Raw genomic sequence first — 60,665 nt, 5'->3', positions numbered from 1 at the left:
AGTCAGCTGCGTGGAGGACATGCCCACAAACACTGCTGCGTTTGTCAGAGAAAAGCCCAATCACTTTAATAACATTTCATGGCATCTCTGCTTTCACCAAAGACTTGGGAGTTTGTTCCTAAGTCAAATAAATGCAGACTGTAATTTCAGTGTAATGGAAAAGCCGAGTATGGCCAATCATGTTTAATCATGTATAAAGAAATGTAATTCTGGAGGACACCAGGGCAGAGCGGGTTGATACGGGTATTAGTTACTATGCAAAAAGGCGTGTCCACACTCCCCAAATATGAATTTATGAAGCCTGCTTGCGATTTCAATCTGACTAATGTATCAGAACAGACCCATCTGTGCAGCACTGACCCCTGAGGTGAGGGTTTGGGGGGGGGGGCGCTGTTAGTATGGGCAGCCGGTTTATGCTCCCACCATGAACCAAGGTGGTAAGACAGAGGGGAGGTAAAATCCTTTACCCACATCCGAAACAAAAGAAGAAAGAAAGAACGTCACTCCAAAACGAGCTCCATGGGAAAAATTTTATTTATCAATATGCGGTTGTTTCCAAACTGGTGGAACGTTATTTTCATTGTAGCTGGTGCCAATAGGTTACGCTGAGAAGCGGCAAGAAAGTGAATGGCCAAAAAAAAAAAAAACAAACAAACAAAAAAAAAAACAATAATAATAATAAAATAAAATAACAGAACTTGACAGTTATGATTCAAACAAAGGGCAACAAATTCAACAGGTTTTTGCTTACACATGCACATTGAAAAATAATACTGTGGCTTTGAACAATAGCAGAAATCAACCTACAGTTAGACTCAAACCATGAGCGACCAACATCCGTGTGCTAAATTAGGAAAAGAGAGATGACAAAGGAGAGGGGTGGAGGGAGGGGGAGAGAAGGAGAGGGAGCAACTTTAAAACAAAGGACCGCCTGGGAGATAATGAGTGGTGTAAACCGGATGATTTATTGGTGAGCTCAGTTCGGTCACACTCATACGTGCCCCCCCCCTCTCTCTTCTTTTTCTCTCTGTCTCCACAGTTCTCTCCATCTGGCCCAACAGACTTATTAAAACTGAGAAAAAGATTAATCTTTTGGAGCAAAATGTTTTTGTTACATTTTATAATGGAGTGGAAGGTGTGGGTAACTCAAAGGCAGTGGATTAACACAGTCTTCATATGCAGAGTTAAGTGCTGTCTCCAACAGGGAAGGCGCCTTATCATTCCTAGTTTCAATAACCGATCCATTTCAAAGCCACTCGGTGACAATGCTTCAGTCCTGAACAGTTTCTGAGCAACTACAATCCTGTTGAATGGCGATGTAAAAACTCTGAACCCCAGGTTTTGTTTTTTTATTTTTTTGTTTTTTTTTTGTTTTGTTTTGTTTTGTTTTTTGTTTTTTTCTTTAAACACATGTGGTAACAAAGACTTTGACAATACTGGACACTGCAAGAAAAGACAGCTCACGTGCCCGCTGCAATATTCAGTTTAACTCTAAAAGAAAATAAAATAAAAACATATTGCAAACAGAGACAAAAATGCAAGGATTCATACAAAACACACTTTAAAAAGACAGCTATTTACAAACATCCTCCATTACAAAAATCTAATTTTAAACTTTTATTATGAGCAGTGTTCAGGTGAAATTACATCTTAAATTGGGCTCTATCCATATATTTACATTTCTCTGTTATCTCTTCTTAACCCCCCCCCAAAAAAGAAAATTTGAATAATGTTAAGTGGTCATGAGAATGAATGAATATGAAAAATGGTTTGTGGTAATTTGGTAATGACTCCCTTGGCTGGTGTAGGTGAATGGATGCGCACCGATCCGAAACCAAAATATTTGATCTAGATGTGTTTCACAGAGGGCCACTGAGGGCTGCATGCTGAGTTAAAACACAGGACCACAAAAAAGCAAGAGCAGCTGTTTAGGTTGTTAACTCTGAGGTCAGCGACACGCAAAAGCCATCGGAGTCTTCCCAGAGTCTTCAAGCAGGGCTGCCTTTTATCTCAGCAGTGTATATCCGCGGATGGCAATAGTTTGTGGCAGCAGATGATAGGTCTCTCTGCTGGCAAATAAACATTCACCGACAGTCTGACCGTTTGACTGGAGATAAAACCTGGACCCATCAGTCTTGGCTCGTCTGTGCATGTGCGCATCAAACGTCAGCTCGTGCGTGCGGGCTGAGGAATAGCTGTTCGTATCTTCTCTCCTCTCACACATCATTCACCGGGACTGCAGTGCTCCACACTTTGGCAGCCACACTGTTTGAGAGCACCTAACTCCAGTCCCGAAACAAGTCTGTTCGGCTGCTACACCACAGAGGCATTCAGACACACACAGAGGAGGGGGGGGGGGTGGCAGGGTGGATGGGCAAATATAAGCAGAAATAAGCACAAATGGCAGCCCCTACATGTACACTCTGCCACCCCAAACTAAAGGCGAGCTTTGGCGTACACATCTGCACACATCCAGCTGCAGTAAATCCTGTCTCAGTGCCGCTGCCCTGGGCTGTGTGATAGCTGAGCTGCAGTGTCCTCGCTGGCTGAACACCTTGACTGTGGAATATTCTGCACAGCATTTTTATTCACAGCACAACTGGTGAGAGGATGGAAAAATTAATGCTAAAACTTCCTCCAACCACCCCCCACCCCATTATCCAACTCCCTCCCCACCTTCTTCTGTCCCCATCCGCCATCTTCCTCTCAGGTTAAAGCCAAGTCACAGGAACATTTTCTTCGCCTTTATCCAGCCCTCACTCACCCCCCCCGTCTCTCTCTCTCCTCCCCGGCTGGTGAGTGTGGGCACGGAGATGGCACAAAAATTAGTCACACACTGGCGACGCCACTGACTGCACTGACTCATCTACAGATGGCAGCCAATTGGTAATTGGCATCTGACAATACTGTATCTCAATGTTCATCCGTAGCTCACCATCCAACTTATATATAGGGCATCTTACCTATGTAGGCCAGCCAATCAGTGCTGATCGTCCAACCTACGCCCACTTTTCCTCGGCAGCAGGCACCAAACTAACTCTTTGATGCTTACAGTGTAGCACCAAAGGCTAGAACAAACAACTATCAACCTGCCCGCTGTCTTGAAAACCATCTCCCTGAAAGCTCATCAGAAACAATAAAACCCTCAATTGATGCCAGCTGGAACTCTTCAAGAGTTTTGTAAGATGTCTGTCTGTCTGCACGTTACTCTGTCTTGTTTTTGAAGCCCATGATACAGTAACTTACTGTACTCCCGCCTAAGCCAATAAATCTACCCAGATGCAAGATGGGTCTGTACTTGCCCAAGCGCACTTGCATACACAATAACGCCCTTGGATACACACAAGTAGGGCCATAAATACCAGAGTAACGGTAAAGCCTATATCAGACCTGCAGAGAAGGGAGCATTCCCGGAAACACACACACACATATACACACACACACACACACGCACACACACTTTGACATCAACAGTCCAGGTCAAGGTCCTCTCTTGGAAAAATAAAAATGAGCGCAATGAATGATATGATTGGTGAGAGGATGGCATGATAATGATGATCTATTCAACTCTATACATTGTGCACTTGTAGGAAAAGTCTAACAAAATACAACTGCTTTGTGAACTGACTCAGGTTTTGAGGAAATCCTCCATCAAAAATAGTAAGTAAGGCAAACATCAGAGGTGCGAAGGGAGAGGAACACATTATTTCACGCACTGTGTCTGATACCTGAGCTATCTGGAGAGTTTCCTGGCCCAGCACGGAGCCCTGACTAACACAGGCGTACACACATGCACGCAGAGACACACACAAGCATACAAACGGTTTATGCTTGCACACAAACTGCAGGCTGAGTGGCGTTCGGGGCCTGTGTCTGCCCATTCCTGCCTCTGTGCTAGGATGGTGTGTTTAATTGGGTGTAGCACAGACCGTACTTCGGGGAACTGAGATAAGTTATATCCTGCCCATTAAAAACGGACAGCAAACCAGGAAGCTGAAGTTCCATCTGTTGGTTTGCTCCAGGCCCACCTCCCTGTTGAAGCACAGCAGGGCAGATGTAGAAGGTGGGAGTTGAGGAAAGAAGGAGGAGAAGAAGGAGGGGGGAGTTGAGTAGGTGGGTGGGGATTGTCAGACAGCCCAAATAAACAAACAAACAAACAAAAAAAAAAAAAAACCTCAGTCAGCTCGCAACCCCGCTGGTTACTGGTCAGTGCGTATCTCTCCAGATTTGTGCAGCAGGTGGTAGTAATAACAGGGGCTTGAAGAAGCATCAAGTCCCCAGAATGCAAAGGAAGGTGTTCTTCCCAAGAACATAAATCAAGCGCTCCTCTCTTTCTCTTTCCTGGCTGTGTTGCTGGCTGTGCAGACCGCATCAGACTTTGTAGTAGATGTTGGCAGGACTCTGCGGGGGCATCTCCTGGACAATGTAGACGGGGTGGCCATAGTCGCCGCTCACCTTCTCGTAGTGAGGGCAGTAGTTGTTCTCTGTCCGCAGCGGAATGATGATGTCACTGGGCTCTGTGCCAGCCGTGCCCCCAGGCAGCTTGGGATTGGAGAGCGTGCTGAGCGACAGTGCCGAGGGGCGGGGCTGGGAGTGGGCATTCTTTCTAGAGCGCTTGCGCATCTTTATGAGCAGGATGACAAGGAGGAGGATGAGCAAGAGAAAGATGACACAACCAGCCACAATGAAGGAGAAGAGGGCCGCTTTGGATTCAAAGATGCTGCCTGAGTTTGTCGAGGAGCCCTGGTCCTGATTCATGTGGTCTAGAGAGAAGGATAAAATGAGAGAAAGAGTTAGGAACGTAAGTTAGGAACGAAAGTAGGAAAGTATTGTTATTTACTTTCACAGAAAAAAGAATTTCAAATTTCTATTTTCTAGATTTATTGTATGAGAAAGATTCAAGTGTGTACATCAAAGAGATGGAGTGTTTCCATATGTACAAAATGGAGTGCAAAAGCACTTCAACACTGTCACCTGTTCTGGAAAACGAAAAGTTTTTTCTGCATTATAGCCAGCAAAATGAATTAAGTGTATTCCCAACATTTGTTCAAACAAAATGTTATTTTGAAATAATACTTACAGTACTAGACAGACTGCGAAAGCATCAGAGTGGCAATAAGATTTACAGTAAGCCACTTCTGTCATACGTAGACCTCACTGTTCTGGTACTAAATCGACTATGATCACAGCGCCGTTTGGCGTTGGCTCCACATGACTAACAGTCCTACTGAAGTAATCTAATTGAATTAGCTCAGTTAAAATAGCCTCCTAATGAAATCTGTAGTCATCACTCAGTGTAACCAAGATTGTTGCTCTGATAACATTCAACCCGGGCAAGTTGTAGGACATGTCGAGGCCACATTTGTATGGCAAAGGCCAAGTGAGATGTGGGAAAAAAAATAGAGGAGGTCATATCTGAACATCTGATTTTATTTATCCTTTTGTCTGAGGATTTCAGGATCGGAAAGGGGGGAGAAGGCGAGGCGGGGGTTTTGTTGCTGGATGGGAAAGAGAATGACTGGCTCCTCCAGTGACTGAAATCTGAGAGGAACCAAATCTGTTTTCCATGTATGCATGCAGCTGCTGCCAAAAAGTGGGACCCCCCCTTCCCTCAATAGCACCACCTCTTTACTGTCAATGCCCCCCCCCCCCCAACACACACACACAAAAGCCTTATACCTTCAGACTGCTATCCCCACTAATGACTGCCTCTCTGCACTCAGCTGACCACTCTGCACTCAGCCATTTACTGAGCAGGTAATAAGTGCATTTTCTTCCTTATCATGACTAAATGACAACACTGAAAGCTACTGATTCCAGTCTTATCGGTGAAATCAGAGGCGTGAAGAATTTTTGCACATTCTGGGTGCTGGAGAGAGTAAGAGAGAGGCTGTCAGAAATTTCATTCCTGAAATATCAGCCCCTCAAACCACAGCGACACGTCCTTCATTCCACCCTCCACTTCTTCACTTGACATAATCACGGATCTAACAATGGTAGACAGGTGAAAGCTCCAGAATAGGAAAAAGTGACATTAGGAAATCTTTTTATAGAGTAACTAATGTCAAATAAGCAATTATTAAATGAGGACAGCTTATCACATTGGGACAGACAGAACAGCCTGCACTTGAGGAAGTTTGTGGGATACAAAGTTGTGGAGTAAGTCAAAAAGTTAGTGTAGGGAATGATCTTAAAAAAAGAGAAGAAGAAAGTGGGTCCTCCTATGGGAAGCAGCTATGAAAGGTGCTGGTGAAAACAGGAAACAAGGAGGGCCCAGAGCATCTGAGGAGGCTCAAATGACTTCTTCAATTATCTCTGCTTTTAATCTTCATTGATCTGCAATTCTAATGAGGTGTGAAAAGATATATAATAAAGAAGTATGTCTTTGAGTCTCCTTGGGTGCAGCACAGCCTTTGTGTAAAGTATGAATAAGTGAAGTGACTCAGGGTGAGCTGTAATTGTTTTGGGTGTGGTTCTCTGTTGTTTAATTGCACGCTGCATTTTGGTGAGTATTACTTTACTCTGCTCAACAGTAGTTCTACACCTATTTCAGCATGTTGACCCCCAGCAATCAAAGGAATGCCTGCAGCGTGAGAGAACCATGTGAGAGAGTACACTCTTTTGAAGAGTCAACTATGATTTTTTTTTTTTTTTCTGAGGCTAAACGTGATTAATTTTTAGCAGAACCCTTGAGGCTGTGAAGGCATTTTTTTAGTTTTCAAAAACCTTTATCTCAGTAAAATATTTGCACTTGAGAAACTAGGATGCATCTGAAAAGAGTCTTAGGGTCTGTCAATCTGCTCACCAGGGTTTCCTGGCATCTCGGGTCCACCCTGGTCAGGCGGACTGGGACTGGACTCCGGTATGGCATTGTCTTCTGGAGCCTCCGGCGCCACAGGGTTCGCCGCGTTCGGGACTGTGGGAAACAAGAAACACACAGAAATTCAGCCTTGGCAAGCAACGCCTACTGAATTACAATGACTCGTTCCTCTGCATCGGCAAGGATTATTTTTTATTATCTTTTGATACATCTTTTATACACAGGGAAGGTTATCTTTGCATGTGTTGAAAGAATCTCAGAAGTGAAGATGAAAGCACAAAAAAGGAAGGACAAGTTAGCAAACGCCTGTGAAACACGCCAGTATCCCTGTCCTGTCGTAAAAACTGAGCCCACATTTACATCAGCAGCTCCTTCAGCAAACACTCAGACAGGCATTTCCAACACTGACACTTTCATGGGAGCATAAGACACCCACACCCACACAGACACACGTGCACACACATAAGCACACACCAAGTGTACACTTACAATATACTTAGGCATGGCAGAATGAGGGTAAAGTAGTTATATATTAACTTTTTATTGTTTTTACATTATTCATCACGTTAAAAGGCCATAATATGCCTTATTTATTGCTCTGGCTTTAGCTCCTGCCTGGATGAAGCACACTTCTGAAGAGCAGAAAACCGGGGAACAGGAAGCGGAGAGGAGGGGAGACAAGGAGGAGAGAGGAGAGGAGGGGGTTGCATAAGCTCTGAGGGGAAGGCAAAGGAAACAGACAGTTTATCTGTCTGTCTGTTGTGATTTCAGCACACGCACTTTGAAGTCTTTGTGCGGTAAATACTGGTGGGTCTTTGGCGTGGCTTTTACGAGGGCATGGCCGGCAGACGGAGCACTGTTAGAAACTATTACAGAAGCCAGTCAGATGGTATCCACAGTACACTATCAGATGGTTCGCTTATCTGCATCTGCCCAAAGGCCTGCTTAAGGCGTGCGTGAGAAATAGAGAGTGGGGCGTGTGGGGAGGCAATTTACATTTGACTCTCTTGTGGCAGGTTTGTGTGGCATGTGTGTGGTCTTGAATATGCGTATATGTGTGTGTGTGTGTGTGTGTGTGAGAGTGAAAAGGGCCTGTCAGGTTGGCAGTTTATTTTCTATCTCTACCCCATTTTGGCTTAGACTTTTAGAGGAAAATGATTTGGGTATGGGAAGTCTGGCAGATTGAACAACAGACGAAAAACATCAGGAAAAACAAAGAAGGAATGGAAAATAACTTCATGGTAGAGTTCACCTCTTTTTCCTTTTTTCAATTGTATATATTTATTTTTTATTTTTTAGGTTGGTGAACGTATCATCACCATTAACAAAGCAATGTCCAGACCATCACCAAGTTGCACCATACTGATTGCAGTGGTGGTGAACATAGCCATGAGCTGTTGTGCATCGTCAATAATTGATGAGAAAAGACAGGAGTGAGAAGTGGGAACATTCACGCATGGCAGAGGATATGAGAGGACACGGCGATCTGATTCACTCCATGCATATAACTCCAGCACTGTGTGTCAACCACTGAGCATGTGCGGGGAGCGTTGTAATGTTCTGACCCATTTTTCTGTGTGTACTGCTGACATTTCCCTTAGCTATGCAGACAGCAACTACCTCAGAACTGCCAACCCACCAGAAGGAGGGAGAGGGCGGGGGGGCGGTGGAGGAGCAGGAGTGAGGGAGACAGTGATCGAGCGACACCAGAGAGAGATATGTTGAAAAGGGAGAGAGAGAGAGAAAACCACAGTGTAGGGTGGGGGGGCAGAGATGCGTGCAAGGCAGTGAGTCAACATATTTCTAATGAGTGCTATGACATGATGTGGTGGAGGGGAAAGAAAGCGTTGAACCGTGATAGATGTATAAAATATGGGCTCCACATATTTCCTGTTCATTCAATTTTTCTTCCTTTTTACTTCACGTTTCATATAAAGACAAAAGACGGAACATAAGGCATTTAAAGCACAATTAGATAACAGCGTGTCAGGGCACATAGCTTCCCACAAACGGATGATTCAACGTGATTTAATCTGAGAGTGTCTCAACAGGAAAATGCAAATGTAACATTAAAAGAATGTGTGCATATTGCACAGTGGGATGAGTCAACGAAATCTAGTCCATGGTGCAAAGTGCAAAGGAATAAGAGTGGACATATGGGAGGATCTTGGGGACTTGGCTCGAGAAAAGTGTTGGCATTCAAATGCAGAGACAGAGGAAATGTGGCCTAAACACAATAGCATCTTGGATTCCTGCCAAGCGGAGCCCAGGTTTTCTTGTGTTTGTTGAAACAACATCTAGCGTAACTGCAGAAGGTTGAGTGTAATGCTGTAAATAATGATTATCTCCATCACTGATCAGATTTGGAGGGTTTTCCCTCAGTAAATTCTCTTAAATGTCAGAGAACAGTGAGTGTACGAACAGTCCAAAAGCCAAATATGTTCTATTTTATTCAATACGAAGAGAGAAGCAAATTCTCAGTTTTCACAAACTACAACCATAAATGATCCACTTATTTGTTTATTTATTTATTTTTGAGAAATGACCATCATATGAATGGCAATCAAATTAATTTTCAGTCAACTCTTTAGGCAATTTTCCAGAAAATCCTTTCAGCACTATTGGAGTCAATGAAAAGTTTAAAAGACATCTAATTAAATTGCTTTTATGCATGGAAATGATCAGCTGATCAATATTTATCTGACATGTAAAAATAAATTTTTAAAGCAGAAGACGTTAATTAATGTGGATACAAATACTCAAGCAGTCAAAGTTATACTTACGTACACTGTTTCGGTAAATTTGCTTGTTTGTGTGGTGAAATAAGTAATTTAAATTTGTCACCACGGGCTCAGTGAATTTCTAATAGTAATTTTTCAATATTTTCACACATTAATTGCAATGATTGGCAGATTCAGCGTTAATGAAAACAACCATTAGCTGCAGTCATAACAGTGCCTTCTTAATGTTCTCAGGGAAAAACAATCCGCAAAAATGGTTCACAGCAGTCAAACCAAAGTCTCTGTCAATGCTCTAATTTTTCATGGCTTATTCTTCAAATAGTTACTGGGTTGGATGGGCACATTATGCATCAAAAATTCCACTCACAGAAATAGACTTAAAAGTAGTAGCAGCTGGGCCAGCAGCATCTCTTCTAACAAGGTTTTTAGGGCACATCCAGTATGAGTGACAGCTCACTTCAGACCGTTTTGGGAAATGAGTGCATGGCTTTGGCGAGGTTAAGAAACAGCCAGCAGCCACAAAGAGCAGACGCAAGACGAGAGCAACTTTCCTAGAACTTTCCTCGAATTAGACTTTTCCTTTTCAAATTTCATTTACATGCCCAGAGAGTTGTTTTTTTTTTTTTTTTCACTCTCAGGTAATCGTTTAAAAGTAAAAGTCTGTGTTGGCTGCACTCATGCAGACCTGTTGTCATCTGGCAATGCTGTTGCAACCCTGTCAGATTGCTCTAATTGACCTACATGGGGAGATAATGTGATGCCTGCCTGCTTCTGAGATGGTTCTGGGTATTTTTCCTCCGTATCTGCTGAATTTCTTCAGACTCAAACCTTGCTAGCATCAGCAGCTTGTTAGCTTCTATTCTCCCGCCGACTGCCAGGATACACTGCTGTCAACATGCAGGCCAAAACACACACACACAAGCATGCATACATACACACACACACACACACGCATATGCACATGAACTCCTCTTTTTTTTCCTCTCTCTCTCTCTCGATCGCTCTCTCTGTCTTTCTCTCTCTGCGGACTTTTCAGCAAGGCAGTTTATTCCTGACATGTTGAGATCTCGCTGCTAAGCTGAATAAGATCATCATGGCGGACAGATGTTCCTCTGAGATGGTGGTTAGTGTCTGTTTCGGTCAAAACAACCACACTAAGGAAGAGGGGATTGTTTACAGAGTAACACATCTGTGTACTGTACCCTGTCAAAGTCAGGATATAGACATACACATATTGAGCAAAAGTGCGTCTAAAAGTGAAATGTATAATGCAAACCAAATGTTGTGTCCAAGGATATCTAAACAAAGCTATCTTGTTTACTTCCAGCATTTTTAGATGACTTACCCAAACTGTATTCTTACATTGTGATTTCAAACACATTTTCACTCTATGATGGCTGTATAAGAAATGAGTTGAGAAAAAGCTGAAGAAGATCATAAGATTAAGTGGAGTCATTCTTCAGTGTAATTTTTTTATTTGGCTGTTATTTCTTGGTGATCCCATTTTCTACATTATTTGCACAAACTGCTTTTGTACATGAGAAGATTTATTCAAAACTACCGTATATAGTTATTAGAGCTCGGAAATGTGGTAACAATCTACAGCATGCATAACAGATATATCATGATTTAATTGAGAAACCATCCAGATGGGAAAGTTCTTTCATGGTAAACTTATACCCAATAAATCAGGGCACTTCATCACTTTGAAGCAAAAATCCTGTAAATCCAATAGTGCAGTCCATAAAGCACTGCCGCTTATTGATTTGTAACTTTGCCTGCAATGACCTGGTATAACTAGAGACATTAAAGGGACAGTTACCTCAAAGACATTTGGATGCAAAGAAAAGTCTCTATCATCATGCAGAGTATATACACCACATCAGCCAAACTAAAGCCATGCTGCTGTTCTAAAAGTGAAATTTAAAACTAGACCTTCTTTTTGAAAACACATTTATGACACACACAAATCTTACATAAATGTGTATGTATATGCGTGAATGTAAAATTGTGTGTGCTCCTCCATATATATGTATATACATACACACACATCACACGTGCACACGCACACACACAAGAGTGAACGAGAGAGAGAAAGAGATTGGTTTCTTTGTGAAACTGATCTAAATACTGTACTCTGAACAAATACATGTGTACACATGTATAAATGTTTAATTAAAGACTGGCCCACTCTGTTTAGGTGTATAATAATATATCAGTAAATATGACTAATGCAATGTAACTGTGTAATCAATTACTTATTTCTAAACCATTTATTCATCACAAAGGAAGTCATTGTTGCTGAAATTTTTTTCTTATAATTTGATTTATAATACTCCCGTCTGGAAAAAAAAAAAACACTGTGTGGAAATGCATTTCTTAGCTGTTTACAAAATATCACCTTTAAGCTTTAGATTCAAATATTTAGTAAACAGAATAACACTGCAAATACACAAAAAATTACATATAATTTTTTTGTTTGCATTTCACATTTTTCTTGGATTTGATCATTTTGATAGCATAATTTGGTTATGTTATTCAAAGATTAGATTGTCAGTATGATGCAACAATAATGTCACTTCAGCACCCAGCTCTGGGTAATACCACTAAGACAGTCATAAAAGAAATTGAAAACTGTCCTGTTCATTTCACAACACAACTTCACAGTTATAGAGAGTGGGTCCCGTCAGAGACCGGTGGCGGACAGTCACGCTACGCACACATGGCGATAAATGAAAATGTCACACCAAAGTGAAACATGGCTTTGAGGCAGCAGTGCTGGATTGTGTTGTACATATGAGGTGATCCCACATTTACCTTGCCCGACTTTCATGATGACTTTCATGGCCCGATTCTTGCACACGCCTCCCTCTCGGTTCTCGAGGCCTTCGACTGTTCCATTGGAGGTTGCTGGAGGATGAGACATAGAGAGAGCAGAAGGTGGAGGATGAGAAGTGGTGGAGGGTGAGGAGAAGGAAGGCAGGAGGAAGGGGTGGAGAGAAGATGACACACTGGTTAATGAGGATGTCCATAACCTAAAGAACTAATCAATATTTACGACAAGTACTGATTAGCTGTTCCAGTGATTAGCCGTTCTCACCCTCAATCAACTGGCAGCTTCTCTCAACGGTATCTTTCATTAACACAATAAAATGAAGTCAAATGAATGGAACAACAGCAGGGGCTACTGAGGGAGAATTGGGGCTAAGGTATAGGGGAGGAACATGGACAAACCTGTGTGTGTCTGGGTGTGTGTGTGAGAAAGAGAAAGAGTGTGTGTATGTGTTTTTGGTCTGCGCATAGTTTAGCAGTGAGACATGCCAGCAAGAGTTCCAGCTGCTTGCCAAGTCCTCGAGCAGCTTACTCCCTCAGAGCCACATGTGTCATTACTTGCTGGTAGTGCTGAGAGCTAAATGTCTCCCTTAATGTTACTGCATGAGTGTGTGTGTGTAGATTTAAATATTAAAGTGTGTGCGTGTGTGTCAGCCCCTCTCCATTTGTTTGAAAGTGAGTGTTGCTTTGACTTGAGTGAGGAGCTCAGGGTCGAGGGTTGTTTATTCAATGTCACATTCACTTCAGACACTGTGACACAATTGGCTGTCTATTTTAGGGCCCATGATAATGACCTAGGGAGACAGAGTGTGACTCTGACCTTTACACTGAGCGGCTAAGCACAAGCCAGTTGTGTGTGTGTGTGTGTGTGTGTCTATGTATGTTTGTGTAAGTGTGTGTGTGTGTGTGTGTGTGTGTGTGTGGCTGTGCGTCTGTGTGGGCGCATGCAATGGCAGCTCTAATTTTGGAATTCCCCAAATGTTCTCCATCTCCGCTTCTGCTGGTTTAACTTCTCCCTTCCTCTGAAATGCTTTTGTTTCTCTTCCTCACATTATCCATCTTGGTCTCTCTGTACCTCTTTCTCTCTGTTTTTTCATTCACTTCAGTGATTTTTTTTTATCTGTGCTATCTGGCTCTACCCCTCCTCTTCCTTCCCTCTTAACTCAATGACCACCTCCCTGGGTGATTGCTTCAGATGGCACCCTCATTATGATGAGATAGTCTTGGAGTGGGTGCTCATCTAATGATGACACAATGAGGCAGACTCAACCACAGATCTAAGGGGGCAGGGGTGGATTTGGGCAGGTCCAAGCTATATGCTTCAAAAGTTCAGTAAGTTGTGTCTCTGGCAAGATGTATCAATGCCTCTACATGCGTTTTCCTGCCATAAGCTGATGTCGTACCGCGCTATGGCAAAGCTCATCTAGTTGATTCATGCCTTGTCATTCCTAAGCGTTATTAATGCTGACATTTTGTTGCCCTGTGGGATTTCTGCTTTGTACTCTGGTGAAATTGGAGAAAACTAAATAATGAATTGCACTAATATTATGTTACATTATCAGATCATTCTCCAGCTCCAAATTACAAAGGGCACCACAAAATTTTGTTAGTGCGGCTAGAAGACGTGATAATTTGTGAGAATGATTGTGATAACATCGTGTCGGGAGCTCTTTGGCAAATTCCCCTGCTCTAGACTCAACATGAGTGAGTGAACTGAACAATGAAATATATATACAAAGGTATGTGTGTGTGTGTGTGTGTGTATATATATGTACACAAGGGGACAGTAGAGCCGAGTGGAGTGCAGAAACAAAGATTTAAAATTTACGTGGCACATTAATGTGAATGAACACTCAAGGCTAAGTGAGTCTTCTGATTTATGTAAAGTCTATGGAGGGAGCATGTCTCTGCTAAAGAGAACATTCAAAGACAGAGAGGTGAACTGCTTGTTTCCCGTCTTAAAGGCCCACTGAAACTCAGCCAGAACAGCCCAGCCGCTGCCACACGTGCTAACCTCATCCTGCCATTTTCCACTCAATTTCTCCTCTTCTTTCAATTTTTCAAATTTCCAGGGCAAGGTTATACAAAAATTAGCTCTTTGAAGATCGAGCTCAAAGGCGCTGAATAATCTGACTAAGAGTAAGCGTCATGCTATGAATTTTATCCACTCAGGGGGAGCAAATCTTCTCAGTGTTAACTTGCTTCTGTCATCTAAATTAACTATTCCTTCAGGCTGGCTGAACAGGCTCACTGCATTACTGATGTGCCATGATGATAAGTTGGCCCTCGGAGGATTCTGTTTAGGCTAAAAAACTGAAAGAGAGCTGGATTTATAAAGAGATGATCATTTTATATGTTGTTTGTATTCAGGACATTTAAAACGTCAAATAATTCAAGGCCCCCACTGTACCGCTGGAAATTCATAATCCGATTAACTGTGTCCAATTTTAACCACATTTCCTTCTGTGAAGCCATCTTTTAAGAACTGCTCAAGATGGAAATCAACTACAGGAGCAACTGTTGAGTGCACAGAAGAAAAAGTCCTCCAGACGGTAAAATGCTATGAGCTCCTGTGGTTGTCATTCTCTGCTGTCGGCGTATTTACATCTATCATGTCAGAGTTCACTCAAAAACAAGATGATTGCCAACCAAGGTTCTCAAACTCACTAACCCTACAACAATGACACACGGCCGGCTTTTCTTTTTTCTTTTTTCTTTGGTTTATAAGCCTCTCCCTCACTCTAGCTCCTCTTTATCTACCTCAATCTTTTCTCTCCCTCTAACCCTCTCTCTTGTTTCATCCCAGCATACTGACGTTAATCCAAATCTGGATTTCCAGATATTAAAAGGCTGACGGTCATGTTGTGTTTTGGAAAGAGGAAACTGGGAATTGGGTCTTCCTGTATGTCTCGGTGGAGATAAAAACACAAGGGGATAAAAGCAACAAGAGAAACCAGAACAAAGAAGCTTCATGTTTGCTGCTAATGATTTAGGGGAGCAGACAAGATCCGTGTTAGGGGTCCAGGATACCCAAAGAACAGGTCATTGCATGAAGGAATGTCACGTTTTTTTAAAATAAAGCGGTCGGCTCCAAGAAGGGGTTTTTTTGGTGTGTGATTTAAGGCCCCGGTTGTGGGTGTGGATCATTGGCCGCAGAGTGACTAGCAAGAGAACAAAAGATCTACAGCTGCTGAAGTCATAAGAGAAACCAGGTGCCAAATGTTGATGTTGGGAAATATCTACAGTACAAATGTATCAGCCAAGAGAAAGCCCTACATGGGAAATAGCTGGCCTGCAACTACAGCTCCATCTAATACTCCACACATAGCAACACCGCTAACACGTTAAAATGCATTTATAAATGCACACATTTCCATTTACACAAATGCACACAGATTTCACAAGGACATTCAGGGGAGAGAGGAAAGTCTGCTCCCGGAGGTGCTGCGAGGAGAAGAGTGGGAGATGTGTGAGAGATGCGGTGCTGACTGGCCGAGACGACACAAGCTAAGGCTAGAGCCCGATGCGGTGGTCTATATTTATTCTCAGGTCTGCTAAATGAGGTCACTCAGGTGGTCCTGCTGAATACATTCCCCATCTCCATCATGAATCATCTGCTGCTTATTATTCCTGTCCAGCCCAGGAGGGTTTTGCTTTCATACAGTGCAATGGGCTTGTGTGTGGATGTATCCACGTACGTGTGCATGCGCCCGAGTGTCTATGCATTCGTGCACGTGCTCACATGCACCACATCTGCCCAAAGCACTGAATGAGGGGATAGACACAGCCGGTGTGACAGACAGAGAGCAGGTTGTTTAATGAGAAAGTGGATGAGAGGTGACATTCATTGGCTACCTTTCACACACGGCGCCCCCGCCCCTCCATCCTCCATCCTCCATTCTCCCCAGCATTCAGACTTCCACTCAGACGAGCCAAGCAGGGACTGGGTTGTCACAGGAATCAGAAATAATAAAATAAAAGTGATAATAAAAAAAGCTAAATACACCAACAGGCACTCACACTTAGCATCAAGGAGAAACACCACCATCTATTATTTGTTGAGCTGAATGCAACCGGTCAGATGTGTGTCTGCCTCAAACACAGCATAACAATAGAAATGGCTATTTCTCATACTTGCGATTTCTATTCCTATCTCAGCTTTTGTTTACATTAGCGAACAAGAGTCAAAGTGGAGAGAAGGAAGAGGGAGCCTATTTGCACAAAATATTTCACTCCTGAGTGAGCACAGAGAGGGTTAGATTAGGTTTATGGGCTTGATTCCAGAGATAACCCTCCCCAACAGATCTGGCATGCAAGCAGGCATACACGTGAACACACACACATGCAAACACATACAGAGTGAGGTTGGCAGACTGGAATAATACTGAGGGATCTTGATGTTTGCACTTTGAACCTTTTCTAATCCAGAGTATTAGGGCATGGCTAAAGCCTGATTATGGTAGAATGAAATGGATCTAAATAGATGTCCCAGCCCATCAGCCTTCCATTTCTTTGTCCTAGAAATAGAAATGGAAATCTGTAATCAACCTCCAACCCCTAACTTGCCATCTCTCCCACGTAGCCTCCTCCGCAGATTTGGCGTCGGCACAGAAAATTCATTCAGACTTTTCATATCATCTCAGATGAATTGGGTGCACTCAGCAGGGCCAGTGTTTTCTCCTGCTGTTTCTCCTCGATAGCAGAGCTCAGACATTATAAAAAAAAAAAAGAAGCTCTATCATCAACTCTTGCTGCACATTTTTTGTGCTATTTTGAAAATCCAATATTAAATTTAGTTTAAAAAGCAATGTGAATTTGAGTAATTTGCATGGACAGGGCTGATTTCCTAATCATTATGTCGCGTAATGGTGAGGGGGGGGGGGTTCCTGTCCTAATTTTGTTTTTGCAAAGCATCATCTTGTAGCTGCTCTGACATCGCTGTGTGCTGCCTGTTCTCAGGAGCTGCTCTGCTGCGTGTACGCTGTGACGGTAGCTGCATTGGTGTCAAGGTTTAAGACGGTTAACGGCCCAGTGCACACAACTGTTGCTCAGCTCACTGCTTCAGTATACAGCCAGAGGGGGAGCTCCTCTCCTGTGTACTGATTACACTACTCTTCTTCCTCAGACGCACACATGCACTTGCATTTACACACGCACACACATATTAGCAAAAAAGCAACAGTATGCACAGTTGCACACACACAAATAGGTCTGGTCGTGAGGAAAAAAATACAAGACATGTAAGCACTTGGAACTGCAAAGCGAACACACACTGAAGCACACAGGGACATGTGCATCCACGTACACAAATACATATTCACACATGCACACACACACATTGGCTGCCTGTGTAGCCAGAAGATCAGGCAGGATTTAAGAGCTCCTCTGGCACCAAAATTACAGGGTACCTCTAAATCCTCCCAGCAGAGAGCACTATGGGATAGCATAGGGTGGGGTGAGGAGGGGTGGTGATGCTGGGGGGTAAGGGAGGGAAGTGAAGTGGTGAAGTGTGTGTGTGTGCGGTTGGGGGGTTGAGGTGTTCAGAGAATAAATGGAAAGCGGAGTGTTGGGCAAGGAGAGGCAGGAGAAGAAGCGGGAGATTCCTTCTTTTTTGAAGACGAGAGCGTGTGCAAGCCGGGGAGGAGTGAGACTTGATCTGTCTGAAGTGTGCTTCCTTGTGTGTGCGTGTGTGTGGGTAAGTGTGTAGGATGGTGGATAGGACTGTCTGTGTATGCATACATATGTCAGTGAGAGAATATGGAAGGAGGTGATGAAGTAAGGAGTTGAGTGGAGGAGAGCTCAGTTTGGAAAAGAGAAGAAGTGGGAGGTGATTTCTCTTTGTGAAGCAGAGGAAGCAGATGCGTGTGTTGGATTTTTGTGTGTGTGTGTGTGTGTCAGTATGTGTGTGGCTGCCTGCTTGCTTCCCTCTCACCCACACTCACCTCAACATTTCTGTTACATTGTCCCCTGAGTTTCCTCTGAGTCTCTTATCAGCATTTTGGCTACAGTGTATCTGTGTGCATCTGAGCTACTCTTTGTCAAGGTGTGTATGTCTGTATGTATGCATTTGTGCGTATTTGCGCATGTTGATATGGTTGGAATGATATGTACATGAATGTGAATTTGTATGTCCGACTGTGTACAAATGTTTGCTGATGTGAATTGTCCTTGGTGATTTTTATTGCAGTTGTGCATGTATGGTTCCAGCCAGGCACAGATTACTCAGCCAAAGGTTGGTCATTATGGACTTCTATGGCCTGCAACGCTGGGCCTGTGCCTCAAGACTACTCATGACAGCTTTTAACCTCTGCAGAGGACCTGTCAGCAACTCCCAAAGTGTCAGTGTGTGTGTCTGCGAGTGTGTGCGTCTCTGTACCATACTAACAGCCTGCAGACACAGAGCGCTTCTGCATCATTTAGCTGTGGGCACCTGCGTGTCACATCTTTGGTAAATCCAACGGGCAGAGCTTTTACACCACTGCACTTTCTGCTCCCCATTTCCCAAATCAGCATGATGCAAAAACCCTGTGATCTTGTCCACAACACAAAACTTCCTTGTGTGTCCTCGCGCACAAGTAAGAACACAGAATGACATTGTCCTGTATGTGTGAGCACAAGGGAACACATAAGACAGGATGCACTCATGGATAATTTTCACATAGACACACAGCCACGCCTAAACACAAAAACAAAAGTACACACATGGTGCAGGCCTTCTGTCGGATCAGTAGGAGATAAAGGATGCAGAATAACAGGAGGACCTTGGGGAGCAGAGCAAGTCATCTGTCTCAAACATGAACAGACTGAGCGCACTCCAACATGACAGATGTAGACAGACTCATCTTAGAGCACATCGCATCCTGAACCATTCTCCTGCACGAACTGCCCCCCCCAACAAACTCTCTCCCTACCACACATACACGCACTGAAACACAAATAAACATTCACAAAACGAAGAAGGCCTGCTCAAAATGTACATGCACGACTCTAAGCCGAAACCCACATAATCTGACAGGTGTGCACTGGGGGAGAGCAGATCGCAGAATTATGAGTGGGGTCGATTGTCACAATAAAACAGAGTAAACTGAGGGAGGGTCAGTGGCTTATATCTTATATAATACTATAAGCTGTTGCATATAGTATTAAAGTTATGAGAAGCAAAGACAGCAGTCGAAGCATTCAATGTTTATTTCATAGCCACCCTTTGACCGTGAAATTCAAGCCTAGCGTGACTCTGTTGTTTTCAGTATGGAACATTTTTAGATATTAGCTTTTTCAGCTTTACCAGCTATAATGTATTCTGTTGTGTGGACAAGTTGCCAGTGGCCCACACAACCCTCCCTAATGACAGAGTAGCTAATTGGCTGTAATGGCTCTTTTCACCGATATCACTGAGCTGCAGCCGCAGAAAACCTCAGCAATTTTACACAAACCATGTGGATTGGGGGAAAAACAGCCTGAAGAAGTTGCCTGGCCCTGAGTCACTCTTTTCTGCCTCAGCTCACCAAAAGACGTGTATATCTAAATGCACGGGCACGACCACAAAGAGGCATATGAACCTTTCAGGTGTTTTTTTTTTTTTTAACTGTTATTTTTGTTTGTTTGCTGTAAATGTCATGTGCAATCAACTAGACAATTATTTTTAAAAACTGGCACAACCCTAATGGGCCCACACACATTAACACCCTCGAATACACAAAACTAACAGGTGAACAAACATGCCCTGAAAGCTACGCAGATGCAAAAACACCCAGCACACACACACACACACACACACACTCCTCTGAACTCTCCTCTCAGACAGTGCATCATTTGACTAATAGCAGCTGAAATGTTGCGTGTTCAGAGAAATAAGCGGGCAGAAAACTGGGTCAGAGAGAAAAAAGTGGCATTTCACCTTCCTATTCCAATTGGCTAAAGGTTAAAGGAGATGCAACACATGCTGAAGCGCACATACGCGCTAAAGCTAAAGGTTAATATTGTACATGTGGGAGTAGCAGAGTTACTCTTTATCTCACTCTTAACCAATGTGTGTGTGTGTGTGTGTGTGTGTCTGTGCGCGCATAAGGCTTGTTTGTGAGCTATTGTGTGCAGTGAACACTGAGTACACAGGGTTTCACCCTTAAAGTAAAAACAAAGGGGTCTTACACTCTAGTCTTTCATTAATGCCATCACTGGCCCTGTGTTTCTCTTACCACTGAAGATATTGGGCAAGATGCCCAAGCTCATCGACCAGCAGCCCATTAATCCACAGTCAGTCAACATGACTTCTTCTACTCCTGTATTCTTTCGCCAGTTTCCTATCTACACTCATTTCTCAATTTTTTCTGTTGAATTGACTGATCATTTTCTGCTGCTACTTCAAATTAAGAGCCAGACAGGCCCTCGCCCAGACATACCCTTTGGCCGTGCCCAGAGTTGAGATCATTCTGGGGAATTCTAGACAAAGAAATGAAGCATATTATTCAATTTTCATTCCCTATTAACCATAATTTTCTACTGGAGAGTGTTGGGGAGAATGCCAAGAGAAACTGAGAAAAAAGATAGGTATCTCTTGAGCATATTAAGAGTAACAGCCCTGAAAATTCAACTATGAAACGGCTAAAAAAGAATCTCTCCATTAATGTCTAAATAAGGATAAATAATTCAATGTATCACACAGACAGCAGATAAAACGATTCGTTTGCATGCAAAAAGATGGATGAAATATTTTTTAATCTAAATTTTAGATTGGATTTATGCATGTATCTACTTTTATTTTATGAAATTATGTGTTTCCTAGTTATTACAAATCATGTTAATAAAAAGTAAATCACTGGGTTTTCTCTTACTGTGACCCAGCTACTACACAGGAAGTACAGCCTTAGACATGAAGCTTTGCAGCAAGCCAACTTGAAAGATTTGTGTTCATGATTTTCAACCTTTTTGACTTGTGACCCCAGAAACTCGTGACCCCTGAGTACTCATTAAAGTCTGTTTTATCTCAGAATGTCCTCATTTCAAAAGGCCTGAAGAATATAATTTTTGTGTAGCGGAAATATGTGTTGTCTATTTCTATCCATATCTTCTTTCGTCATCGTCAAAATAATGGTTACATCTCAATTTTCTTGGGACCATTATTGATTCTCCACCCTTCAGTTATTCTAAAGGTGAGAATTCTCTCACTAACACCATGAATAAACAAACTATAGTCTTCTGAGCTCCTTCTCATTGCAATAAAACCTGCAAAATTACATGTTGTCAGGACAGAAAACAAGAACAAGGGCTCCGATGATCCCATTATACCGTAATTTCCAGAATATAGAGCGCACCTGAATATAAGTCCCACCCGCTAAATTTAAAGAGAAAAGCAGTTTTGTGCCTATACAGGCCGCAGGTGTCGGAAATATGGGAGGAAATGGCATATGGCAGGAATTATGTTACACAGAAAGATTTCACCTTTTTGCCAGAATGATCGCCTTTAACTTGAGAGCTGCATCATATGCATTGCTTCGTGTGTTTTCCATGATAAGGGTGTGTGCATGAAGCGCAAAATAAATGACTGATCTGAAGAATTTAGCGTGGGTGCGTTTAATTTAATTCAAACAATTTCATTGGTCCACTCTGACCTGTTCGGTAATTTCATTGGTCTGATGTGATGCTAAATGTATTGGCGACATGAAGCTTGTTACCCATAAAAATCCATAAATTAGCCGCAAAGTTGTTTAAGCCTCAGGGTTCAAAGCATGTGAAAAAAGCAGCGGCTTAAAATCTGAAAATTACGGTAGTTTCTTTAGAAATGCCTTTGTATTAAACTTAGCCGATTATAACTCCCAGTAGTTTTCCTCAAAAACATCCACATTAGTGGGTGGTGTTGGTATTGTCAGGTTACATGTGTAATCAGCTGACAGATGCCAACCGAGTCTCTTGGTGAGTTTGTTCCCCAGCAGGAGGCTCATTGATGTTTTCGTCTTGCTTCATTTGCACTGATAATCACATGAGGTGAACTGTGGTTCAAGCACTAAATCCCTGCAGATGACAAAACTGATCCTTTCCGTCTTCTCTCTGGCCTTTGTGGTCATCAACAAAGGTGATACAGGACTCTGGACTCTTGAGAGGAGTTGCCCCGCTCAATCTCAGGGTCCACGAGCCACAAATCAGCCTGTTCTGCCTGATAAAAGCAGCGCTGGGAGGGATCGGAATGTGGTGGGAGATAGTTGTGGCATGTCAAAGGCCACGAGGCTCCAGAAATCTACACTGACTAAAGAGCTAATCTGTGAGCAAACTCCCCCCAAAGGGAAATCAGAGCCAGAGCCCTGGAACAAGTTAACGAACATGAACAGCGGAGGCCGATATGTCCTCAGAGGACTCATGCTCATGCATGTAAAAATGTTCTCAGAGGAACTGTAGTCTGTGTGTGTGTATGTGTGTGTGTGTGTGCGTCTCCCCCTCTCTCTCATTCTCTCTCTCTCTCTCTCTGTGCGTTTATGCAAATGTGTTTAGATGTGTGTATATGTGTGTGGGGCTCGCTTGTGCCTGTGTGGAGCTCCTACACTGAGTCCATTCATCTCTCTGCGGAGCTCCATTTTCACTGACCTTTTCAATCTGGCCTGCAGAAGAGAGTTATGACAACCAAGCCAGCCGTGTGTTCCTCTGCACAATAACACATATCAAAGATGGGACTCGAACAAACAAACAAACAATAACTCTTACCATGGGCTTAACACTTCCACTCTCAAATAAGTGTTGCTAAACAAGCTCAGTGAGGTTGGCTACTTTAGGTAAATGATAGGGAACAGTACAGGGATGTGATGTGGTAGTAGCAAAGAAAGTGTGTGAAGGCAAATGGAACAAATGGAACTGAACGCGTCCTGAACAGAAACGCTACAAAACCTCACATCTGGAACACAGGTATGAGGGGATGTTGAGGATTTTTGCTAGATAAATGCCGTGTGAGTGAGTGGTTGAATAAACGTTTTAACACTTCAGAGATTACAGCACAGACAGGCAGTAAAGACGGTAAGATTGACAGAGAGAGAGACAAATGTCAGAGACAGAGCAAGAGGCAGACTTCACTTGTTAAAGAGGAGTGAGTGGATGTCAGCCCATCTGTTGCCTGCAAAAAAACAAAATTTTGCAAGAGACAAGACATAGAAAGAGACAGAGTTCTAGAGAGAGGGGAGGATGGTGCACAGGTGTGAAGCTGCACGTGTGTGTGAGACCGTATGCCAAAACCCCCAGGGAATCCTGTGTACCTGCTAACAGAGAGCTGACTGAACAAACCTGACTGCAGCCAACATGGGACCTAAGTCAGTGCAGCTCTGATGCACCCACCCACACACACACACACACAGATACTGAGAGAGGCACGGTGACACAGAGACACACAGATACGAAACAGATCGAGCGGCCTGATGTGGCTGATGTGTAAAGTGCCAGCGCTCCGAGCAAAGCTCCAAACCACAGAGAAGCTTTCGCCAAGCTCTGAGGCCAGGCTGCAACACAAGAAGCAGGAAAAGAAACACACTCTTCCTCCCTTCCCCTGTTATTCGCCAAAACCCCAATCAGAGTGCACAGCAGACCACAGAGAAAATGCTGCTGATTACATCCTAATACACACAAAGCCAGCAGCTGACGCACATATACAAACGTGCACACACATACACACACACACTGATTACATCCTCTCTGGTGCTCCTTTATCCTCATCCCTGGTATCGGTTACATGGTAAGGCCACGCTGATCGAGGATCAGTGTTTTTTGGGAGAGTTCGGGAGCTTAACCTCTAGTACAAGAGCTGAGCAAGACCGAGGCTCCGGACCCCTGTGCCCCCAGCACAAATAAACAGCTACAACACAAAAATGTCTGGCAGACTCGAAACAATTTCCTGAAGGATCTGTCACTGTGCAAGAGAACAGAGGAATGGGAAGGAAGGGGGGTGGGAAGAGTTAGATCTAAGGAGGAGGGAAAATAGGTGGAATGGAAAGGCAGAGGGAGAAAAAGATTAAGTTGCAGGAGAAAAAAGGGAGAGAAGGAGCAGAGAGAGAACAAGAAAAATTGGACCTGCGGGTTTGGAGCGGGAGGTAAAAATTGTTCCGTTGTCATCTACAAAATCATCAACTTTCCGAGAGGCAGCACAGCCTGAACTCAAATGCAACGCGCATTTATTTGAAGCCATGACGCTTCTCCTTATGCATCCATCATTGCACACACGAACAAACTTACAGCACACACATTATACCCATGGGACTGCTGACTGAGAGTATCTTGTGCTCAGCTGAGCAACAGTTCTCTTGAATGTGCATTAACAAATGCACAATGCATCAAGCAGCTTCTATTACGCCAGAAAATCTGTGCAGAGAGGAGCATGAAGCGGTTTTTTGAGCATCCATTTGGATCTGAGTATGAGATATATATATATATATATATATATATATATATAAATATATATATATAGATATAGATATAGTTATACATTTGAATCTGCTTATGTGGCTCTATGCTTATTTATGCTTGTGTTTGTGTGCACACACGCCTCTTGTGTGTTTGTCTGCTCCTGTTACTGTGTTTGTGTGCCTGTGGTTGTGCTGGAATGGAACATGGACATTTTGCCACTGAGCTGAATTCACAGAAACGGGCTTGGTCCTGGCCTGTAGAGCAGTATTTAGACTCTGTATTTATGCGTTGGACAACCACAGCAATCTCTATCACCGCCTTGTGATTCATGTTTGTTTGCTTAGCTCGGTACTGATTCGATTCCATCAAGAAGCTCCTTTTTCTCTCTTGCTCCCCCAAAACGTTTTCCACAGAAATGTTCACGCCATCCCCGGTCAGGGTTTCATCAGCCACCCCTCAGCGTAGCTGACCAAGCATGCAGTGGTTTCCATAGCGAGGATGCGACATTAAAACTAACAACCTCTATAATTATACATCCATATTTCTCCGATGAGTTTGTGTAAACAAGCCCGGGCTCCAGCTCGGGGAGGCGGACTTCTTGGCAGGCCCAGGCTAAGGGTGCCACTGAATGGCTGTCGGAAAACAAAGCCATTTCAGAGTGTGCCTTGGAAAAGACAAACCACTGTTTTAAGGTTGGTGGAGAGGGAGCGGGAGCTCAGTCTGACAGACAGAGAGCTGTGATTTGAGCTTAGCTATTGGCCAGAGAAGAAAGACACTGAGAATATGTGTTGTTGGCAAAGCAGAGGGCAAACAACCTCAGACATCTCAGATGGAGAGGGAAATATGCATTTCCAGAATGTTTTAGATTATGGGCTGTCATTGTTTTATCCTGTGCTCATATTTTTTTTTATAAAGCGATACACCATTGTCCAATATAATTTGCCTTATGGACAATGATGCTCATCTTCTCTTGTCCTACATTTACTTTTCCTAATCACTTCAGACTATTCTCCAAACTTGCATCTTTCCAGCAGTCGTAAGATGTCTCCTCTCCTTTTGCCTGAAGCTATTTTAGGGCTGCAAAACCACAGAGATGGTTTCTGCATGCCGGATGGAATTAAAGAAACCAGGAAGCTGCTTTCAATAATTGAAAATCGCTCATAGAGACTAGAGTCATTCAGCAAATGAGTTTGTGTTAGTCGGGAGAAGTAAAACGAAAACAAAAATCAACGGTGTTGTTGTTTCGCAGAGTTAGCTCTGTGGTCTCTCGTGGTCTCTGTGCTGAGAGGAGATCTAAGCTATCAGTTAACAGAAATGACTTGAACACAGACTTCCCACAGCAAACACACACACAAAATACTTCCAAACATGAGAACAGAATAATGGACGGAGAAAAGGGTGGTTGGAGAAGTGGGAGCAAGGGGTGGCACGGAAGAAGCGATAGAGAGGGAAAGGCCTTGCACGTAGGATAAAATATTCTCATACGATAAGCATGGAGCACAGGCGAGGAGGGATGAGTGTCTGCGTTTGGAGATGCACGGAGCGGACTAATTGAGATGAATAAATGAATATATCAGCTTCATCTAACAGTGACGGGTTGAGCTGTAACCAATGGTTACCATTCACTTGTACAGCCGCGTGAAGCAGCCCTCCCTCTAAAAGAAACTCCCCACTGCCCTCTTACCCACCAGCCACCTCCCCCGCCTGCCGCCCTCCCACTGCCCCTCCACTCTAAACAAACTCCTCTGTAATAAACGAAAGGCAATAACCAGCGACAATAACGCTGTGCCTGCTAACCCTCTCTGAATGAAATATCCAGAGGAGAAGTAGCAGAGGCAGCCTGGATAGATTTGCAAAGCAAGCAGAAAGTCATATATTACACTGGCACTCTAATAAACACTAGGCCATATTCACTCATGTCGGAGGGGGGGTTGGATGGGTGGGGGTTGGTGGTTAAATCTCCTTATCCCAGACCACGCTGCTCCGCCGGTGCTAACCTGACTTTGAAAATAAAATCCGTTAAGGCTTCCTGATTAGCTACTTAAAACTCTAAAAGGTAACATCAGTGACAGCAACTCTGAGTCAATCCACTGCTGATTTTCTACGTGAATCCACTTCAAGCTTTTTGCTTTGTATGGTAATCTATTCTTTGAAAAACATGAAACAACATAATTTGATTTGACACCTTTTTACAGAACCCTCTAGAACTTTGGGATATAAAATAATAAACCATTTGTTGAGCAGTTTCTTTTATCCCAGCATTTATCCCGCAACATTTGAAATTGGCCAACAATACAAATCATTATTTCAGCTACATTAGGCGATTTTTAACCCAATAAAACAATGTTTCCTTTGTCCTTAACTGATGGCAAGTATGTGGGAGAGTCCATAATGGTTGCAAAAGGAAAACCCTGCACCATGTCTCTTGCTTGTAATTAAAATATTTCCATAAGGTTTTACAGAGGGAGGTTACCAGACGGGAACAGTTTTTAGTTTCTCACCAAAAATTCATGTAATTGCGAGAAAGAAATGTGTGAGTTATTTGCATCTCTATAATCTGATGATCAAAACGCCTTTTGTCTTTCTCAAGCGCTCCACCGACAAATGCAACTGCCTTTTCTTTCCAAGTGGCTGTGATTTGATTATGGTAATTTTTTTATGTGAACTTGAAAACATGACATTTAACTTTTTTTTCTCCCCTAATCAGATTACTGTTACTGCACTTAAATCAAGCTACAAGCCTGCCAGTATTTATATTTATTTTACTGTGCGCAGACTTACACTTGGGCATGTTTTCTCTGCTCTTGAGCTCACTTAAATTAAAACCACTGAGTACCTGCGTGGGAGTGCATGTTTGCACATATGTTAGGAGTGTTTACATCCTCGCAAATGTGGGGCAGGGGAGGATCTTGTGATCTTCTGCAACCCGGCTGAGGATTTCAAACTTGACCTTCAACTCTCACAAGGGCAAATAAGTGGAGAAGACACTGACTTGGAAAAGGCGGTGTTGCATTGGATGCAAATGCTGAAAAGAGCACTCCTGGGGGGTTATTCGATGGATGGATGGGGTGTAATATGTGTAGGATGTGAGAGCAAAAAATAACAGATATGCAGAATAAGAGCCCACGCCAAGGAGCATGAATGTTGGTGATAGGCAGCATACCTCCTAACCTTAATCCTGTCAGGTGTAAGCACCATTAAGAGATCATCCCACAGTGCTGAATGTGATTTGTCAGATATATTCTCAGGTATTGTTTTTTTTTTCAAGACTGTGTAAGCACCCATGTTTAAACAAGTCACAAACTGCATAAAGCGTCTCTGTTAACAGTTCATCAGTTTCTCTGTGTTGTCATACAGAAAAAAAAAATGGAGGGGCTTCCACTGGATTTACCAAAGCAACTAGACAGCAAGAACGAAAACATCTTTGGCATTTGCTGCATGTATTTTACTAAGGCAATCTCCTGGAGGTGAGACAGCGTATGCTCAGCTGCAGCAGTATTTTGGTGAGGAAGTCAGTGTGTGTCAGAGTCCACGATGCTACACTGAGATGGAGAGTGACAGCTGTCAAGAAGGATCAAGCTTACCCAGCTGGCTACACAGGAAATCTAGAGAGAAGAAGGGTGTACGACGACAAGCTGCCTCTGTTTACTGCCTCGTGGCCTTCCCCTTATATAGAACAGAGATGCACCGGCCCGCCTAACCACCGAAAGAATATCACCAAGCAGTCATGGTACATTATTTCAATGAGGGGTGAATGGGAGAGAAAATGGAGGGACTTTTCGTGGCTCCACTGGGGACATATAAAGACTGTCTGTATATATATGTATGCTTGTCCCTTCTCTCTTTCCCGCTCTGTTGCTCATTTTCTCCATTATATTTCCTTCGCCTTAAAAGCCTCCTGTCTAAAATCACTTCTCTCCTGACTCTAACCCCTAAGCACATCTCAGCCATTTTCCTCACAAACAGCTTGTTCTATATCCTGTGTTTAGACAACGCAATGAAATACAACCAGTTTGCCTGCTCGTACACGGGCACGGGAAGATGTACGTACGCACGTGTGTGTGTGTGTATGTGTGTCTGTGTTTGTGCTCATCAGGGGTCCGGGATGCTGATGGACAGCACAACCTGGTGCTTGGTCTGCAGTTTAGATCAGGCCAGGGTTATCATTACTGACCCCCTGCTGTGTTTCTGTGACCCCTTGTCCCTGAGTTTTGACCTTTAACCCCACCTCTCCCCATGACTCCTGTCAAGAGTTGGGCTGGGATGGACGGGACCGACTGGACAGGATCCCCTGCCATGCCACTGCTGCACAGGACACGCACATAAACAAATACACTTACACTTGTATACACACAACACACACCATTTGTTGCTTACTTTACCCCACACCTTTTGTTGCTTATTTGGCCCCTTGGAAGTAGCAGAAGTCAGGGCGGGGGTGGGGTAGTGATGAAAGACAAACGGAGCCGTGGAGGCCAAAGGACAAGAAAAACCCGTGAAGATTCAGTGGAATGTCCACTCCCTATGCATCTTCTTCTCGTCTAAAACGGTGTCTTCTATGTTTGACCATTAATCAGGTCAGATAAGCTGAGCCATTATAGGCCGAGGAGATTTACACTCTGCCGGCCGGCTGGGCGGCATCCCCAGCAGAGACAGAGGGATAACGCACCCACATCATCTCAGTGTGGATAAGCCAGCCTAAAGACGCTTCAACACACACAGTGTGGAATCCATTGAACAGGAAAAGCAGGAAAAGTGTGTTTGCTGTAGGTGCTTCCTCTCTGTCTCCTGCTCTTGCAGGAAAACATGCACATTACACACACAGACGGCAACCACGCATCACCATTATCTAAATGATAGATGAAGTGTGCCATGGTGTATGCAGGCAGGCTGCAGTGGAATGAATAAAAGAAGCACTTTGTGTTGCAAAGGACAACATTAACATAATACAGAGACAAATACTACATCTGATTACTGCTGACTGGAGAACGTCACAGTATATGAACCTTATAATGATCCACTATCAGGCTGGATCCTGCATGCCCAGACTCCCCTGAAGGATTAGAGATCTCCTAACTGACTCTGATTATGAGTTCACATTATGAAATATTGTGTGAAGAGTGTTAAGTATTCTTAATGCTTGCATAATACACACATCAACAAGAAAGTCCTCATATAGCGGAGACACAGGAGAGTGCTGTATAAAAGCAAATTCGATCCTAAAGTTAGCGGATGTGCTGGCCTTGATGTTGAATCATACTGTTGCATAGACACACACCTACACACATGTCACAAATAGAGTTAGTTAAAATATTTATGATGTAATCAGGAGACAATATGTGGAGCAGCCCCATCAACAGCTGGCTGGGAAGAGTTTGAGCAGACACTGAAAATGCCCAAGGTGTTTTCTAAAGACATGTGGGTGTAATAAAGCCCAAAAAAATATTTCTTAAAGTCCACAAAATATGTTGCCACGGGAGCTCAAACCCCCTTCCCCTCACCCACCTCCACCACAAACACACACAAGGACGCACACACATGCTTGATAACATCACAAGCTTTATGCTTCCTTGCATTCTGGCTTTGAGGGGGAGTTCACAAATATCGATTGAACTTCCCCAGATCAAAAGAAGAACATATGTGTGATTTAATTTAATGTGAATGTTTCCTTCACGGCAAGATGATACAAAGACACTATTTTATGAGAGTAAAACTGACTGCAGCTTGTTTATATTTTAAGACAGGTGAAATTTAACCTTATATCGTGGGCAGTTCAGCAAGTTATAATGCTAAATTATACAAGGGTGCATTATATCCGTGTCCAGAAAAGAATGCAATGAGAAAAACATATTTGGAGAGTTGAATGGCTTCTTTAACATACTGAAAGATAAATTATGCCATATGTCTTATATATTATGCTTCATAGGAGTAGATTGATGATGGTTTTGCTCTTTTCCGCTGGCCTGCAGGATCTCCTTTGATTAGTCACTATGCCAGCATCCCCTAAATAAAAGTTTGATGCATCATAGTTTAGACATTACATCTCTAAAGCCAAGATCATCTCTGATCATGTCATTGATTCAGAGAGGAATCAGTTTCAGATGCAGCATAGCCTCCAGCTGACAGTATTTTCAGGCCAGATCAACCACAACACATGTTATGATTTCAGAAAACTGGTCATGCCCTTCCAGGAAATGCAGGACATTTAGTTTTAGTGTTTTCATGGGATTTGTTAAAAGGAGACCCTCAGCAGCCTTTGTCCTTAACTGCAATATGGCAACAGATTTAGCTTATAATTTCATTTACTTTATTATGTATGCATCATTTAACAGCAGTGTTTTAAAGGTGGTTTTTACAGTTTGTGGTTAATTAAAAGCGTTTCCTTGGTGACCAGCAGCAGAATGTGTGACATCAGGAGTTCTGTTCTTGAACAGTTGGTCTGTGACTCACCAAGAGGAGTCTTCCTCAGACCGTCTTCACTATGAACAGACTTTGTTCCTTTGTGCCGGATGATCAGCCACATTCGACTTGCTCTTGTGTCTATTGTCAATTCTGCATTAGTGAAACTTGGCAGCTGTATTGTTCTGTATTGTGATACACAGAAAGCAAACATGGAGCTTCTTGTATGAAGGAAGGCACTTGGATCTACAGACCCATTACTATAGGTCAGAGAGTTTTTGTGTTTACTGCAGTTAGACCTCAATTATTTTAAGTAAAAAAAACTGTCTAAAGCTAATGCATATTGTGATTTCACTTAATTTAAAAGTGTTGTTTGATACGCCAACATATGATTGGGCTCTGCTGGCTCACTAAAAGCTACAAATCTCAGGTAAGAGCTACTAGTCACAGACTGAGCTGTCTCCACAGGACGTGGTGATAGAGGTCGTTCTTTAAGTCCTGCAGGGCCCCTGGGTGCTTCCTTCTCATGCCCTCTTAAACATGCCTTCCCAGCAGCTTAGCAAGCTGTCTGCTGGGTTTACAAAGGCCACTTTGGATCATGTTTCCAGTGCTCTCCCTCTGGGCCACCGTCTCTTACTTCATCAGGGATGACATGGGCCTGTCCATCCTAACAGAGATCAGATAGACGTACCCACATAATATCCTGGGGAACAGGATCAAGATCAAAAATAGACAGAGCCCCAGAGCCCTAAAGTGACAGCTCATTTGACACCCATGGGTGAAGCTTCTGCCACCACCTCTGAGCAGCAGCAAACATCAGACACAGACTCTACCGCCCTGTGCTGAATCTACATCTAAGGTTTAGACCAGGGAAGGTTTAGCTGATGAACACAGTCTGAAGAAAGACTCTGCTGCAACTGTGGCTCCACTGATACTTCCTCCCGAACCTGCCCTCATGGCTGTGTCCCAATCCCGGGGCCAAATCCTTCCATCCGGAGGATGTAGCCCGTGAAGGTGTGGTCCCTCGTAACCGTTGTATAAAACAAACCCAAATGAGACAGCCTTGTCTATGGAGGATTATTGGCTGCCGCCACCAGCTGCTGTTCCAGTGTTTACTGTTGCATCACAAAGCAAGTCTCCTGTTGCTGAGCAAACTTGACAACGCATAACTTTATCTATCAAAACTAAAGGTTTGACTTTTGCATATATTTACAAATATAATCCACAATTGGGACATTTTCTAAAGAAAAAGATCATACTTTTGTCGGCCATGATTGAAGGAGCTTATGAAATTGGCTGGCCAGCAATGTGGTCTTTGAAGCCAGCTCACTGTTCAGCTCAGTTCCACCGACACCGCCTGCTGAATATAGACCCAGTACTGACACAAGTGAAACTGCTGTTTATTCGAAGCACATTTTCATCTTGATGTAATCAAAATTTATATAAAACTATAATAATAATGATAATACATACTAATAATAATAATAATTAGTATGATTATTGTTAGTAGTAGTAGTGATGGTAGTTTTTTTTTTTATTTATTTCTATTTCTTTCAGTTTGCCTTCGAGCAAATAACAATCTCCATTGACAAAATTAAAAGCAACCATTTTACTTAAATGGCAATTTCACTTCAAATTATAGGGTTTCATATCATGTGACCACAAGGGATTCTCGTTGTCCGCCATTACCTCGCTTCCTGACGTGGTTGTGGAAGGAAATTATTTTAACAAGGGGAGTGTGTGCTTTCAAGCACAATAATGACGGGTGACAAAATAAACAACTGCTGTACAGGTTATCTTTGGATTGTTGTTTATCACTAACCAAACCATGTTATTAGCATTCTTTTCAGTGATGTTTTTGTCACTGCCTCTCCACGAATGCAAAGTTAATATTGTTGATGAATAAGTTATCTTGCTGGAATGTAAGAAAATTGTGTTAGTATGACAGGGCAACTTTTACTGTGGTGCTTGGATGAACCTGGAGAGGGTACAGCCATATGCCTGGACATGTTTTGATGAGGCAGGGCACACCCATAACTGACACACACAGCCAAAAGCACACACACAGAGTTGGAGGCACAGACAGTGAAACTCTGTGAGCAAACTGTATCTAATGGAAGACAGATTTAAGTGACATAAAAGTCTGAATTGCAAACCGAGGAGTTCATTTAAACTTTCACTTAAACTAACAAAACGTGACAGAAGTGACACCCGTGCACTGGCCTGTCTCATTACAGAGCCTCAACCCCATTTCTGTTTACTCCCTGGAAGCTTTGAGTCAATAAGCCATTTTAGTCAGAGTTAATCTGACTGTATGAGAATAAATACATTTATTCTCTGAATAAGGGATTAATAGTGGGCAGGCCACACTTTTCTGAGCACTGTACACACTTTTAATCCAAAATAACTGTTCTGTTCTGATTCTCCTTTTCTCTTAAAACAAAAAATTTAATAAATATTGAGAACTCATGAATACTTATTTTATTATTTGTGTTACAAAAATGGAGGGAATGAATAAAATACTAGGTGGTGAATGCTGATTAAAGAGGATGAATTCTCACTATTTGTCTGTATTTAAACAGACAAATAAATTGTAGAATACCATCAGTATGTCTAAGGCCTGACTCAACTAAATTAGTCTGAAGTGGCTCATATGGATGATGATAAATTGTTCAAACAAAGAACAGATTTTGCTGCAACTACAGCTTTATCACACCCCTACTGAACCTGCATCCATGGTTCAGACCAGAGAGCCTCTACCTGATGAACACAGACTGGAGAAGGATGCCGTACCCTCTAAAAAAGCCTGCTGAAGCTCAAATTTCACTAGTTCCTCTTCAACCTGTGCTGATCGTGAAAGATCACTTTCATGTCATGTGAAATGAAGTAGGCCGAGAGCAATGTGCTGCTGCCGCAGGCTGCTTTTGTTTTCTACCCAGAGACAGAGAAAATGTCTTAGTGTTGTGTATTGTACGACATTGTAACTATATTAACTAAACACATTCAAAATTAAAGAATATGATAACTTTGGCCACGTGTTAAATTATATGAAAACTGATTTAGAATGCAGAGGTTTTTTTTGTTTTTTTGGGGGGGATTCATTTACAATTTATTTCTAACATTCACTGCCAGTTTTATATATATAAAAAATTGTAATTATTTTTATTATTTTGTATTATTTTCATCTAATTTAAACAAAATCTATGTTGTGCAAATACTGGTACAGAGTATAATTTAACTGCAAAAGAATTAGTTGGTTTGTAGTTATCTTGTATTATTAGCATAATGTACAATACATAGTAAAGTGAATTACAAATTATCTATATACAGATTGTTGTTTAAATATTCCGATAAACATCACCTCATTTCACAGTCCCCTAATTATTTCCAAGAAATAACAACATCATTTTGTCCTAATTGCAAGGAAAATGTTACAATCCGAATAAATGTTTATTAATTCTGCATTTAATTTTGAAAACCTTACTCCCCATGTATGTTAAATTGTACCCTGCCCCATTTCCCATTATTTCATATCTACCTGAGCTTGCTGTACTGAGCAAAGGATTCTCTGAGTTACACTTGAAATTAATTGGAAGTAATTAAATGGGTGCTACCAGGCTGGCTTTATTTCCCCTAAAGACAAACCAAAATGCAGAGTTCTTCTCTGGAAGCTTCTATAAAGTGAAGTGAAACAGTTCATAAATTACAAACCCATAAAATGAAAGATCTCAGCTTAAGATGGTATGTGACTCCATTGTTATTATTATTACTGCTGCATTAAATGTAGAAGCTGGTTGAGTGATGCCAAAACACTGTTGTCATTATTTATGAAAAAGGGCAAAGAAGAATCACAGGATCTTGTGCTGAAATTACACAATTTGAAATCAAAGACATGCAATCTAGTTTCCACTCCGAGGAGAACTTTCAACCCAAAGACCTAAATCCACTGATCCATAGGTGAGGCGCATTTTATCACACACCACTTGTTTCTGTGGAGCTGTTATAGTGCATCTTCAATAGGAAAGGTGTGATAGTAACTGATTGTTCAGCCAAAAATCAACAATAATAATAATGAATGAAAAACTTACAAGTGATGTAATAGTTGACATTCCTTTTGAACTCCAGGCCCATGTAGTTGGGGCTAAACTCCTGGAACTTGATGGTGAACTTGATGTCCTTCTCTGGCTTGTTACAGTTGACCAGGATGTTCGGATCGAGGACGGTACTACAGCTCTCCGCCTGCTCCCTCTTCACGAGGTACAGCTTGTAGTACTCATACTCTCTGCCTTGATCTGCTTTGGGACAGATGATGTCCAGCTTGTCCCCGATGTCTGGATAAATCACCAGGCCTTTTCCAGGCAGAAATCTAGGGGACAAGAAAAGGAAGGGAAACTGTTACTAAAGCACAATACAGGAAGTCTGGAAAAGCAGCCACATAACTCAATAGAGGTTTATACAGTCTTAATACTTTGAGCTACATTGGAGTTATGGGTTTAGATTTGTCTAGCATGGGCTTTTAGGAAGAGCATAGTTAATTTAGCCCCACAAAAACGCTACATGTAGCAGCCTGACTTTGTTCAGTGTTACTCCAGAGAGCGTTTCACACAAATCCTCTGACGCGCTTTTTCAAACTTGGCTCAGAATCAAAGCATACCAAAAGTTTGCAAGGAGTGAAACAAGATGGCCACACACAAAATGGCTGCCGCAGAAATGTTCAAAGATATGATTACAACCAAAGAATGCCATGGATTCTTTACTTTTTTCATACTTTTTGGGTTAAACATGGTGCAACATTATATCCCCGCTGGCCCTACTTCAGAAGTCAGTTTCTGGAGGAAAACAGTGCACAGGGGTCGGCTGGGAGCAGAGGTCAGGAGGTTAAAGCTTCCTGGTACATCGTCCCTCTGCCATGATCATCTCCTTGAGGATTAAGATAATCCACATGGCCTTACTGTACTTCTCCACCTAGCTCTCCGCTGCTGCCTCAATCAGATCAGCCCTTGTTCTCTTTTATTCACTAAAGGTGGGGAACAGGAGAGGAGCCGTTGTGTGTGTGTAAGTGTGTGTGAAGAGAGGGGGCGTTGGTACACTGAGTCCTTGCCGTGTGTTTGGGCAGTGGCGTGTATGTTTATGCACGCCTGCATGTGTGTGTATGTGTGCTAGTCGGTCAGCAAAATGGGCTGAGGTTGTGGTCTGATGGGGGGGCAGACGGGCTGAATCATTGTTCTGGACTTGTTTGAGGCTTAAAATGTCAACATGGTTCAGCTCTGCTGTCCCAGTTAGCCAAGCATTAACCCAGACAGCCGGACTGACCACGGGTGTGTTTATGTAAGTGTGTGTGTGTGTGTGTGTGCATGTGTGTGTTGTGGACGCAGACAGCGAGCACAGCAGCGGGGCTATCTGCTAGATCTGCCCATGCCAGCGGATTTAAGAAGGATTTAGCAGCGCGCAATGCATTTGTTGTTCTTTCTGATCCCTTACGTTTTAACAAGACATCAGGGGCTAGGCCCCTGTCTGCCTCCCTCTTCTTTTTCTCTCAGTCTGTAATCTCACCTTATCTCCAGCCCCTCATTTCATCATCACACACATCATTTCACCACTAAATAACTGACTCTTCAGACTGGCCAGGCGAGGGATGACTGTGATGCCTCCTGAAAGGAACTGATTGAGTAGTGTTTGAGTGTAGTGGGGCGGGGGGGCTCTTGATCACCATCCTTCTTCTGATGTTAAACACTGGCAAACAGCCAGCCACTGTAAGAAATGATCATTTAAAAAGTCCCATTTTCTGTAGAAACACCCCCATGAAAAATTAACATGATTGGATTAAAGCCTTTTCAACATTCATGGGCATTCATCTTGGACAGGGGCATTACGAAATCAAAGACTTCATTCGCTGAAGACGTAAATGTGAAATGATATTTGCAAAACGGTCAAACTGTTGTCTGTCAACACCACACAATTTTTATTTTTTATTTTTTGCTGATTATGATGTCATGAAAGCATGTGCGGACAGAGGCTCTTATACAGGGCTTGGAAGCGGGTGAGATGTTATTTCCCAACTATTGTGTGATGCTCATGAGAGTGAGGCAGGGGCTGGGGGTGAGGGGAGGGGTTGCGCTAATTCAAGGGCCAATAAGAGAGAGAATATTGGGTATCCTTTGTCCTCCCTCTCCCAGCAATTCACTGGTTTTCAGTGGCAGGACTCGGCATGTGCTCATATATGTGTGTGCATATTTGTGAGTGTGTAAAAAAAGCATACATATTTGTGTGTGTGAGGGTGTATTCGTATGTGGGTGCCTGTGCGCCATCCCAGGGTGCATGTGCGTGTGTCTATGAAAACATGGACACAATCAGTCTCTAATTGGATCTACAAGATGCATCAGTGAGGCATAAACAAGTTTCCATGGCAACATTAGGCTTTGTTGCTGACCACCCCTCTCTTCCCCACCTTCTCTCAATTCCTCACTCGAGCCCCCCCCCTTCTATTTCTACTCCCCAATCTCATTCCCTCTCGCTTTATCCTTTCCTCTCATTCACCTCCTCAACATTTCCCTCATTCTGCCCCCCCCCCACTCTTTACACACACAAAAAAACACCTATAGAAACACAAGCGTGAAACCAGAAGGAAGAAAAAGACCAGGCAAACATCACAATTAAACCTTGATTTGCTTCGCTCAACAAGTAGTTGTTTTTTATTTTCTGCTGAAGTCAATGGCAACTTTCTTCATCGTTTTCTGTGTCAAAGTGGTATAGGCACACTTGAAAGTCTACCTCAAAAAATAAAACAATGGGCCTCACGCCCCACTTACTGGTTTTACAACCCATTTATTTGATTATCAAAGCAAACCGTGACAATTTAGATGAATAATTAAGATTTCCAAAATCATAATATCTTAATATCCCTGAAGGATTTAATCACAAGCCGGCCTCTGTCATTGATTCAATTTTCCGAGCAGGCCTCCTATTTGGCGGTTAGATAGCTATCCTAAGTGAATTCTCTGCTTCTGTTTCCCAGCCTTTGTTAACTGTCTGCTATAATGAGGCTCTGGCTGCTGTGGAGGTCTGGAAGCGCCATCGCAGATGGGAAAGAAGCTACATAAAAGAAATAGGGCAGCAATTAGTGTTTAGCCCAGTTTAAAAGCCCTCCACTTGGCAAGCTGCAGCCCAGCTCCAGTCCAGGATGTGAAACTAAACTGGTGGGCTGGGACTTTGTCTCCCGTTTGTCTCTCTGTTGGCTTAATCAGCGCCACTCCGGTGCTACACACAGCCACGCAATGGAGAGGAGGAGACGAGTGACTGAAGATTATTGTACTTTTGAGAAGGTCGAAAGGGAAAAAGGGGGGAAAAGGAGGTTGAATTGCATCTTTCATTCATGTTGTCTGGAGACTTTATAAGACCTGTTGATGAAAGAAGTTTGAGTGCACAGAGGAAGAGCCGTGCAGATACAAACGATGTTTCTGGGAAATGACCCCGAACGTGAGAGAGCCTTTATCCCCCTCATGTCAAACGAGGTGGATCAGTCTGAACCAAACAAAATAAAGAGAATCATTTTCAAAACAACCAAATGAGGTTGGTTTTGTTTCATCTGGATGCCTCCACAGTGTGCTCAATCCTGTAAAGAGCTTATACAAACAGATCTACGATACAGCGCAGAGGAGAGAGAACAGAAAACAACGAAGCAGTGGAAAAGAGAGGCGAGAGGAGAGCCCCCTCCTCTTTCTTTTTACATTCCACTAGTGAATATGAGCACATGATCTCACATATGCTGCACACCCCACCCCCATCCACAGTCCACCATCACCACCTCCCCATACACACTCACATGGATGTGAGAGCACACAAAAGCACTGTGGGGTGCATCCTGGACCTTCCCAGCTCAACTTCCCAGCCACCTCTATTCAAGCGCCTTGCCCTCACCGACTTTCATATAAAACGCCGCCTACACTAGGGCCCACTCAAAGCCCCTTACAGAGCCTCAAACCACCCCTTCCCCCCTGTGTTCTCCACCCCCGTCCAGTCAACTCAGGCCTCTGCCCCGAGCATTGCGCTGGCAGGCAGCCTCGACCGCTGAATGAATGGACCCGAGACACAGGAACTGTGAGAGAAAAAGGCAGAGATGGCTCATATCAACAGAATGGTGTCAAATTGATTTGTTCCTCCTGAGCAGCAGCATGAACATGCTATACATATCAATTAAAATCAATTATCCTCAACTGCATATACTGGGCCATCCATCTCTTCCAGGGGAGCACGTCAACGGCCAGGATACAGGTACTGCTCCTTCTTCCTGTCTCGTTTCTGCAGCCAAACAGTCGATCTCTCTCTTTTTCTCCCTGGCCTTTACAACACGAGTGGCCCACGTAAAAACAAACACACATACACACAGTCCACACACAATCATTGCCACAATAGGAACTCCATTCCCCTTGCTATCAGTGTAGTAATTATCACGCCAGGAACAGTGTTCCCTCAACAATTATCATTTCTCTCTTACATTATCCACAAAATTGGTGTGGCTGCTTCCCCTCTGTTATTATAAATGCCACTTTACATATGGCCGCCATATTTACAGCCGCTGCAATCAATATTTCTCAGGCTTACAGTTTGGATGGATGGTTTTTATGGCTTCACGTGAAATATTACAGTAATTCACCCACATGTCAGGGTTACACTTAAGTCTGCAATGAACACAAAGCCGTGTTATGCAAAGAATACTGTAGTTGAGCTCTTGTGTAATATATATGGCATTAGGGATTTAAAGCTTGACTCGCCTGAGGCAGTCTATGTTTGGTGTAATCAGAAGCTGCAAACCCATCCTGTTCTCGTTCAAGTCAATCAATATTAAATAATTGTCCGCTAGCAGAGACTGTTTCAGTCTTAAACCACTTTCAGATCCATCAAGATAGAGCCACAAGCTCACTCAGGCTCACAATGGAAACATTCAAGCAGCAGCTTCTGAAATGGCTTTGCTCTTGATATGTGGTTAAGATCCACTGCACGCTGTTGACACAGTGTGATCATTTCATACTCGGGAGAAAGGCACATATCATCAAACTGTCAGCATGTTTGTAAGTGCTGCAGAGAAATGTGCCATATCTATACGATTGTCAAGTCACGTGAACGGTCGGCCGTACCAGTAACTGATCTGAAACTGTCCTGAACCGTCTTCCCCCATCGTCTGAAGCCACCGTGGGAAGGTGAGCTGGTCGCAGATCTCCACTCGCCACCAGCAGCTCAACTGGGGCGCTTGTATACATAGCTGGCTTCTGTCAGGCTGTTGCAGGGGCAGATGTTCTAAGGAAGGCCTGGCTATAAACACGCATACATAAACACACGCCCTGGAGTGTACACACACCGATTTCCTCACATGTCAAACTCAGTAAACAAGTTGCCTCAATACTAGAACAGGCCACACACACATACACACACACTCGGAGGGGACACACGAACAAACACAAGGATCCTGAAATTAAGGGAAACAAGGCCCATCTGGCTCCAGAGCTGTTTAGCAAAGCAGGAAGGATTTGACCCTGACTATAGAAAAAGCAGGACGAACCGGCCAACGGGTAGTGGTATTGGATAAACTATAAACTCAATCCAAGTTTCATTTAAACTCCAGTTGGGCAAACTTGGCACCAGTGACTCGCTGAAAAGCAGAAAGCTCTGTATTTTCCCTCCAGGCAGTCCCCATTAGCGGGACATAAATGAAGATGTCAGAGGCAAAAAAAAGACAGACAGAATATCCTGAATTCCACCCTGCAGAGAACAGCTTTTGTACGTGTGAACACAGACACCCTCTCTCTCACAGACACTGACAAACACAAACTAGCTTCAGTTAGCTCAGTCAACAGACTGGTATGCACAGCAAATCACATTCAGTGTGACTCATAACAGTTACATACAGGCGAGTTACAGCCACACACACACACACACCTCTCCTGTTCACCAAACAAGCTCTGTGTGCTTGCCCTCGATCACTGTCACATGAGGGGTTAGCGTACCACCGCCGTCAGTTGTAATGAGCCAACAAGAAGACACCCAGATGGCCCTAACACAAGGAGGACCGAAGTGGACCTTGTTAGTTGACGAACAGGCTGAAGAGGACTGTTGAGTGAAAGGAGTGTCAGAAGTCATTAGGGAGGAGAAAGAGCATAATCTGTTTCTTCTTATGGCTGCTGTGGTTTCTGTCGATGCTGAGCCCATCCCTCTCTAAGAGCAGGGGAGTTAAGCAAGCTTGGGTGTATGTGGTTGTGATTGAACGTCATCCACGGTATCACTGACAGCAAGAGAAGGCCCAGACTGTTGCTCTCTGTGTCTCCACTTATTCATCCTGGAGCCCAGGGACTGAGCTTTTCCAGCTGGAGGGCTGGGTGGAGGGAGGGGGGGATTGTGGGGTGGGGGGGGATTTGGCCTGGCTAGATGAGAGAACTTGGGTCAGCTTCAGCTTGAGTTTAGCCTCATTCTGGGGTTGCTCTGTGACCCAAACACACACACAAGCCTCTTTCCTCCTCTCCTAGTTTCTTCTCTGGCCTGACACAACGCGCGCGCACGCACACACACACACACACACACACACACACACACACACTCAGACACACACAGCCAGCTGCCTCCCATCACTGAGGAGCAGCCACAGATGGGCTCTGCATGCTCCGTAAAGATCTCTCCACAGGCCCAGTCTACAGTCGCTGCCAAACCCGCCTGGCCCAAGCCCACTGTATGTGTGAGCGTGTTTGTGCGACTGTGTGTGCGTAGATATACGTGTGTCCATACATGCCTGAGTGGGTGTGTGTGTTAGTGTGCCAAACACTCTGAATGTGCCAGGGTTGGTGTGTGTGTGTCTGTGTGTGTGTCCATTTGGTGGTCGAGGAGCTGGACAGTTCTGGAAAGAGGAATCCCTCAGGACTGAGAGCTGCAGAGCAGAGAGTCAAGAGCTGGACCAGGATGCAAGGTTGTAATCAGTGCTGAGCAGAGCAGGAGGGGAGAGAAAGCCGGAAAACCTCAGAGACGAACAATAGCATCTCTCACACTCCCTCGATTGTGTTTCACTCCCATTTGGTGGAACGAAGAAGAAACTAGAGAGAAAAAGAATCAAAACCATTATCAAACCCACGCAGCTTGCCCTGGTTGTCAACCAGCGGCCATTTTCTGCTCTGTATCGCCGACCCCATTGATAAGCCCTCAAAAAGCCTTTCTCAGCCCTTAACAGCGCTTTAATGTCACTCCTCAGTCACTGCTCATCGGGGGATCTGATGGGTCTCTTTAAATCATTTTATAAGAGTTTGGTCTAGACCTGCTCTGTATGTAAAGTGCTTTGATGTAACTTTGTCATGATTTGGCGCTATATAAATAAATCTGATTTGATTTGACTCAGTCAGATCACATGTGCTAATAAACATACACCCACAGCTCCATGTTATACGCCAGTTATTTCAATTCTGTTTGGCTTTGATAGAGCCAGTCATGGCTTCATTCAATTTTTCCTATCTCTGCCCAGCTGAAAATTAAAGGAGGGGTTCATAGTTTAAGACTGAAAAATGAAGTAAAGTCTGTTCAGGGTGAGAGACAGGCTACGGTTTGAAGAAAGTTAAGAAATTTTTCTAACTTGTGCTCAGCGGCAGAGTGACAGAGGGAGGGGGGCTATTTACCCAGCACAGCAGTACATTGGCAGTGAAACATCTGGGAATCAAATCAGCAAAGACATCTACCAAATAAACCTGACATCCGTTACTAATGAGGCCTTTCTTGAAGGAATAATTTGACATTGTGGGGAAATATGTTTCTGTGTAGTGTGACTGAACTGGGATCCCTCATATTTGTGCAGCATAAAAAAAGAGGGGGGGGGGGGGGTCCCATTAGCTTAGCATAGATCCTCTAAACAAGGTAAGTAATTGGCTTAGCCGGTTAGACCACAAATTATTTTGACATGTTGAGTTTTGTGCCAGTTAAACAAATGAGCCATGACATGTTAATTAGTCAATATAGAGGTCTAGATAGGCCGGTTGGTTGTCTCCTTTTGACCCAGCTGGCTATCTGTTTCGGCTGTTTCCCGTCTTTGAGCTAAGCTAAATGTGGCTTTAGCGTACCGTACAATGAGAATTACATCAATCTTCTTGTCCAACTTTTGGCGAGAAACCCAATGCGCACATTTCCCTGAGAAGATTTATTTTTTTTTGCCTGCCCTTTCCCATTCCAGAGCACAGACCGCTATGGAAAAGATGTCGGGTTTGTCTCTTTCATAGCGTAGAAATGCGCTGCTTCCAGTCTGAATTTTATTGCAGCACTTTACGATCAAAGGGGAGCTGAAATGATATTTTATGAGTCTGTGTGTTGTAAACAGGTGTTAATGCGGAGCAGCTACGGAAAGTTTGGAATACTGGAGAGAAACCAAAGCCTTCCTGGAGGAACAAAGGGAAGACATGGTGAACAGAAAGCAAATCAATCAATCTCTGCCAGAGCACGTCTGGCTTTGACAGCACGGTTCTGAACCCAGAAGTAAAAGATAGCATGCAGCAAAGTTCAAAATACTTTCATTGTTCATCTGTCAGTGTGAAAGACAATTGCAAGAGAGAGCGGGTAAAAATACTAACACAATATTTATCTTGCGTCCCCTTCCATCCTGACTCACTCTTTTCTAATGTATTCCTGTTATTGTGAGAGGGTTTGGGAGATGGATGGGAAGAGAGTCCAGTAGGTGATATGTGTCTGGTACAAACACAGTGCAGTCTATCACACATTTCCCTGTCTCCAGTCTCAAGCAACAGTAATAATTCAGTCGACAACAAACAGCGCTGGGTTTTTTCCCTTTCTGATTTTTTTTTTTTTTTTGTGGCATTTCCATTGTCAGTGGTTGGTGGTTTTTCTTCTGCATTGTTCTTGAACTGCTTCCCTGGGAAACTGGGAAAGTCAAACAGCTGATGAGATGTCACCTCATGAACTCTCTCCTCGGTTTCACACACTCACAAACAGCCACGTCGGCGATTTGACACACACTCTCCCTCTTAACCATTCTCTTTTTTCTCCTCACACACACACGATTGTAAGGATCTCTCAACAACTGCTTGTCAAGCTCAATGGCACACAGCACTGTCCAAACAGGCTGCGAGCTGCAGCCTCACATGCACATTTGACTATTGCCTTTCAAGACTGGTGACTCTTGATCACATCAAGTCAGACATGCCAGCCTTATGATGGCTGCCGGCCTTCTCTTAGTTTTCATCTCCTGCTAAAAGCACACCAAGAATCTAAGGGATTTCCGCAGAGCTTGAACACATTCCTGTTAACTTTTTTTTTTCTTCATTTAGCCTACAGCAGCTAGAGCTGGAGTTAATGTGTGTGGTGCAATAAAACTTAGCTTTAACAGTAATCTCCCTGTAGCGGTTTCTGCTCACTGTGCATGCCCATACCTGGGCCCCACGCATGCCTGTTGTGACTGGTCATGCGGTGCTATATGGGGGTCCATGTATGAGCTGTGGAATTATCCTGTGTTCGAACAGGGACATACGCGTGCATGAGCACGTACACACACACAGAAAAACTTGCATGTGCATGCACATTATGCACAGACGTACACATTCTTTGAAAGCCAACAGTAGCGAAACAAGAGAAGGTAGGCCTCTCTGTGTGCAACTGACAGAATGAATTACACACTGAGCTTAAACACTAGCTTCCTGTCTCGCACAACAGCACTGGATGGTTTTCAGATGGATTTTGCTGAATCTTGTACAAACAGTGAGTCAATATCTGGGTAATAGGCAATCGTTAAAGAAGAACAATTCACAAGCGATTTGCAGAGAAAATGTGTGTTTGGGGCACTTTGCACCGCAGTCTGTCACACAGCCATAACAAGGGCATGCTGCCAATAGGATCCATTTGCAGGGCTTGACAAGAGAGCAGCAAGCAGATATCTGAATATTCCTGAGCCCTTAATATGTGCAGTGACTGGATATTGCTCATCAGTGACAAGACTTGGAGAAGGGGGGGGGAGAAAAAGAAATTCTACTGATGAAAAGCTGATAATTCTGTCTCTAACGATTCAGGAAGCCATGAAATCAATGACAAATTTGTGTTATGAGCAAACGTACAAGACATTTTAATCCTTCAGCACTTTGCCTCTGATATTTATGTCTGTCGCCAGCACTTTCATTATCATAAAGCGTGTTTAATATTTCTCAGCTGTGTGAGAGGAGCGCCACACTACAGATGATTGAGTGCACTAGATTTAGTGGCCCTCTCCAGCTCTCCTCTTTCTCCAGCTGCGTCCACGTACTTTAATACGTATACACACGAAGGAGTCCGTTGAGATGGGAGGGTCACAGAAGGAAGGAGAGAAGGAGGGAAGGGAAAGGAAAGGAGGGGGGGGGCAGAGTGTGCAAGCGCTAAGGACATGGTGCCAACTAGAGAGGCCCACCGTGCCTCAGTCCCATCTCTCCAGCTGAGGGCTTTGATTCGCCTGATTGTCTCCAATATTGAGACACACAATAAACACAACACTTGGCGTCCATTTGCAATTCTAATCAGTCCCTCTCAACTGGCCTAGACAACCCAGCTATAGCCCTCTGGGATATCACTCATCTGACTGCAAAATAATGACACAATCATCGCCATGGCTACGATCCTGCTGCAGCCCATGAGCGGCAGCACAGAGAGGATATTAATACACAGGAGTGCTGGGAGGACTAAATGAATTAGCCAGGAGATTAGCTAGATACCAGGTTAATGAATATGCCACGCAGGCAACTTCTGCCGTCTTGCATTTTGGGAACATTCAAGCCCCTTTCCAAAAGAAATCACTAGTGGCAAAATATACAACCTAGCAGGTCCACACCTGTTTGTGCAGGGCATGCTGCAACAGGATTTCAATGAACCACCTCCTTTCAACATGAAATCTGACTATGTAAACTTGGGTTGATCGTTTCTCGATAAGGCAGAAAGTTGCAAACTTCAGCACTATCTGATTTTGGCATACTGCAAAGTGACTGTAAACTAACATGCAGGCGGCAATATGATCATTATCCACTATAAAAGCCTGTGTTTCTGTTGAATCATGTGAAATAGTTTCTCTGTTTTTGGATGATAAGAGTCATAAATCATTGCAATTTAAGACGTTTAAGAGATAAGAGAGAGATTTTTAAAAAATATTGTCCCAGACTCATACAGCTGCAAATTATAAAAGCCCGTCTGCTGGCTTTTCCGGTGCTGTTTTCATTTACTTGACAACATGATGGTAATACATGCTCACAGATAAATGAGAGCAAAGTGACATGCAATCATCCACGTTTTAGTAGCCTTGATGTATTTGCTTTAACAGTCACCCAGAGATGAGAAGCTCAAATTTATTTCAGAAAGTAGCAGGCACATCTTAGGAAACTGGGTATTTGACTTGCAAATCATTCAGATGATTCATAACGGCAACCGTGCTTGTCTGCCCTCATTTTCGAGTGAGCACGTGAGTGTGCCTTCATGCATATGTCCGAGTGTGTGTGTGTTTGCGCCGACACTTTCACAGGCATGTGAATGACAGCCTGTCGGTGAAAGAATTGTCATTATCTGCCTGATGTCTGTGTGAGCTGTGACCGAGGGCAGGGTCACATCACTAGCGGGGAGCTGACACTCTGCGGACAGGAAACATTACTTTCTGATTTCCCTCTAGAGGGGAAATGCTCTTGTCACAATCTGCAATGCTAGAGTTCGACCTCATTTGGAGGTTATTCCCATATGCACAACAGAAAACTGTGTGTGTGTGTGTGTGTGTACAAGCATGTGGGTGACAGTAAGATGAGAGATCATTATCTAAAAATATTTCTTTTTACAGCAGCAATATAGTTGGGTTTTTTTTCTTTGTTCCTAAGGCCTTGAAGAGAGCGCTTCTGGTAAACCTCTCCCCACCCTGTCCTTAGCCTTTGACATTTTCTGTGTAACAACAATACGCGGGTTTTAGTTCAGTGTCGTACATGCGATCTGTTAGGATGCTGATAACAGAAGCTGATGGATAGGTTTAATCAGCCAAGCCCAGAGATCAAGAGCACAGGACAGATCAATCAAATGCTGTGTGGTTTATAAAAGAAACAGCTTTTCAGTGTCACAGGGGTCTCATCCTGTGGTGTTTTTTTTTGTTTTTTTTGTTGTTGTTGTTTTTTTTGCTGCGGGTAGAGACCAACCCTCAATAAATTAAATATAAAAGTAAGGAAAAACATCTTAAGATGATGTGACTTAAAGTAATAGGCCGAATCTGGTGAAAAAAACAACTCAGAAATGAAAACAGCTTAGCTGTAATCAGTATACTGACACTATTAAACTCCAACAGCCACTCTCTGACAAAGAACAACAGTAAATGTCCTTGATCTCTAACATAAATAGTTCTTGAGATAAAATCCAACTAAAACCTACTGCAAAACAGAAACATAGTTTTACTGAAATCAAGAAGGAGCAATGAAGACAAAAAAAGAGAGACAAAAGCTGAAAACTATCTACACCAAACAATCAATAGATCTCCACATAAGAGAGCCCCAGCCGCTGCTATAACTGGGACATGGTGTTTTTAATACACAGCTGTCGTCTGTGTCTTAAAAGAAGCTTCTTATCAGAGAATTTGAATGACAAGTCTATTCTCTGCTTACAGTCTCAGCTCATGATTGTAAAAGACAGCTACACATGTCCCATCCGATCCAAGACAAATTAGTTGCTCTTTCTTTCTTTCCTTGGATGGGAGATCTTATCCAGGCGGACATGCTTAAGTTGTCAGTGGGTTTCTAAAACCCATATTGAACAGCATATTGACTGATGCAATCGCAGAGACACACATCATTAGGCTCATTAACAGCAAATGTAAAAGGGGAGGATGGCCTAACTGGTGTAGCGGGAGTCTGTGTCTCTTCTGATAACGCTCGCCTTTAACAAGCAGAGTGCAGGCAAGATGCAGGCTGTCGGTATTAAAATGAAATGTGCGTGTGTGTGATGTGCGTACTAATAAATAGCTTGTTTGACATGAAGCTATTCTCATTCACACAGTTTGTTCTGTGATAACCGGGAGGATTGTGGCCTCGTAAAGACGCTCCATGTGTTGTTTTAGGAAGCCATTACAAACTGGGCCGTCTCCATTACAAGGGCTATCTGATCATTATTACCACCATCTGTAAGGCACACTCAAACCTTAATCTGCACAAGCCAACCACAGCTGACTCCTGAGCTACAGAACACACACGTATTCACGCTACCTTCCGCTGTGATATATGTCTGTGTGTGAATACGAGTGCGTGCATATGTAAACGTGACACAGCAGCTGTTCCCTCATCACATTGCAGCGTTCAGGTCAACACGTTTTAGCCCAGCCTACTTAAGCAACGCTGAGTGAAGCGCTGCCGCAGACGCCGACATGCAAGTCTCCATGCAAGGCTGAACCCCAACACCCGTGCAATGCCCGCACCCTTCAAAGGCTCATCACAGGACGCACATCTAATGCTTAAAGCTTCAGCCTGCCGTGCTACTTTGAAGGGATGGCTCCAGTCCCTCAAATGGGAGCCAAGTCATTTCCCTTGCCTTGACGGCTCTATTGTGTGAAAGGTGGACCAAAGTGGTTCTGTTTGGTCATGTGGGGTGTCTTCGAGGATCAGGGTCACCTCAGGAAATTAAACTTTCCCCAGATGCACAGGGACACCTAAACAATAAATATATTCATGCCTTCATGTATATTTGAAATAAGAATTTGACTCGGGCCGCATAATGCACATGCCAGGTTCTGACTTTGAGATTCTTGACATGCACGAGGTGCCACATTCATAGGTGCATAAATAAATCAGAAAATGCTCCCAACAGAACTACTAAAAGCAGCAACATGGACCTGGGCCTGGTGTGCAGAAAGGACTCACTGAAGATTTGTCTGCAAAGAAAAGCTTTCATCTCACAGACAGGAGAGGAGAGGAGAGGAGTGATGTGGTGGAGGTTGAGGCTGTCATGTTTCACGGTGGGGGCCTTAGGAGACTGATCAGGAGAATAGCTAAAAGTAGTCAAAGTTTTTTTAGGTGCAGGGGGAAAATGGAAGATGAGGCAGCAGAGCACATAACTACGCAGCACATTAAGGTTGGCGAGTTAAGATCTCAATGTGAAGTGTAATATTACTGCACTTCTAGAGGAAAAGCTACCACTGTTGCTCATTAAATCAAGTAAACGCAAAGCCTTCAGTCTTATTCTCTGCATAGTTCATAAAGCAAGTGGCAAGGTTTAGAATGCCGTGTTTGCTTTAGCAAACCTTCACTCCTATTTCCAATATCGGAGAGATGAGAGGCTTCCATGGCCAAGCACATCATGGGGGAGAATAAACACAAATCTAATGGGAAACATGTGTATGAGAGATGAAACGGCCTCTCTCATATGAATGGGATGAAATATAGACCTGTGTCCCACTGTGCTCCAATCACAGCCGTAAGAACTCGGCGTGAAGGGGAAACGGCAGACCCCCAACAGGCTCTCTCACTCAACACACAAACTGCCAATATGGCCATTCTGGAGCAGATTCATGTGGAGGCCACGGTCTGACAGTGACATCTCCATTCACTCCTGAATTCTTTTTCTCTTCCCAACATGCATGGACACACACATGCACACACACACACAGAGCCAGAGGCCATGGGAGGAGGAGCAGTGCTGGGGCATAAAAAAGCCTTTCTCCCTGCCGTGGGTCTCTGTGGGGTTTAGCCTGGCATTATGGGAAGATTAGACTTTAGAGTGCTTGACTATCTGATGTCATTGTTGGTTTTGCGTTGTCTGGATGGCTTGTGGAACTCGGACCTGATGGCAGGCACATTTCTCTCCAAACAAAATGCTCAGGGTTGCAGTTGTGATTGATTGCAGTTTCCTTTTGTATCTGTCTGGTATGCCTCTATTGGAAGAAGAATTAGTCAGACAAAAACGCATGGAAAACGCATCACATCTGACTCCATCAATCAAGTCAGCAATCAAAATAATTCAATTAAGTGACTTAAATCCTGCTGGCTTACGAGTTCCTGCTCCAATAGCCCGGAGACAAACTCAATTTACTGACAATCCATACATGATAGCATTAACTCCACTTTTAAGCTCAAATCTTTTTCCATTACTTATGTTTTCTAAATATCAAGGGGAATACAAAGGAAATAGCTGAGTTATTCTGTTTACTTAGGAAGACGACAAGTCAGAAAAAAATCAAATAAACAAGAGCAACTTCTAATACATAATGAAATTGCAGACAGGCTGTCCAGACAGCTAAACTAATTTGCAATTTGTTTAGAACGAGACTTGCAGAGCACAAGAAACTTTAGAAATGTTTTTATAGCTCTAGTTAATGGCTGCACATCAGAGATGCAGGATTGTGGAGAGTCTGTGAGAGGGAGGTTGCTGAATATGTGTGTAATTGTCTTTTTCCCCCCGTTTCCGAGGTGTGAAAGGGAATGCAGAGTTGCAGTGGGGTGTCCCAGGGAGAGGCGATTGAAGCGTCAGTCACAGCTGCCACACAGAGCCCCGGCGCGCAGCAAATCCCAGGCCCGGCCCTCGCAGGCAGAGGGGCCGGGGCCAGGCCTGGGAGCAGCAGGAGTCCCACAGGCCTTTTCTTCCAACTCCTCTCACCAGCACAAGGGAGACCGGGATCATGCTGTGAGTTTGCTTAGAAAAGGCTGAGCCAAAACTTGGCAGAATGGGTTAACGGAGGCAAGCATACACACTCGCATACATACACACACACACACACACACACACACAAACTCGAATGCTTTCTGAGCTGTCTGTCTTGCCTGTGGGCATAGTGGGGGGAAAAAAAGCCAAATTAAAGGGAGAAAAAAAATTCAAAGATAAATCAAACCTCCACATCAGAAAATTTGGGACACACTTTTTCAGAGAAACAAGCCGAGAATGGGCAAGAAAGCGACTGTTCAACTAGATTACTGGAGAAATTAGTGGTTTTTGCTCAATGCCATGGGAGCCTAATGGTGGTAAAGTCCAGAGGATTATACGCTGTGCCATTTCCATGCTCCCCCTAATAGTCTCCATGTCCTGCCTCTGTATGCCATAGATGGATTATGATGCTTTATAATTAACATGGGGGAGGGGGGTAGTTACAGACCGCCCATCTGCCACGCTGACACACTTACAGGGGGTATCCCTTGGGAAAAGTGGGCTGCTGCTATTCTATTCCATTACTTTATCATTCTATTATCCTACCACTCCATTCAATTACACTGTCACTCCATTAGTGTACTCATAACAGTGAACAAAGGGCTCCATGATGATCATAAATGATATGTTCAGGGCTGGTTGGGTATGGTCATGCTTTATCCAGTCTCTTCCAGTAAATTATTATCTCTCCAAAAGTAAAGCTCCGTCTGGTTTTACTGAAGCTACAGGTGAGTGGAGAAGTTCAACTGTCCCCAAAAGAAATATTTATATTTTACTATATTACATTATAATGTAAAAATATTAAAAAATGTGTAACAGGAAAAAAATATTTTAAAATTGAACTGAACTTTGAATTTGACAGACAAAAAAAACAAAAACAACTCAAGGTTGACTTAATGTTTAATTTTAGAGCAGCTTCATGAGGAGATGAGAAAATACTATCCTTAGAATTACCAGTGAAGGTTGCAACCTGGTGATAGTTTTTTTTCATTTGGTCTACTTTACTTTTTCTAATTTTGAACACACAATCCAGTTCCGGAAAAACAGGCAAAGAAAAATTTCCGAGAATGTGTATTTTTTCCCCATGTCCTATATGCACTAAAAAGTTCCAGAAAAAGCTTAAAAATGTTTTCATGAGAGTAGTTTTTTCATGCATAGTTTTATAATTTTATAGTTGTGGTTACAAGCTCTAAAAAAGAAAAAGGTTTCGAAAATTACTAGTTATCATTATAGTTATCAAGTGGACCCAGAGTAAAAATATTTTTGGCTGATAGACTCTTTTAGTTTTGTAGCTCTGGTTGCCAGCTCCAGAAAAAGTTTATAAAATTACTACTAAATCTCAAAAACGACCCTCAGAGTTTCCAATAATTTTTCTGATGCAGTTGAAAATTCTGGAAAAAGTTTTTAAACATGCTGGTAAAGATTATTTTTCATCTAAATAGTTTTTTTTTATTTTTTGACGTGATTGAAAGCTCCAGGAAAATATAGAAAATTCACTAAAATATTTGAGTGGTGTCTCTTTTTGGTTTCAGCAGCAAATAATCAAGAAAAAAATTGTCCACACTTGCAGCATTATTTCTATTGCGACCTCAGTCCACAACAAGGCTCTTCGTCCTGTCCTATTGATTTTTTTCCATCATTATTTGCTGCCATCCGTCATCTCTTTCCCCAAAGTTCTGGCACATTAAATTCAAACTTTCCCACAAGTCTTTGGAGTGCCACAATCTAGGGGAAAACAGATCCTTCGCCGCCTGTATGCTGGTGACAACTCATGACGTCTTAAAGGACTTGCAGTGCAGCTGGCTGTTAAGGTTGCCTCCCCGCTGTTGGGGCCTGGCGGCTGATGAGGTCTGCCTACCCAGCACAGAGGGGTTCTCTGAGAAAGAGTTAAGTCTATGAGGTCAGTCTGGAGGAGGAGGTTACGAGTTCCCGAGTCGGAGCCGCAGGGGTAATAGTTTTAGAGATGGCTGTCACACAGATCCGTTCCACTGTCCAACACCGCTGCTGATCTCCAGCTATCCAAGCCCGCTTGCTTTTCAATTGCTCAACTTCTCTCTCCCTGTCCCCTTTTCTTCTTTTCTCCCTCTCTTTTCCCCTCACACTGACACATGGAAGTAATCTGGGAGCTCTATGCTGGACTGAAAGGATGTGCGGTTGAGCCCAGGACTGCGTTTCAACGCTCTACATTAGCTTCCTTTCCTCTCCTGTTTAATCCCCTTATTTTCAACTGCTCTTATAGAAAAGTACTGAGATGGCAAACAAAAGGCAGACTTTCCCCATTCAATTTTTTCCCCCACTTCCTGTAACTCTGCATTGCTACATTTTCTCTTGATTGAGCTGAGGCGCAGTCGAGGCGTTGTGAAGAAATCTTGAGGGAAGCTTTCCAGCTCCAACGCCTGTGCCTCTGCTTGGCAGCGCTGGAGCTGATGGGAACTTCCTGGTTGCTGCCAGCCAGGCCCGCGTCTAATGAAGCCCAGTCGCTAACTGCCTGTAAGGCAGCCACTGTTCAGCCACTCCACACTCGTCCACCGCACAGCCCTCGGCACTTTCACAGGGGCACACTGGCACGCTCCTAACACTTCCTTAATGCTCCTCTGTGGCAGGACAAAGAACAATAGCACACCGACATGCACTTTCAAGCACTCATTCAGTCCTATAAGCCTATACTTGTCCCTTTTATATGAGTCTTAGGGCTCTTTAATTACTGTGTGAACACAGAAACTGAATTCTAAAAAAAAAAAAAAAAAACAATACACACATTCACAAAATAGAATCCTCCAGTCATCACAAAATAATTGGCCTAACAATTATCGAACCATAAAGGCTGAATATGTAATATGTTGTGTTTGTTTTGGTCCGCTTGGGTCTTAAATTAATGTGCTTTCCTTTAAAGAAACAAAAAAAGAAAAGAAAAACAGTTGAGCAACACAAAGTTTCAACACGTTTGTGTCAAATGACTTTTTATGACTCACCTGAGGGAACCTGATAAACCAATGTGTCACTTTTTTTTTTTTACTGTCATGTAGTTTCACTTCTGGATGTCAAGGTCAAGATGCCTATTAGTCAGCCATTATGGGGCTATTATTTTCATTATCAATTCATATTTCTTTTTTTTTTGGGCTGCCTCTGAAACACAGAGGTTGGAAATATTTTTAAAAACAGGAAATTCTCACACTTAAATGAACAAAATGCTGTTGTTTTTGTTGTTTGATAAATTACAAGCAATTTATCAGTATTAAGTGTCAGCAATATGGAAGTATTTTCACCCTGAGACAATATCAATTTGTCAACTGTCAGAAAATGCTTTTTCTTTATATTGGCTTCTATCCTCTTCAAATCCTCAGGTCTGTGAGATGGCTGCTATGGTGTGATGAAGTATCTTGAACTGTCAGTATTTTTAATTCCCTCAGTAAACAAAAAACAAATAAATAAAAAACACCCAGACATTCTTGTGTGGTTAGTCTCCAAGCTGAGGCTGTGCATTACTATATATAATGAGACTGTGACGTTAAATTTGCCATAACACAAGATTTTATCATAATCTGCTGAAATTTCTTTTTGATCAGCCAACAGATTAATAGACTTTAATATTTCCAAAACTCTGTTTGTCCAAGTGAGTCATTATGTTCAGCTGTAGTCCCCATTGTGGCTCAGTCCCTGAAATGTGCCTTTAAAGAAAACCAACTGAAAATCACAAAGACCAGAACACGAAGGGGAAAAAAAATGCTGAGAAATTAGTTGCAAGCCGGGGCAATGAAGCTCGGTTTCATGTGCACCGCTGCTTGCATATAAAGACATGAACGCATCAATAACACAATGATCAGTTTTCAGTGATGTGGCAGCCAAACCACCAGTGGATAAAGTGAGTCCATCTGGAGTGAAACCATGATGGAAAAAAATCACATTTTTTCCATGAAATATCCTAAAGCGCTGCAGACCCTTTGCGAGCCCAGGTGCCTCATGTAGATAACCAAATGAAGAATGTGTCGTTACACACCGATGAAACAACAGCCATGTCGAGACAGAAGTGCACGCACATAAAAACAAATGCAGCTGTCCTTATAGTGAGACACAGGGTGCCTTCACAGCACCAGGGGCCAGTTGCTCTCCACAAGTATTTCTTACTGGTTGGCCCTCTCTTTCTCTCTGAGTGGGGCTCAAGCTCTAAGTCCTCTCTGTGTGTAATGAGATCTGTATCAGAGGGAAACATGATCAGAGTCTATAGGGGGGAGGGAGGGGGGACTCGGGGAGGCAGGGGGAGAGAAGGTGTATATCGCAAAATAAGTAAAGAGGGCAAGCAGCAGGGCGCGGGGCAGGCCTGAAACAAAAACAGGCCTCTGACCCTCTCAGCAGTGACCCGCAGAGTAGCGAGGAGCAGAGGGGAGTGTTCAGAGAACTCTTTGCAAAGGAACCAAAATCTGTTTCTGGTCTAGTCCTTGAGTTTCATTCAGCTCTCGTTCAACAGGTTGCGGCAGATTCGAGTTTTGCATTTTCAGCTTGTTTTTTTTGTTGTTGTTTTTTTTTAACCGCTCTGCTGAAATCCTGGTTCTATTTAAATGTCAGTGTTTTAGAGCTTCTGTGAATGTCGCCTTGCAGTAGCCAAAAGTTTCTCTGTGTTCAACAATAAACCTTTAAAGCATTCCCTCTGATAAAAGCAGTCTCTAAAAACAAAGATAAAGCAGAGTTTGTTTTGTTCTAATTACTACATGTCTTTTTTTTTCTGCAATTATCTCAGCAGAAAAAGCCAATCTGGAAAATAAAACTTTAATTAGGCATTACGTGCAGCTTTTCTACTAATAGCAGAGAAATAATATTATGTGGTGTTTTCAAAAGGTATTTAACATTAAACTCACCACCTTGTCATGCTAAAGTAGAGGGTTTTTCTTCCTTAGAAAATTATAATGTTAATTTACTTTGCTATTTTGGAAAAAACAACAACAACAACAACATGTTTTCTAAATATCACAGTGGCAATCAAATCCAATATAATCATCGTCAAACTCAGTGAACCTTTAAACCGCACAAGCACGTTATAAACCAGATCAGTCGACTGTTAAACTGTAAGCCAGGCAGCTGAGGTTAACGCAGAGAAAAATAAGATGAGTAAGTAAAGACCCACAGCTGCACAGGCTGGAGAGGACTTTTATCAACACCCCTCTCTCTCTCACTCTGTTGGGCTATTTTGTGTACTTTCGTGGGCCTCAAAATTAAGTGAAGCCAAAGAAATGTCTACAAACTGTTTCCAAGCCTCACCAAAAAATGCAAAGAGTTCAACACTAGTCCAGCAGACTCCTGGCCGACCTGTGGCTCTTTCCTCACTGTGCTCTTTGAGACGTGCCAGAGCGTTTTCAAACTTTCATCCCATCATCTTGTTTGTCTCCTGAGCTGCTGTGATAGCTACAGGTCAGGAGGTAAATATTAGCTAAGGTGGGTTAGAGGACGGGGAGGAACCAATCACAACAACTTTGTCAGATTATCATTAAAATGGCACCACTGCTGCATTCCTGAGCACACCATGAGTGTGCCTGTGTGAGTGTATGTATATGGAAAATGCACGTACGTTAATGGCGCCGGCTTCAGACAAACCGATGGGACGTGATCAGTCATAACAAAGTGACATTTTCTGGCATAATCCCACTCAGCTAAATGAGAACTAATCCGATTTGCACTGATCAAATGTTAGGCCATTCTCAAGCAGGCTCAGGACGTCGACACATCCAGCCTTCTTCTACACAGCTACTCCACCGTCGTCACCCCCTTCCCCAGTCATCCAGCCTCAAATTAAATATCAAAAAAGGTCGGATCCATCCTGCAGCAAAGCTAAACACTTAGGGATGTTTTCCTTCTTCTACTTTCCAGATTTCTAGGCGCTACAGCGATGATGTATGTTGCCTGTTCAAGCATGCTGGGAGGAAATCAATTAAGCAAGCCCCAGTTATTGATAATGCGGGAGCTGGAGTGATAGCATCCTCATACAGAAATCCCTAACAGAGAAAGCTCAGATGGGACCCGGACATAAGCCTGCACACATAAAGAAAAAAACCACACACGCACAAACACAAGCCATAGTGGCCCAAACCCGCTGTTTTCCTATACTTTGTCTCATAACTCATTGCCTGTAGGGAGGCACTGGTATTGTTATATATTGTGTGTATTTGGTACAGTGTGCAAGCAGAGGGCCAGATTAATTTATTAGCTGAGGCAGCAGTGCTCCCCAAAGTGGGAACAGGAAGTAAGACATCGTAAATCTAGATAAGTCACCAGATAGTGTACTGTACATTTCTATAGGCTGCTCCCTCTCTGTTATTACAATAGAGCGATATAGGCCAAGACAGCGAGATGGAGTCAAAGACAACAAATGTGGAAGGCAAATTTTCCTCTTTTATTGCAAATCAGACACCCAAAAAAAAAAAAAAAAAAAAAAACAGGTTTGTATTTTATTGCAAAGCCTGGACAGACAAAGATAATTGTCTATTGTTTTCCAAGCGCAAAGCAGCAGGATAATTAGGTTGAGAGAACACAGAGCAGAGTGCATTATTGGTCTACTGTGAACTTTATGAAATATTTGGTCGGCATGGGGATTTTTACAAGAGGCAGAGTGGAGGAGCAGATGGAGAAATGATCTACCAATCCCCGAACCCAGCGTGGTAACCTTCTAAGACATTCCCTCCAGGTGACATCATCAATCAATAAATGTCTCCTCCAGTTTTTTTTTTTTTCCCCATTTGTCTTCCCATGGCTGACACAAGGTATTGTTTTTCTGTGCAGGGGTACTGTGTGTGTGTGTATTATCTCTGCCTGATGACGCTCATTGTTCCACTACCTCTACAGCTATACTCAAATAAAAGCTGATGGGCCGTATTCTCAGCATTAAGACCAAGCCACACATGTATCAACTCACACTCCGATGAACAGGGCAGCAATAATATTTCTCACTGACTGCACAACGAGCTCCTATGACATCTGACATTTGGGGGATAAATCATGGATTCACTTGAATGAATAAGTTCTAGTTATAATCCGGTCAAGCTACTCTCCATTTCCCGTTGGTGCTGTGAACTCAAATGAAGGTCAACTCCTCGGCTCCAACCACACAGAAATTCGGAAGGTTGGGTTGTTTTTTTTTTTTTTTTTACATTTTTTTTTTCCCTTTCCTCCCTCCTTTGGTTTATTTTCCCCTTATGTATGCTTTCCAACATCATGCAAATGCGGGAGTCGAGTCTAAGTGGGTGATAATTGTTACCAGAGTGTGTTTTATTATCAGCAGTCTGGGCTCACTCTGATTGTTTTGATGGGAATAATATAAATTTACATGAAAAATGCATTGCTTCAGCTACTTGCTTCTGAGAAACTGGATTTCATATTGAGAAAGAAATGATGCTGGATAGAAGCCAGAGCAATTAATCCAATTTTAATTCACTTCAAGCTTTTGCTTGCCTGATATCTGGGACCATCTTATCACACATATTTTTTTCTACATATGTGTGTGTGGAGCAAGAGGAGGGGGGCTGAATTCAAACTTGGTAGAGCAGGCACCTCAGTGTTACCTGGCCCTTTCAGAGGCCAGACAGAGACCCATGTTTAGGGCTCCTGATGGCGGCTGAGGGGGGAGAGCCAACTTGACAAGGCTGGCATGTTTTAACCTGTCCGTTCTCCTTTATTCTCCACTCAGCCACTGATACCAGCCACAAGGTAACCGGAGGGGGAAAGGGGTGGACGAAGTCCCACAACACCCAGGTAGATCTAATTAGAGTGTCCAGGCTGATAATGTACAGGTGCGTATAATGTAGTTATGATTTGCCACAATTAACCACCTATTATTGCTTTTGAAGTGAGGCCTCGTGTATTTTGTATAAGCCTGCACCCTGTGTGTGTCTGTGGTGTTGGGAAATTCCCCGCTGAGAAAGAAATCAGCACCAAACTCTGCGGGCGCAGGAATGACAATTAAAACTAAATAAATTCTGTTCTTTTCGAGATAATTGCCACATTTAACACAACATTTACCCCAGGCCTGCACACAATGGTAACTTTTCCAGTAATGTTGGTCCTCCATTACGCACACACCCAACGAGTTTGACATGCTTATACAAATGAAATACGAGACTTACTTGGGATTCTGCGAGCTCCAAATTATAGTCTCCAGCGATTTTGCCGAAGGTAAGGCCGACCTGCACATTAAAATAAAGATCCAGAGGTAATACTTCCAACAAGCGAGTCCCGCCATTCTGATAAATGTAGAGACAGTGAGCCGATTACTCAGAGCGTCGGACTGTGCGCCTGGCAGCCTTTATCTGCGGTTCGCCCGATGGGAAGGTGAGCTACGATCAGTCGGGAGCATGTGAGGTCGATGTCAGATACATGTCCCTCTGTCCGACCTCTTCAGAGAAATGCCCCAGACCCCCGTGTCCTTGACTGAACTGTCCACAGGACGTGAAAAAGACAACCGCTTCGGTTCTGGGTAGGATCTGGAAAAGAAAGCAGCCCACCCCGTGTGTCCTGGTTGACCTGTGGCTGTGACACAAAACCTCAGAAAAAAAGGAAAAGAAAATGGAAAAAGGAACCCTGGCTTTCGCGACCTTTAATTGCAAAAACTCTCGATCCGATGCAAAGAGAGAAGCAGGGCGTTCAGTTTTTTTGGGGAGACGCAATCTGGCGATGCGGCTGCCGGATGAAGCCGTGCCTTTGTCGGCGCTCCGCTGTCTGTACCTGTCGCTGGATATAGCCGCCCTACAGATGACCACATTCATCCATCAGTCACAACTCCGCAGCACGCCGGGAATCCCGAGGTCCACTTCATTCCAGTGTTGTCTTTCACCCCTCCTCCCCTCTGCTATTCTTCTCAGCGGAGGAATTGAGTTTCTATTATAAATATTCCTGCCGGCTTCTCAGCGCCGAGTCCGTGTGCGTGTTGCGCTCCAGCAGGGCAGCCGTTCTTAGTCCAACTCGGGCATGCTGAGCGTCCGGTGCGTGAAAACACTGCCCGTCTCCTGTGTGTTTCTCGGGCACAGAGAACTAAACAACACAAAAAAAAAGTGCCGAGGGAAGGTTAGACCTGTTCACCAGCCCGCCCCGAGGCTCTACGTCCGCTCGCCAACGCTTCCATGCCGGTGTACGCAGCAGCCCCCCTCTGCGATCTCCGCCTGAGAAACTCTCCGCGCTCCGATGTGTGCGGCAGCCAGAGCTCGACTGTAACCCGAGCCGAGCGAGGCGAAGGTGGGAGGGGGGGGTGAGGAGAAGGGGGGAGGAGGGGGGAGGAGGGGAGGGGGCAGCCCACAGCTCGAGCTGCGGCCAATCACAGCGCTCTGTCCGAACTTGGAAGCAGGAAGCGAAGGCATTTATGGGGACGTGGAGGGGGTGGATGGTGGGTACAGAGAGAGGGAGGAAGGTGGTAGAGTGTGTGTGTGTGTGCGCGCGGGCGCGTGTGCTGAGGGTGGGGGGGGTCCTGTTATTGGGTTGACCCCACATCTCCACCCGAGCCATCGACCCAAATTGAAATGGACTTTGGAGTTATTCGTCATACTGAAAGCTTTGGTGAGGAAAACGAGCCTCATAGGCTGCGGGAGCGTGCGTGAAAGTGCTAACAGCAGCAAAACTTTGGTCCCTTTAAATCCAGAACCCGAATGACCCTGCAGATCCTCAGAGCTCAACGCGATGCCATTACATTTCTATAATATGAGCCCATCAGAATCCTCCTATGGGGAATTAGAATTAGATCTGTGGTGAGAGGATAAGTTCTTCTTAAATTCTTTTTTAATATGTTTTGATTTTTTAAACATCTACTGTATTATACTTCACCGTAGAGGATTACTGTATGTTATTTGGGTGCCCTCTCTTTTTCCTCTTTGAAGGGAATG

General features: G+C 43.4%; 1 protein-coding gene across 1 annotated transcript; it reads right to left on the bottom strand.

The window, feature by feature from the left end:
- Window positions 1-1,332: 1,332 nt before the first annotated feature.
- Window positions 1,333-59,985, bottom strand: efnb1 (ephrin-B1). Its single transcript, XM_029512072.1, has 5 exons — window positions 58,920-59,985; window positions 35,256-35,533; window positions 12,379-12,471; window positions 6,806-6,916; window positions 1,333-4,763 (listed from the first exon to the last, which is right to left on the bottom strand). The coding sequence occupies exons 1-5, from the start codon at window positions 59,033-59,035 to the stop codon at window positions 4,372-4,374; spliced, it is 990 nt and encodes a 329-aa protein (XP_029367932.1). The 5' UTR covers window positions 59,036-59,985; the 3' UTR covers window positions 1,333-4,371.
- Window positions 59,986-60,665: the final 680 nt, after the last annotated feature.

The sequence above is a fragment of the Echeneis naucrates genome, chromosome 10 (assembly GCF_900963305.1).
Source record: "Echeneis naucrates chromosome 10, fEcheNa1.1, whole genome shotgun sequence".
Classification (NCBI taxonomy): Eukaryota; Metazoa; Chordata; class Actinopteri; order Carangiformes; family Echeneidae; genus Echeneis; species Echeneis naucrates.
Note: the sequence above shows the minus strand (reverse complement) of the source record. Positions and strands in the feature narration are given on the sequence as shown.

What these genes read in the sequence shown, in the direction of transcription:
- efnb1 (XM_029512072.1), bottom strand. Translation starts at nt 59,035, where the DNA reads ATGGCGGGACTCGCTTGTTGGAAGTATTACCTCTGGATCTTTATTTTA. An exon ending in TGGAGCTCGCAGAATCCCAA is followed by an intron (nt 35,534 to 58,919) that starts GTAAGTCTCGTA and finishes CTTGTCCCCTAG; the next exon opens with ATTTCTGCCTGGAAAAGGCC. An exon ending in CGAGATGCCAGGAAACCCTG is followed by an intron (nt 4,764 to 6,805) that starts GTGAGCAGATTG and finishes CCTTCTCTCTAG; the next exon opens with ACCACATGAATCAGGACCAG.